Here is a 72089-nt window from a genome sequence, read left to right on the forward strand (position 1 = left end):
GGAGTGCCCCACCAGACCTGCTTAGGCAGCGGAACCGCGCCTTCAACAGGCCAAAGGTCTCCTCATTCACAACACGGGTATGAGTGTGCACACGATTGTACTCCTCTTCATGGCTGTTCTGTGGGTTCCGCACAGGGGTAAGTAGTCATGGCCTCAAGGGATATCCTCCATCACCTGCAAGCAGATACAAATAGGTGTGTGTCACTCTGAACTGCCACCTTCAGGGGGCACAGTCATGGCAGCAGCTATTTGGTGTGGGCATGCACATGTCCCAGTACGTGTACAAAATAGTCATCTATATACAATGTATACTGTAAAGAGGTGCGGTACACTGGATGGGGTTCAATAGATGATGCAGGGTGTAATCATGCATGCTCTTGCAGATGTGCAGTGGTAGTGCAACAATGTTTAGCCTCCAATTCATGATGTGTATTGTTTACTATGCATGGTCACACTAGCCGCATTGCCACAGTTGCCATCCTATTCAGTCATGCATTGCTTGCCATCACCATGGTGCCCTGGTTGTGCCACTTACTTTTTGTCATCCATATGCATTATTTGGGATATGTGGCACAATAATGTGTCATGTTCCATTTGGCTAGTTCAGGTGAGGTGTGTTTAGATCTGCATGCATTCTCCAATCACTGGCTATTGCCACCCAGGTGCACTAATCCCCCCCCTTTCCCACCCTGGTGAACTATCCCCCCCTTTCCCACCCGGGTACAGTAGGCCCCCCCTTCTGCATCCGCACACATCAGTACCCCACAGCATGGCTATGGGCATGTTGTGCAACTCACGGAGCAGCCATGCACGTGGTCCAGCATGCGTGAGAATGGTGGTTGTGAAATGCCATGCAGCTGGCCCACTGTGTGTTGGTAGGTGCCTGTGGCCAGGAAGTGTAGCACAGACACCACCTTAAGTAGTGGGGGGATGGCAGTGCGTATTTCTATGAGGCTGGCAATGTCATTACGGTCCAACCGGTACAGGGTGTGGATCTGCTCAGGGGTTAGGTTGAATGGGCTGGGTCTGGTGTGAGGGATTGTTGGCTGCGCTGGTGGTAATTGCTGGGCCTGTCTCACCCTCCTTCTCCTCCTGTGTCTCATCTGTGCTACCTGTTGTTGCTGCTGTAGTTGTTGCTGTTGTTGTTGCTGTTGTTGCTGTAGTTGTAGCAGTATAGGCATGTCCTCCAGTGCCATGATTGCAACTGCTAGTGGTAGCATTTTGGTGTAGGAAGGGGGGTGGTGTGTAGGTGTGCTCCTTTTGTTCTGGGCCACTCAACATTGCCTACACCTGTGGGGGGGTTGTGGTGTGTGAGTGTGCTCAGTTTATACTGGCACAGCCTCCATTGACTCCACCTGTGGGGATTGTGTGCACCTGTGGCAGCTGCCTTGTATCCTGCTTGCTGTTTGCGGGTGGTCCGCGATGCGTGTATGGCCGGCATCATGCAGCCCGTGATTACTGGCTTCGCGATGCTGGTATTTGCATGTATGCGTGGGTTGGAATTACCCCCTATTACCGGCATGCCGGTATTTGCTCTCTGAAGGTGCGCGTGTACGCGCCTATGCCGCTATTACAGGCACCGTTGTTTAGTGTGCCGCTAATACCGGGTTTGCGGGTCGGAATGCGACGGGACGGTAAACGATGACGGTATTACCATACTGGCATCGTTTTTGCCTTACCGGCATACCTCGTAATGAGGCCCCATGACTTTTTTGGTGTCTTTAACTGTTCAGGCTTTTGCAGCCTGTGTGGTGAAAACATCCATGAAAAACGCAATTATTATCATTGATATAATGGGCATAAATGTGATGACCGACAACAGAATGCTCATTTATTTATTTATTTATTCATATTTTTAAAGCACACAACAGCCCAGGGGCATTGTGGTGCTGTTAGAGAAATAGCAATCTTGCTGGTTACAAAGGAAGGCATGGTGGTTACATGGATATTGGCATTTTAAGAGCATGTTGAATACATAGAAATTGTGATACAGATATGTTGCATTACAGTACAGCTTAAGGTAGGGGTGAAGTGGTTACAGTGCAGGCGGAAGTAGAGAGTTAGGTGAATAGTGTGGTTTTGAGTGATTTGGAGAACAATGAGGGTTCTGCTCTGAGTGAGTTGGGAAGGGCATTCCAGAGCTTAGGGTCTATGTGGGGGAAGCCAATGCCGCTGCCGCCTTTGGCTCTTCTTATGGTGGGTATGAGGAGTTGGATTGTATGGTGGCTTCTTTTGGGACGGTCGCAGGAGTTCTTGACTATGGTTTCTGATAGATAGGAAGGTGCGGTTAGATTGATGCATTTATGAGTGAGGGTGAGAATTTTGAAGTTGATTGTTTTCTTCACTGGGAGCCAGTGTGCATTTCGTCTGGCATTAGATACATGGTCGAATTTGGGGATGTGCAGGGTGGCACGCAGTGCGTTATCTTGGACTATTTGGAGCTTGTTTAAGTTATTGGTTGAGGTGCCTGCTGGAAGGGCGTTGCAGCAGTCAAGTCTCACTCCTATCGTGGCTCTGGTCGATGGAGAGGCAGTTTTGAGAGGTTAGGAAGGTTTAGTTTTGAGAAGTTATGGCATAAATTAGTTTTGTGGTGAGTACAGAGGTGGATAAAATGGCACTGACCTGTCTAGTCATAGAGAGTGTGGAGTCTAAGTAGACTCATAGGGTCTTCGCAGATGGTGAGACAGGTATGCTGGAGTTGTCAATGGAAGTGTGAGTATTCAGGGCCGAGTTTGGATAGAATTTCCTTGGGGGCTAGGATGATGATCTCGGTCTTGTCACTGTTTAAACAGAGACCATTAATAGCCATCCATGTTTGGATTATGGTATATATCTGGAAGAGAGCTTCTGTGTCTTGGTGATAGTCTCCAGTGAGAGGGAGGAGGACTTGGGTGTCGTCGGGATAGTTAGTGTACACTATGCTGCCGACCGCATCCAACAAGTCCAAGAGAGGTTTGGTGAACAGGTTATAAAGGGTGGGTGCAGTGCATGACCACTGATGGACTCCACAGTTAATGGTGTTAGGGGATGCGTTTGCCAGGTCTGAGTACACTTTCATGGCCCTTCCTTATAAGAAGGAAGTTATCCAGGTGTTTCCCTTGTGTGCGAAGTGTGCTGCATTGAATAGGTGGGAAGTGATAATGTTATGGTCAAAAGATTAAACGCGGCGGAGAGATCGGATAGGAACAGGAGGGCAGGTTTGCCATTGTCCATTATTTTGGTGATTTGCCTCATGAATGCCTGCAACCGCAATACCACGCTAGAGCAATATGTCAGATATGTTTTAAATTGAATCTGTATAAAGTAATGCAAATGCTTAAAGCAATCTCTAGAGGCAAGGCATGCACGCACATGATAGTGTGGAGAATGTTTTATCAAAAGCACTCCTGCAAATATACAATTGTTGCAATCCAAGGTAAACAATCAGATCTTTACAGGTGGCCAGCCCCATGGTTTTTAGAAACAGGGTAGCCTGATTAATGCAAAAAGATTTCTGTGACCTATACATTTTTAGGAAGAACCATAAGGAGTCGCCGATATGTCACATTTTTTAAAGGAACAAAAGAAAAACTTTTTTACAATGAATTTGCACCTTATATGTGCACATGTGTTTCTGGGACAGAACTTCGGAAAGTCAATCAATGCGTGTGGAACATAAACTAAAGACAGGACGTGTATGTGTGGAAAAACAGTTATATGCTATGCTGAGAGAATATCTTAAATCACCCTTAATACCTTGGAATATCTACAGGTACCTAGACCCCCTACGCAATCGTCCATGTAAAAGTGTGATGTGTATGGGTAACATATGTGCCAACACTTGGCTGCCGGTATTGGACCAATACTGGCATCTGTACAAATATGATATGGACTCTCTATAGCTACACCCTAGAGCTGTATTTCAGCAGCTCCTGGATGAACTGTGTGAACACTGTTTCAGGCATTAAAGGATGTTTGTTACAGGACCGGGAGTTGTATGTACCTTTAAATTCAAGTCTCTTGTGCATGCATAGTTATACGCGTGGGGAAGTGGTGGGGTAGTACAATGCCATTCATAATGCTGCCGAGAAAATGTCACAACTGGTAACACTATGTCAAACCCTACATGTACAATACCTGTTATAAATATAAAATGTCCTTTACCAACCATGCATCTGTTCCTTTTTTACGAGTGCTTCAATGGATAAGAACTCTCATTTAAGACTGCATAAACGCTAATATGATAAAGGTGGAATTGGTAGGTATGGTGGTGTTGATGTTCTTTATAGAAAACTACAACTTGACAAACAGACCATCACATGTGGATGTGTCAAAGATTGGCGGATTTAGTGGATATGAGCCCTTTTGAAAAACACGATAGTGAATGTTACATCTTGATGGTAATAGATATTTTATCAAAATATGCTTATGCCAAGGTATTGTAGGGATAAGACTGTTTCAAGATTGACAGCCACTTTCAAGCATGTCTTCAGTAAAGGACGTGTGCTGGAAAATTTACTGACCGATTCTAGCAAGGAGTTTTCAAATAGGCTCCTCTAAAATCTTCTAAAACACAGCATGCATCCTTTTATAACACAACATGAGCTTAAGGCGGCTATTGCTGAGCGCTTTAACAGAACCTTGAAATCTAAACTCTGGAGATGTTTCACGGCTAATACTATGAATCGTTATGTGGACATAATACAGTCGTTCATAGATGTGTATATGACAACAGCTATCAGTGGTCTATTAAAATGACTCAAAATTCTGTAATGTCTGCAAATTCATTAACAGTGTTGAGAAACTTGTATGCACAAAGGTAATTGGAGAAGGTCAAGAAAACACACTTGCATATAGGGGACCAGATCAGAGTCTCAAAGTTAAACAAATTATTTACAAAGGGATATCACCAATCCTTTATGAATAACATTCTTACAGTGGCTGAAGTTCTGTGAAAGAGGGGATATAAATCTACCAACTGGTTGATTATGTTAGGGAAGGTGTAAGCAGTAATGTCTATACTGAGGAGTTACAGATGATTACAGATGATCCACAACATCTTTATAGGGTAGAGCAAATTATACAGAATAAAGGTAAGCAGTCTAAGAAACAAAACCTTGTGCAATCAGTGTGTTGGCCTGAGAAATTTAGCAATTGGGTCAGTGCTGCATCTCTAAAGGATGATAAAAGTCTAGGAGATCCCTGAGAAGATGGACAACGCTGCATTTTACATCATCTTATCCAGTAACGCTTCTTTAGATACATTCGCCAACAATTAAATATAAAACTATTGTGTTAAGAAGGCTCAACCAGTTGATTTACAGGGATTGTGGGAAGCAGGGCTGATGGCAATTCAATACTCCTATACATGGGACATCATAGATAGAAGTGAGACAAAGTTTGCCATCAAGTGTGAAGGGCCTATTGATCTGTTGCACTTGGGTTTCCCTCATGGTTTTTATTCCAGCATATAAATTCTGTTAAAGGCTATCAACAAATCGCTTGCAAAAATATTGAGAACTATTCTGATATACGGCTGTTTCTGGATAATACTCAAAGGAAAGTATTTCTAAGATGAACCGATTTTACCACACAGTTTGTATATACCGAGAAACATGTGAAGAGTAATAAAGCTTCGGACAGAACATGTGCTGATATTAATGGGGGATTTTACAGTCTCATGATCTAATAGTGATATAGTAGAATATCAAAGGTGTGATGACTCATAAGCCCCCCTATTGAGACGCGCCCCAGTCAAATGTGAAAATAACGGTATTGTTAATATACAGTACATTAAAACAGATTATAATCCCATTGCTAAGTGCCATTTTGACACTATCAATATACAGATGAGGAACGAACAGGGGCAAATGGTCTCATTTAAATACCAGAAGGCCCTGGAGAAACTACACATGCACCTGAGGAGGGCAAAAGACTACTAAAACATGATATCCAAGAAGAACTATGGGGAGCCATACATCTATATGGATTATTACTGTAGGCAAGCTGGTTATGACGACCAACCCTTCTTCCAAGGCGTGCCCGTTATTTATGGAGCAAGTATAGGGAGTATTTTCAGAAGTCTCTTTCAGAGGGCTATTCCCTTCCTGCGAAAAGGCTTTGAATTAGCCAAATAACATGTGAAACCACAGCTACAAATATCGCTGAGGATGTGGTACCAGTGCAAACCAACACAGGAGGGTTCAGGCCTGCCTTATATGGGACTAGCTCCAGCAAAAAGAAAAATGAGACCATTGCACAGATGGGGGCCTCCGAAGCAGCATACAAAACGAAGATCAACATCGAGAGCCGCTCAGAAGAGAAAACACAGCCGGAAGTTAAGACTGAACAAGAAGCCCAGACATCAATATTTTCTAAATGATTACCTTAATCATTTGTTCCTCGGGTTAATGTGTCAAATCGAAACTAGAACTGTTTGCTGTGCCCCCAACACAGACTAGCATTGAAAACAGTTTTTTCATGGACGCTGCGCCCCTCGCTGCACTATCTCCTCTAGTGCTCATAGAGCTATGCATATCGGGACTCAACGGAAATTACCATTGATCTGAATGGCACTCTACCTGACCTGTAAAATAACAAAAGCCAATGAGACAGCTGTTACAGCCACTGCTAAGTTATCTACAATTGCCTACCCAGTGGCCACACTTTTTAATCAGGTTGACATCACTCAAGGCAAACATCTGATTACACAGAGTGACAACATGTACCCCTATAGAGCGTATATAGAAAGCATTCTGAACTACAGCAATGACGCTTTGGACACAGCTCACAGCAGGGCTTTCTTTACAAGGACTCGGCGGGGCATGTGGAGGATTCTGCTCTAGATGTGTCTAACACAGGTTTTGTAAAGAGAACAGCATATGCAAGAGGGAGCAGACATTTTGATTTATTAGGACATCTATACTCTGATATATTCTTGCAGGAGAAATGTATGGTGAACGGCATTGATCTGAAAATCAAACTCTCTTGAAATAAATATGCCTTCTGTCTTAACAGCAATGATGCAGATACCTATAAGCTAGTAATAGTATCAGCAAGTTTATGTATTGATTTGGTCAATGTGTACCCCACTGTCAGATTAGCTCACGCTGACGCTCTACAAGTATCTAACTTAAAATACCCCGTGGAGAGAACATCTTTCAAAATCTTCAGTGTACCCACAGGTAGCCATGTCGCCAGTCAAGATAACATATTCTCGGGGCAGGTCCCTAACATAATTAACATTGGTTTTGTTGACAACACTGCTTTTTCCGGGGATTATGCCAGCAACCATTTTCATTTTAAACATTACAATATCAACTACGCCACTCTTTTTAGGTATGGGGTTGTTGTGCTGCCCAAGACTATAGCCCCAGTTTTGAACACAAAAATATGATTAGGGAATATCTGGGTCTAGTCTCCATCAGTGGTAAACACGTACATAGTAACGGCTTTGTGATACCGCATGATGCCTTTGATGGGGGGGTATCACACTGTTGGCCTTTGATTTGAGACCCGATAATGCATCATCCGGCCACTATAATCTGATTAGGAATGGTAATCTACGCATCGAGGTACGTTTTCTGTCAATTTACCAAGCACTGTGAATCTAATCATTACGGCTCTATTTGACTCATGGTACTCAACAATCAACACCAAGTGCTGTATGATATTTGATGGATACCTACCAGGTCAAACATTTCCTGGATATAGACAAACATGCTAAGAAAGAATTCTTAGTTGTGTATTTATGTGATAACCTTCCAAGAGGCATACCTAGCGAGCAACCCGTCAGCCTTATGGTGTACACTGATACCCAGTATCAGGAAGGCACCCACTGGATAGCGAGGTTTATAGATTATGGTGTAATAACAGTCTTTGATAGACAGGGGTACTTCCCAACCCGCCCAATATACAGAGGCACAATATTGGACTATGGTCAACATATTGCACCCATAATACGTTATAATAGAGCATTGGTTCAACATTGTGAAACCGTGACGTGTGGGCAGCAGCCCTGCTAATTTGTATCTAAAATGTCTGGGAAACATTTTTTGTTGGGAGTTATGCAGACCTATTCACTAGATCACAGTTAATGTTATCTGATTGTAGCTGCTTTTTTGAAAAAGAACAACTACTGCAGACACCCTGTACATGTCTTTGGTTCTTGTCAGAAAATACACCCTTGTTACTAAACCCTAGAGTTGTGTACATGTCCAAATAAAAATATGTTGTGATTTTAAACACTTTTGCTCTTGTTTTAATCTTATTTATTTATGCAACATTCAAAACACGCATAGCTAGACATGTTTGAAATGATTAGACATATAATGTTTGATAGGTATAAATAATCAATGTGTTTATTGACACCAAAACCTTTTTTTTTTTACAGAATGGAAAGTTATACTTATAAAAGACATACACATATATTTGTATATGCATATATTACAGCCTATGAATATTTTCTTAAAATAAAAAATATATATCTACAGACTGAACCAGTCTGATCATTTTCTGGTTTTCTTTTTCTTTTATCTTATCTTAAATGCATTGTATAGAGAATAAACATCATCTGTCGGGAGTTTAACCTCAGATTCTTTTTAAGATTTCGAGCAGCTCACAATGTCAAGTATTTCCCACCCTCTTGGTTGTTTGTGTCTACCGAAGGCCAGTGGATTGGCAATGCTGCAAACTAGATCTTGGACATTTGAACCTTTGACCACTGTTCCTTTAGAAACAAATTCCCCATTTTCGTTCTATGTTGACACTCCATTTTCACCCCCAATTTTGTTCAGCAAGATTTCAGCATTTTTAAAGTAACAAAGGTTAGTGGTGCCCAGAGCTTCTACCACAATTGGATCTTAAACAGGGGTAAAGGTTGTAACAAAAAGGCTGATGCATTCTTGACCTTCAAATTCCCAGGTTTTATCCCCTGTTAAATGCCTGGCATAAATATATAGTTTGGAATGTCAATGCTTGTCTCTTGCATGCACTCCATATCAAAGACAATGTATGTCTCTGTTTTGGGGAACATGACCGTGGGGTTGGGGGGGGGGCACTGCACCCTTACATGCGTGATCAGCTCTTATAAAGTGGCCACAGGAGACACAGTCGATTTTGAGATGGCAGTCTGCTAAACCCTTAGATGCTTTCTCAACGTGTTTTTTGAGACAATCTTTAGATCTGGAAAATGGCTTGCACTTGGGGCATTTAAACCCTGTTTCGGTAATGACCATGCAATTATCTCTCTGGCATATGTGATAATAGCATTGGAACCTGTGAGCCAAACAGTGCGGTATATGTGGCAGCAATAAGGGCATAAATGCCTAGCTACCAGGAAACCCTGTAGGTTTAAGACACAGTAATAGTGCTGATCATGATGTAGAATGTACACTGGGTTTCTGTTAGAGGTGTCACCCAGTGGAAAACATTTCCAAAGCCAGTCTTTGTTATATAGAATTTTGATCAGTGCTGCAAAGTAATCTTCAAATAAAGTCAACTCAATGAAACCAACCATGATATCAGGGGGTATACCCAGACCTTTGTGGACATCCAAAGCCACTGTCTGTATGCAACCGTCTGTAACGGTTCTATCTTCCAAAAGACCTATAATGCTTGCAGCCATACAGATGTATAATGGCCCATAGCTAAAATCAGAGATCCAACAATTCTTCTTTGCAACAACCATGCTGGAAAGTGTTTTCTTTAGCGGCTTGTACACTCCACCCTCTCTAGATCTGACAAACATGGAAACCATCCTCAAAGGGTCTGTAACGGCGTGTTCCACCTTACTTTGTAACAGCCTACAGATATTTTCTAAGAACTCCAAAACATCAAAGGCTTTGTGAAGTGAAGGAATGGTGAAAAGAGGCCTCTTTAAAATAGAACTGTCTAAAAGTATCTGCAAAAAGTTGTTATGACCTGCAGTTTCAGGGATGCATAAAACAAGCCTTTCAACCACTTCTGTTATTATTAATAAACTGTGTCCTCTGGATGTTAATTGATCTAGATTTACAAAGCAATTAACTTCATAGCATTCAACACTTTTATATATTTTGGTAGATCTCTCTGGTATGTTCCCATACTCTGTAGAAAACCTCTGTCTGTCTTGGTCAGCTGTGGTGCATTTGGGGGCCGGGGCACTAAATCTTTCCTTGGGTGCTGGCTAATGACAACTTTTGCTTTTTTTCAAGAGTTTTAAGAACATCTTTCTTTGCCTTTGTGATCAAAGCCACTTTAAATCACAATGAGCTAAACCTTTTATGGGTAAATGCAGTCTTTCAACATGACAGGGTGGTGTCATCAGATTCTCCAGCACAGACAAAGGGGACTTAGGACAGGCGTTTAGTTCTGTAGGTTTTGTTTTCTGCCCGAGCATTGACCCAGGTCTTGAAGAAGTTAGGGGTTCTGCAAAAACACACCTAGATTCTACAAGGATTTTTAACCGACCTTTCTATTTTTGCATATCCTTTTCAGAGTAAAATGCAGGTTTTTTTTTCTATTTTGCTACGGCTTGTAATCTCTTTTTAGATTTCATATTGTACAGGATGTGTTTGGCCTTAGAAACACGCTTACACATATCAACTAAAGAATACCCAACATTGTTACGTCTTAATCTTTGCTTCTGGCATCATATGATATGATATGATATGATATGATATGAAAAGTCATTTATAATGTGCCTGTACAGTGTTTCTAGGTGCGCTGTTGTGCTGTTATGCATGTCTAAAAAACATTTAGATTATTCACTTTCTGGCTTGTGTACTACAAATAAACATTTAGCTATCACACTCCATTTACAAACAGGTGTATCTACCACAGTTTTAGCTGAATGAACCTGTTTAGACGTCTCTGGTTTAAACAACTGTTTATTATGGTCTAAGCTAGAAATGACAGTTGTACGTTTGAGTTTGTTTACACCGTTTGGTCCTCTGCAAGAAAGATCAAATGGTCTTTGGGCGTAGTTTAATCCACAAGTGACCCTGGCATTAACACATTTTTCTGGCTCTATTTTTAAGGTGGAGTCCATTATAACTATCATAGTCTCTTTTAAGGGTGAGTCTGCACTAACTATCACAGCTGCTGATTATGGTGTTGCAGGTGTAATGATGTCCCCCAAGGATTGTTCTAAAATATTAACATCCCGCTCATTGATGGGGATCATGGAGGAAAACACATGAGGCAATATAATTTCACCACAGCCAGGAGACGAAGTCCGAGGGATGGCAATTGCTGGAGCTAAAGGGTAGTTTAATTTTTCCACATCCTGGAGAACCCTGCCTCAGGTAGACATCCTCCTGAGCTAAAACGGTATTCCTATACAGGTGTAGAGGGTTGATACGGGTGGGGTATTTGTACGTCACAGGCTCAAGGTTTTTGTAAAATTGTGAAATACTTTGGACCGTCTGATCTTGTTCCCTACCAGAATAATTTTTTTCTAAATAGTTTTGAGACTGTGCCTTCCTGATAGCATGCAATGGTTGCTAGGTGCAGGTATTGTGTATATGTATGACCTGCACTCTTTGGAAAGTCCATTGGTAGCGCCACACAGGTCTTATGCGCTAGGGCTACTTCCTAATGCCTACTCCGAGACTCTAAAAACAAGGATTTGTGAAAGTAGTTACAGAGATACATGCAGACAGCTGCGAGTAAAAATAGCCTGCTTCCTATGCCCACCCCAGACCCATTAAAATAATTAAAATACAAACATGAGATATGCAGATGTTAAAATGTATATGTAAGAAAAAAACAGTTTTTGTTATTAGTTGAGAAACCATACAAACGTACAGTGCAACCCATCATTTGGATTTTTTCTTTTTTCAGACCCAGACACCAGATGCTTCTGTTGCAGACTGGTGTAAGTCTGAAATAAAAAAAATTAAATAGTTTAAGACTTTAACCTCGGATTTTATCAGAATAAACAGCTTTCAAAGGCAGCACCATATTGTTTTAAGTGAATAAGCATATTTTACAAAACAATAACAGCTGCAAGAAAACATTCTACTGCAGGAGCTTGTGAATCTGAAATTGAAAAAAAAAAGACTTAAGACTTCACGATTGGGTGTACCAGAATGAACCAGGTGAAAAAAATACAGCTTTCAAAAGGTGACACTATATTGTTTGAACTATATAAACATGTTTTGCAAAAATTACAGATGCATGTTAAAAGGTCCTGTAAAAGAAAAACACATTTAGACCATTTTTAATTATTTTCAACTACCATTTCCGCCATTAAATTCCTTTCAAGATAACATGTGTGTCTTTGAGGGGGGTCCTTGAACGCCCAGCATTGAACCATTTACAGGGTTTGCTCTTGTTAGAGGCGAACCATTGACAGAGTGATCCTCTGCAACAACATCTAAAGATAAATCCAATTTGTGTACACACGAGGAGCTCTATATGTTTGCAGTGTAAAAATAAGCAAACAAAGGACCCCTTGCATGGGCTGGCTTGTTTGAATGTAAATTTTCCATTTCTTCTCAGCATAGCTTGCAAATGCTAGATTGTAGACACTTCCATCTGATGTTGTTTATATATTTTTTAATATATATATATATATTACTTGGCCGCGGTAGCGGCCATGTAGTTATGGTTAAGTTGGTGTTTCCATAGGAAGAGCACTTTTTGGGCGGCTTATAACTTCGCTCCCCCTGGACGAATCCTCACCAAACTTAGCAAAAAAAGTATATGGCCCACTCTGAATTTGTTTGAAATGTTTGGTGAGGATTTGTTTAGGGAGGGAAAAGTTATAGGGGGGGTCCCAAAACTTTTTTTTTTCCCATAGACTGAATGGGAAAAAACTTTGCGCACGGCTACAGCCCGAACCGCTGCACGGATTTACACCAAATTTGCGGCAGGAGCGGCGGCCTGGTCCCAAAAGCGTGCTTTTGCAAATTTGGTGTAAATCTGTCCAGTAGTTTTTTTTAAAAAATTACCAAAATGTAAGGCAAAAAAGTTAGTGATATCTGTGTTCGCTTCGCGGACAGCACCCCGATTGGCCCAGCGGCTTGCGTCATGTCCGCGGACATGCGACGTGTTCGCTGATTGGGCGGCGTGATGCGCATCAGATTTTCTGTTGCGCCCGCCATCTTGCATTTGCGGACGTCCGCGGACAGCGCAGTGAAAGTTTGTTCAAAATGTGTATTTAGTAGAGTGTGTTGGTGTGTAGAAGTCTTTGGGGAGGATGGGGGCGTATGAGATAGGTTCAAAGTTGTATTTTATTTATGTGCTAGCCGCTTTTGTTGTGTTCGATTTGTCCGCGGAGAACACGGCTGTTCTGACATTTTGTAAATAAACTAAATTGGTGGGGTGTTTAGAGGACGGAGTATGTGTCATTTTTGTTCGCAAGGAAGGTACAAATTAGCTATGAACACTCGCGGTGTACTTAATTGTTCGTAAATACACAAACTGGGTGTGTCCTCAGGACGCTGTCCGTATTGTAATCTGTCTAGTTGAATGTGTTCTAAGAACACTCGCGGTGTCCCGAAATGGTTGCAATTACACAAAATGGGGGTGTTCTGAGAACGTTGTTTGTATTGTTCGTTGTCAGGGTGAAAGTGTTTGAAGACCACTCCTTTTGTCCGCTAATAGTACAATTTCCTATGGGCGTCAACCGACTTTTTGTCCCCTAAAGAAACGATAAATCCGGCTGGTGTGCGCCGACATTATGTGATAATCCTATGACTGGCGCTATTGACCTGGCTGACTTGCTTTTGCGACACTAAATCATATCTCCCGCCCCTAAGCCTGATATTATCAAAGCATTCATATTCCCCGCCTCTCTCCGTGACGTTACAGGGTGCGTCATCAAACGCGCCCAGTTCTCTGCAGTCCTAAGTGACTTTACACAGAACCCAGAAGACAACACACATTATGTCACAACACAGCGCGCCACAATTCGGAATATGAAACAGTGATTTAAAAGCAGACAGCAAGATTGTAAATTGTGTAAAGTACATTTATTTGAAATCAAATGTTTAGAGAATATTCAGCAATTTGCATTTGTCTTTGTTGTCGATCCGCAAAAGTTCATGTTGAGGCACGCAATGTTCCTTTGCGGTACAGAGGGTGTTAGATCAGCTTACAACTCAGTGTGCCACAATTCGGAATATGAAACTGTGGTTTAAAAGTAAATAGCAGGATTGTACATTTGGTAAAGTACATTTATTTCACATGAAATGTTTAGTGAATATTCAGCGATTTGCTATTGTCTCTGCTGTCGATCAGCAAAAGTTTATTTGGAGCCACGCGTTGTTCCTTTGCGGTAGATAGGCTGTTGGTTTATGATAAAAGAAGTAAATGGTCGCTCTGATAATCGAAAGGTTGCTCCAACAATGAGCCATTAGACCACCCTATTGGTTGGTATGTTGTTTGTAGCCGCTAGTACTGCGTAAGTGCATATTGGTCCTTGGCGATTGTCCCATAAAATGGTGAGGGTCATGAAGTTGCATATTTGGACCTGCACCTGGCAGTTGAAGACCCCATCCGCTGGAGTCTGTAAATCATGACATAGGCAAAATGGGGCCACACACCTGTTTTAAAAAACATAAATTAGTCTCACCAGCGGATCTTCATTAAAAATCATCATTTTATTTATTAGGGCGTGAAACTATTTGCTATCGAAGATAGTGCAACGGAGTATGTTAATAATAAAATAATATTTTCCCATTCATATAGCGCTAAGAACCATGAGGTATCTAAGCAGTGCTTATTATTAACCACGGTGTGTGGTGCTCATTTATCGACCACGGAAGGATGAAAGGCTGAGTTTGGCCTTGCCAGGATTTGAACTTGCGTTAGCAAGCTGTGCACGGATGTCAAAGCGAGCGTTGTACTCGCTGTGCCACTTGACAGGCTACAGTGACTGCCTATAGACCGGTTAAATTATTTCTATTAACCCACCCTGTGTCGTCTGCCTTTTTCAGAGCCCCTAAACGACAGGGGATCAATTCGGCGGTGATAGTGCGCGGTAGAAAAAATTATGCCACTTTCAACGAACAAGTTCAACTTCAGCGGTCTTTAATGCTACGCTATTGTAATTATATTTGGTATAAAATAATCTACAGGGTTACTTACAGTACAATTGCAATTTCCATTGTCTACGAGTGGTGCAGTCCCAAAATACGACTCCGCGTGTGCGAACGATCTTTCGCATAGTGATATAATATATAAAAGTGGTTTCGTTTCAGACATTTCATCTTTATCTTCTCTCACGTTTTAGCAACACTCCTTCAAGAGAAGTCTTTCATCACAATCTCTGTCTGTCAAGGTCAAAACACAATACAACCTTATAGTCCGCTTCGTGAGCCTCTCCGGGGCCCGAGAAAAAAATGGAAGCAGCTGACCTTCACTGTGAACGAGCATAAAGTCTTACTTTGCAACATTCTTTGTAAAGCCATCTGTAGAAGTTGGTTTTTGCACGCCATGTTTGTATATTGTTGGCGTGATATTAAAAAAAGTTTGTTTAAGGGACGTTATGGTTCTAAGTACAGCCGAAAGACCCCTTAAAATCACAAGTTATGGTAAGCTATGAAAAATAACTCGCGCCACCACCGTGCACTGCTAAGACTAACACCCAGGACATCAAAGATGACATAGCAAATGTCATTGATGAAATCACTGATGACATCACATGTGTATGTACTTTTCATGGAATTTGTGTACTAGGGATTTTTATTATAATGTTGCGAAAAAAGTGTCAAGGATATTGCAATAAATATCATACCGTTATTAGTGCTTTGAACGATGCATTGATATAAATAGCATTATATTATGGGATTCTATCTAGTATACTGAGCTACTAATGGAGAAACATAGCATTGTGTGCAGAGTACAAGATGAAAGTATAATATTTGTAATGTTAATATGTTGAATAATGAATGATAATTGTCCTGAAATGTTCAAAAATTCACAAAATGGGGGTTTCTGAGGACGTTATTCGTATTGTGTGATTGCTTAGCTGTATGCAATGAGGGAATGGCACAGAGAGGAAAGTGGACGCCGTCCGCGGACACCGCGGCTGTTTGTGGACGGGGCGTGCTACATACGGGTTTTTCCAGGAAATCCAACATGGAAAGAAGACTGTACGGATCAGCCAATCAGATGTCGAGGTTGTGGATTTGTGTTGAAAGAGACTGTGTGTGGTGAAGATGGCAGAAGTGGAGAAAGTCAGGGTGTTGGTGCTCGGAGATATGTTTGTGCATGGTTTACAGCAGTACGCTGAATGCAGGCATGTTGCAAAGAACTTTGATGTGAAAGGAGTAGAGGTGGTGTGGAGCACTGTGCCTGATTGCAATGTACAGGGAATTGTACAAGTTTGTGAGGATATGGCCACAATGAACAGTCCGCATGTGGTAGTTTTGCACTATGGTGCTTTCCATTTGGGCAACGTCAGTGCCCCTTCTTTGTTGGCTGATTTGGAACGCTTGGCTCAAGCCATAATGAAGATCCTTCCAAATGCGAAAGTAATTTTTTCTGGATTACTACCTAGGGCAATATGGGACAATAGTTCAGTTTTTTGCCCTCAGCAAAACATTGCTAGGTTTGTCATCAACCGAGGCATGTGTGCCTTCATGATTAGAGCTGGTATGTTCTACTCTAACAATGAGAATATTGATGCCAGTAATGCTGTTAATTTTAAAGAAGATGGCATTTCTTTATCTTTTACGGGAAATGCCTTTCTATTTTGGAATGTAAGGGTTGCTTTGGAGAAGGTTATGTGAAGATTTTAGGAGTAAAGTAAGAAAAGAAAACAAGAAAAAAAATACAAAATAACAGGTGTCTGTCAAAAAAAATGGCTCTTTTTCGGAGCCAACTTCAAAGGGGAAATGGGGCACACTATTTAAATTTACATTAACCACGCTCAGATTTTCGATGTGTCCACGGACATGGCAGTAGTCCGCGGACATGAAAATCACTACGAGGGGGTTAGTATGTTCTATGTTACATGTATATGAAGGCAGGGATATTATGGTTAAGTTGTGCTACTAAAAACCTATGAAATTCAGTGAAAAAACTTTGTTAAAGGGACGTTATGGTTAAGTTGCGCTACTAAAAACCTATGAGATTCAGTAAAAAAAACTTTGTTAAAGGGACGTTATGGTTAAATTGCGCTACTAAAAACCTATGAAATTCAGTGAAAAAACTTTGTTAAAGGCACGTTATGGTTCAAAGTAAAACCGAAAAACCCCTGAAATTCGGCAGTTATGGTAACATAAGCAACCATAACTCGCGCCACCGTGCACTGCTAACACTAACACCCAGGACATCAAAGATGACATCACAAATGTCATTGATGACATCACTGATGACATCACATGGCTGGCTCTCCCTTTTTATCCTTTACTGACATATCGAAGCCACATAGTTTTCTTCAGTAACAGTCAGGAAGTAAAAATTGAAAAGGTACTATATTTGTAGACTTAGGGTCAAGTCACATCATATGAAACATATACATAGCGGAAGACACAGGCTTGAAAGAGAGCAATCCTTTCTGTGCATGAAGATAATCATTAGGGTTATCAGCACTTTCTCATAGTTTTATTTTTATTACTCTACCTTCCCTGTATATGCTCATATTTGTATACATTATACTCACTCTCCTTTCCTTTGGGTGCAGTCACATCATGTGATACACATACGTATGGTAAGTAGCAGCTTTGAAACAGAGTAATAGAATCCCTCCTACAGAGTTTTCATGAAAAGTAAATGCACATGTGATGTCATCAGTGATGTCATCAATGACATTTGTGATGTCATCTTTGATGTCCTGGGTGTTAGTGTTAGCAGTGCACGGTGGCGTGAGTTATGGTTGCTTATGTTACCATAACTGCCGAATTTCAGGGGTTTTTCGGTTTTACTTTGAACCATAACGTCCCTTTAACAAAGTTTTTTCACTGAATTTCATAGGTTTTTAGTAGCGCAACTTAACCATAACGTCCCTTTAACAACGTTTTCTTTACTGAATTTCATAGGTTTTTAGTAGCGCAACTTAACCATAACGTCCCTTTAACAAAGTTTTTTCACTGAATATATATATATATATATATATATATGTTTTTATTGTGAATTTGGACAGGGTCCTGCCAGCAGTAGAGCCCAAGCAGCCTCTATTAAAAGCTATGCTGTCTAAACCCCCCCAACTCAGAACACGCCTCATGTGTATGCAAATTGTATTAATCTTTAGATGTTGTTGCATAGGATCAGCAAACCACAGACAGCACAAAATAAAAATACTCCCTGGAAAATCAACGTACCTTTTGGGGGGGGGGATTCTTTGCAGCAAAAAAAAATCAGTTGTTTTTTTGTTTTTTAACATTTTGGTATAAACCATCTTAGAGCCTTTAATTAAATAAACAAAATAAAGAAGGGTAGCTCACCAGAATTTGATGAAAGGTATGCACAATCATAGGAAGAGGGTGCTGCACATAGCTAAAGTGGAACACATATAACAAATTAAATATACAGTATATTAAACAGAACTGTGTATGCTTGTTGGGGTGGCCAAAGCATGTACTTCTTTCTCTGGGTGATCAGGCATGTTTTCTCTGTCTAAGCATGAGTGGGGTTAGCAGGCAGTGTGACCGTTCTCTAATGCAAGGATTTTCAGGGCACATATATATAGACTATTTTGGCGGGCTTATTTATGAACCTTACCGAACTGTGTAGTCAATATGCACCCTGAGCACATATATTACCATCAATGCAGCACACCACCTGTTAAAGTTTATCATAAGAGGGCCCCCTTACGCAGGACTGACAAAATTGGCATGTCCTGGGCAATTCTGCTTAGAGGTTGTTCCATTTTATCACAGGGGTACACACCACGTATATGTCTGCAATGATGTCATAGCACCGGTTTAGAATTTATCACAAGGAATTACACAAGTTTGACAGAACATGTTGGGGTGATATCATGTGTTCCTATGCACAACCTTGAAACAGCTGTTTGGACTTCCTTTCCGGCATAGGCCCAAATATGTACAAAATTCCAACACTGCATTTATTTATTTATTTATTTATTTGCATTTTTAAAGCGCACAGCTGCCCTAGGGCATTGTGGCGCTGTTACAGAAGGCTCACTTGACAATAGGATATTGTTTCTTTATGATTCAGCAATAGCTTGAACACATTACATCCCACAATGGTTTCACAGCTGTGAGCAGGATCATGATCTTGCAAAGCATTACGTAACCCCCCTATGTGAGAGATGGTTCCTGCCACGGCTTGCACTGGTATAAATAGGAGCTGAAAGTGCTCCACACAGCTGCAGCAGGGCCATGCTTTGCAACATCTCTACAAGTAAGGCCTTATGAAAGAACATGTCTGGTGTTCATAAAGCAGAATCAGGGCATAGGAAATCTTCACTACATTACAGTGGGTTGTTTTTTAATTATTTTTTAAATTATAGTTTATTTATACAGGGATGCTAAAAAAAACAGGGTATAAATATTACAATGTGCATTACACCTCTTTTTGAAAGGAAACATAAAATCTAGCACAGCTCAATACTAAGCAAACTCTTTTACATGACCAACACCTCCAACCATTAAAGGCTTTTGTAGATGTATTTAACCAATGTATTCTTTGGCTTCCAGCGCAGCCGTAACGTCACAGCCATAAGGATAGTCAAGTCTTCAGGAGCACTGTATGCCTCTGTCTGGCACTCCTTCTGTATTTATATACCCTTTACCCCAACCCCTAGGGATGGCACCATGACTACATCCTTTTCACAGCGCTGTTTCGAACCATAACATATTTTAGGATTAAAAAAGTGCACTACCAACCTCGCACCTCGCCCCAGCGCACTATGGACCCTATGACACGGTTCCAGGTCTTGGGGGCATACCTGTTGGAGAAGAAATACAAAATGTACATTTCGTATTATGATGCCACCCCATGAACCAGCGTCAGAGGAGACACACACAAGGCTTTACACAGATTACTACATGGTCAAAATGCTGATGTCACCGACCCACAACTGGGACGGGGGACAGCCGATAGCACCCATAATGCCACTTCCAGGGTGTGACTTCTGGTAGGGTGGGACTTTTGGGTTAACTGGGCGTGCCCACCTGTCAAATTTAACTTCATGGCAAAAGTTATCATCTTATACTACTGGAGTGTATGCTCGTCCTAAATGTCCATAAAGGATCATTAAAGGCTCCACCCACTCCCACACTTCAGTCGTCCTGCCTCTCATAGGCATGGGCTTTATTGATCTGTTTGCTAATTATTTACTCTATGGCCCTGCCTTTAAGTGGTTGGGGCTAAAACAGTCTAGTTTACCCCTTGGCCATGGTTTTATATATTGTTCGGCTACAGCAGCCCATTTTTCATCAGTGGCGGTGACAAAAGAATGTTCTCTGTGGTGACTTTGCAATTTTCCTCAGTGGAGGTGTGGCCAGTTCGGATGGGCCTATTGTTCTTGGTTGTGAAATCCTGCCCATTGTCATTAGTCTTAGTTTGTTTTCAAGGTGGATGTGTGGGTTGTGCCTTTTGTGTTTTGGCTATTGATTCATCCTAACTTTGCTTATGACTTCAACAACTGAAGATTACATGGCTCCAGGTGTGGTAGTTAGCTATCACAAGCACACCAATGTTCCTTCCATTATTACCCTCTTGTTGTTATTGCTAATGCACCCAAGATGTGCATAAACTGAAACCAATCTTCCAAAAACCCTCATTCCTTATGGATTACTGTAACCTGCACAGGAGCACAATAGTTATTTTCTTCACAACCATGTACATAGTGAAGAGCACTTTACTTTGATCTATTCCACAGAAAATGTCTTTCTCATCGTTTTGTCCTTCCCTCGCACCTTTGGTGACAAACATTCCACAGAAAATGTTTTTCTCACCTTTTTGTCCTTACCTCACAGCTTTGGTGACATGTCACTGGTTGTGTAAAACTTGAAGCTGAAGTAGTCCTGATGAACAGAGGGTGAGTGGAGTACAATAATGCAGGCGGTATTCACCGTTTCTTGATTAATGAGGGATGTGGCTTCCTTCATTTACACGTCCCCACCTTGTACTTGATCACAAGCAGGGCGATCGGTCTCACTCTTTCAGTTAGAGACTCTCTGATTCAATCGTCATGGGCTTGAAGGGGCGTGGCTTCAGCTAGACCTGAGATCATATTTCTGGTGATAACCTCGCAGGATCTTTTATTTTCTAGAGTTTTGATGTAGCAGTTGAAAAGCCATGGGGATGCTGGATCTGAAGCTGAAGGGTGACAAGCAGAAAGGACCAACACTTATTGTACCTGTTCTTTCATGCAGGAATTAAATGACCTATTTATAAATGATCTGCTGTATATGCAATGCCAAAAAGTGTTGTCATTTAAGTAGTAGAGTTTGGTAGATGCAAGTGAAAAATATATCTGAAAGATCAAACAGAAAGAGAACTGCTGGTGAGTTGGAGTCCAAAGCAAGAAAGATTGTTTCTTTCTTGTGCATCAGGGTGGATTCGGTACTGGGACCAACTCTGGAACCAGTTGGTTTGAGATGAAGGAGAGCTTTTGTAAGAGGATTCAATTCAACACTACAGCTAAGTCAACGCCTAGTCTATAATACTGAATGAAAACCCTTATTGATATATCTTTATGTCCAGTTCATGCGTTCTGGATGACTACCCCTATATAACACCCCTCTCTTGGAATCCTCCTGACCCCACTGAGCCAAGAAGTAGTTCTGTTTTGCAAGTTAAAAGGTTTAATTGATAATTTAAACAATAGATATATATATCAAACTTTAGAATAAATTAATAATTGAATAGCACACTTAATCTGATATGATAAAGATTAACAACAGAGAATCTGGCACTAGCACACTTCTTGATAATCACTAAGGAGTTGACATGAAATGGATAAGATAGCAACAATACTTTTATGGTTTCAAATGGATGCAATGTGGAATGAAATGCAGTACAGAAAATAACTTGATAGGATTTCAGCAAAAACAATGTAATCACTTTCTTGTACAATTCACACCCCCCCCTTTTATGCAATGCAAGGAAATGGAAGGAAGGCACACAGTTCTCGGAAATGCAATTCAAATGTAATTCAGTTCACCCAGCAACTTAGACTACAGACGTTGAAAACACAGGCCCAAAAGGCTTTTATATGTGCTGGCAATGGAGTGAAAAATATGCTAAAATGCTTTTAATTCCCTCTAGAGGTTTAGGGTGAGTGGTATATGCTTTGAATAAGTTCAGGATCACTTTAGCAATGCTCTATAATGGTTGTCAGGTTGCAAACGAATTTTTGGCAAATGAAAGCAAGAAGCTTCTGTTTTCACACGTGGAGAAATTTGCAAATCGCGGCAAAATTCGCGAATGCGTCTGGTGCGATTACAGAGGAACTGCAAGTCTCTAGCACAAACGGTCGCGGAGATATGAGCGATTTTGGGAAGGTCGTTTTTCAGATTTGAAATTTTAAAGTTCACAAAGACAAGTGCAGCTTGCAACTAGAAAATCACAGGTGACAGCTTTACAAATGACAGGTGACAGTTAGGAGGCAGTTCTACTTAGATTAAAATAGAATTGATTATATTATTTTAACTAAGAGATTGGTTCTGCACAGTTTTCTAGGTACTCACACTATATTCTTGAGTTAAATGGGCCACACCACGGATCTGGTCAGGTTTTAGACTGGACTCTGGTCTCTGCACTTCACAGTGATCCCAGTCAGCTCTCTCTGGTTCTGCAAACAGGTCAGCTCTACTCTGCTGGTCTGGTCTGGGTCTCTGAAGGTTGATGGAGGTAAAGTATGGATTTTCCCGGCAGAGCTTCCAGCTGCAAATGAATTTGAAGGTCCCTATCTGTCCTGTCTCTCTGCTTTTATGTGTTTTTAAAATGGGTGTGTGTGAGCAGCATCACTAGCCAGCCCCTCTCCACTTATCATTGGCCAAGCTTTCATTTCTCCCCTGATTGGGGGAGCTAAGTTGTGTCAGAGTGATGTCATTTTACAGCCTGCAGAAAGTACACTCCTCCTGTCAACTTGCACACAAATCTAGATTTGAACCAAATACATATTTGCAGAGGTACATATTGTTTTAAAATCATATGCACCCATCATGCATTACAGGAGGTATACCCTGTTCAAACTCTGCTCTTCCTGGGAGCTTGCATTCAGAAATAGCGATATTTTGCACTTTTTAACTGGTTTGCAATCCCGGACATTACCCCAAATTTACACACATGTGCGCAAGGAGTATGGACATTAGTTGATGAAGTGTCAGATTTTTCACATGCACACATTTTGAGTAATATCCTCTTTTCCGCTAAAACCCCCCTGAACATGCCACCGGTTCTAAAAACCTCTTAAAATGTGGGCAGAAAAATCACAAGAATTATGGTGTCATTTATAAAATTTTCACAAGTCCGCTCTATGAGTTATTCATCTTTTTCTAAAACCATATTCTGGCTATAGAGGTGTGTCTTTTCATGTCACATGGTACAGAAACCAGTCTTTCCAGTTTCTGCCAAGCTCAGAGACCCTGCCCCTCCCAGCTTCTGCCAAAAGGAAGCTCCATTTACGACTTCTGCAATAAACCATCTGCCTGGGTCAGGACAGGGCTTTGTTCAGAGCTCCTGTATTCTGTGGGGGCTCCCCTTAATTCAATTATCAGAGAGATGGCATATCCTTAGTGTGGCCAGCAAAAGGCAGATAGGGCTGGGCACACAGCTGTGACTCAAGTTTCACTCCTGATGGGGGGTCGTTGTCAGGCAGAATTCAGTTTCTCAAGCCAGGTTTCAGATAAAATGTCACTTTTTGTTCCCCAGTTTAAGTCAAGACATTTTTTTACATATGCAGCTAGGATGCTGATTCTAAGTTCAAAACTATGACATTTAAACAATTGAAACCTATGTGACACACAAAAGTAGGTCACTCAATTTAAACATTTAGATTTTTTTTAGTGTCTTTCAGTCCAAATTTACTTAAACTGCTGAAATCCACAGCTCAGCCAGTCTTGTTATAAACCTTCAAGTCACTTCAGAATATAACTTTACATTGGATCCACCTCTTAGTAAGTCTTTCTTTGGCATGTTTTGGGTTCATTTATTCAGTTTTCTACAAAATCTGGTGGTTTTAAAACGCCGGCTTTTGGATAGTGGTGAGTACTGGTACTGCACCCCTTTTTGGGATTTAAGAAAATGAATTCCCAACAGTTATGGGTTTGCTTTTGGCAATCAGCATTGCCACTCCCAATGGTTTCAGACTACTGTGTGGGTAGTCCAATGGTGGTTTTAGGCAGCGTCCTTCTGTGCCCATAACATCGGCAAAAATGAGTGGCTGCCTATTCTTCATGCATTTCCCTGTGCATTTTCTGGGAAGCTCTGGCCATCATGATGTTTTCCATGTCAGTACTGCACAGTTTTGAGGTAGGGCTCGGATGCATGGGTAAATACATCCCACACTTTGGATTCCATGTAATCAAAGAGTTGCAGAGTGACCACCTTTTCAATAGGCTTCCCCCTAAAAGGCTTTTGAGCAATGGAGAAATAGCGCAGGTCTTATGCTCAGGTAACACTTCCCCATTAACAGGGAGCTGTTGATCAGGTTGGTTGGTGCTTGTGCCGAGGCAGGTCTATTTTCTTTGATATTTGAGGCAGGACATGAAAGGCTCTGTTGTGATGAGGCTTTAATATTGGACACAATCTTAACAAGGTCTACAATTAATATCAGCCTGCAGGTGTTGAAGGTGTTGTTCAAAAGCTTCTCTTATTGGTTTGGCAAGTTGGATCTGGTTTGTGCAACAGGATTCCTGAGAAAGGCATGGTATGAAGTCCCATTGGCAGAGTTATGGCAGAACCCAGAGATTACAATCTTCAGTGTGGCAGGGGCTGTAACGGGATTTTTGAGGAGGATGTAATGGTATGAAGTCCTATAGTGAGAGTTGTAGTAGAACCCTGGGATGGAAATCTTCAGTGTGGCAGGGGCTGCAATGGGATTTTTGCAGAGGATGCAATGGTATGAAGGCCATAGAGTTTGGCCACAACTCTCTCCATAGGGAGAGTTGTGGCCAAACCCTGGGATGGCAATATTTAGTGTTGCAGGTTCTCTAACAGGATTCTTGGGGAGGATGTCATGGTATGAAGCCCTATATGGAGAATTGTGGTAGAAGCCAGGGAAGGCAATCTTCATTGGCAGGCACTGTAATAGGATTCCTGAGGAGGACAGCATTGGCATGACGTCCCATAGGGAGAGTTATGGCAGAACCCTGGGATGACAATCTTCAGTGTGGCAGGGGCTGTAATGGGATTCTTGAGGAGGATGTAATGGTATGAAGTCCTATAGGGAGAGTTGTAGTAGAACCCTGGGATGGAAATATTCGGTGTGACAGGGTCTGTAACAGAATTCCTGAGGAGGACGGCATGGTATGACATCCCATAGGGAGAGTTGAGGCAGAACTTTGGGATGGCAATATTTAGTGTTGCAGGTTCTCTAACAGGATTCTTGGGGAGGATGTCATGGTTTGGAGCCCTATTGGGAGAATTGTGGTAGAAGCCAGGGAAGGCAATCTTCATTGGCAGGCACTGTAATAGGATTCCTGAGGAGGACAGCATTGGCATGAAGTCCCATAGGGAGAGTTGTGTCAAAGTCCAGGAATGGAAACATTCAGTGTGGCAGAGGCTGTAGCAGGATTCTTTAGGAGGACAGTGTGGTATCAAGTCCAATAGGGAGAGTTGTGGCAGAACCCAGGGATGTAAATATTCTGTGTGGCAGGGGATGTAACAGGAGTCTTTAGGAGGACACCATGGTATTAAGCACCGTAGGGAGAGTTGTGGCAGAACCCTGGGATGGAAATCTTTAGTGTGTTGCAGGGCCTTTAACATGATAGTTGAGGAGGATGGCAAGATGTTCAGTGAGTGGAAAGAGAAGAATTTGGGCAAGTAGTTTTGGTGTACAGGTATATCAGTTAAACCCGAAAGAGTAGTCAAGGTAGCGCTGTCTATGAGCTTTAGGGTAGGAGGCTTGGAAGGAAGCGCTGATGGAAACTTAGGACCACAAGTTTTTAGAGGCATGCTTTTTAAGAAGGAACACACCTGTATGGCTCATTAGTATGAAATACAAAGCTTTTTGCTTTAGGATGATGGACGGGTTAAATCAAAAGTGTTTTGAAATACAAAATGTGTGTTTTAACATTGTAACTGCATTTACGTAATGCATGAATATTTGCGGACCAGTCTTTGTCCTGCAGGCGATGGGATGTCCTCGTTTCTGGGCGGGTTTGGCTTTGGATATTGGGGAATATTTTTAATGGAAAACACCCTGACAGGATCATTTAACAACCCACCACAAACGATTGCATAGTAAATTTCAGTTATTTGTCTGATGTCTTTTAATTCAACTGGCCAACACAATTAAGCGGATCCAAAGACTAGAAACTCTTAATGCTGAGAGATAGGGCATGCTGTATTATTTACCCGATACATTGATATGAATGTGGCACAGTTAATGTGTATATGAACAGACTCCAATACAACACTAGAAAAAAGGCCAATAATCTGGCCTTGTCAAGAGGGGATGGAACCCCTCTCAACTTCGGGCGGAAGGCCTACCAGGGAGAAATCTAGTGCTAGTCTTACCCCGGAGCATGACAGCAGCTATTGACATGGCCTGTATTCTGCCCCCAACCTTGTGGCAGTAGGTCTTTTTTGCAAAACTCCTCTCTTCAATATCACACCCCCATAGCAAGATACCTGCAAACTGTTCGGTGCATGGATCTATCGAACCAGAAACATCCAAGCCTGCCTCCTAACCAGCATTTCACATCAATGTACAGAAGGCAGAAGCTAGACCAGACAGGGCTAAGACAACAACCACCTGCACAATGATCCGCAAACTGAAGCCGAGACACAAAGTCAGCTGTACACCGACCAATGCGAACCAGATCGGAGAAAGAGAACCATTTCAGGGAGCCTCATTCAAATGCAGTTCCCAGCATGGATGCAAGCAGTTCACTGATAATTCCAGCAGGCACATTCAAGTCTGCTGGAAATCCCTAGACTACCAGCGAAAACGAGGGAAGTGTTCCCCCAACAGACTTACCTCAGGGGCACCCAGAATAGGAACCAACCATACAAAGATTAACTGTTTTCTATCTGGAACACCACTGCTGTTCCATGGCAGAACTGTGAGGAGAAGTTGTGCGGGGCCTAACATGCTACTTATGCTTTTTCGAATGTTTGACATAACCAGGTTGGGAAAGAGAAGGATGGATCGGATAGGGAGAGGGAGTAGCTACAGCAGGGGGGAGTACAAAAAACCTACAGAAGCAGGAAGTGCAGGTTATGTGGGTGAGGTCAGGAGTGGAGGAGGTGGATGATCAAGAAACCAGCAGGTAGGAAGGAGGTGTGAGTTGTAGAGTTTTATTTTGGAGAAGGTGAGGGATTTGTAACAGAATGGAAGTGGTAATACCCATTCTGACCGAATTAAACTGTTTGAATGGGAGATTTGATCAAATACGAACATTACGATAAAATCTCCAATTCGAACAGCATTATAGTGAACAAGGGCGGCAGGGGCTCCGGGGATGTCCCTCCACCATTGATATATATAATGTCAGCTGGGATTGTGGGGGTGTCCCCCACACGCGACCGCTTAAAGGTGTTTTTTTAAAATGGAAACAAAAAGAAAAAGGGACCCTGCAACGTCAGATGCCACTTGAGTTAGATAGACAGATCTGATGCTGCGGGAGTGCAGGAGAAGCAGCGGCAGAGAGAAAAAAGGGTGCGTAGGGGAAGGGGGTGAAGGTTTGGTGTATGGCAATATTTTATTTGTTTTGACGAAGTGAAAACGGATTCACTGTGAAATTGACTCCGGTCAATTCCGCCACAAATCATGTCACTGCGGTCAAACAACTCAAACCCGTAGAAGTGGTACTGCAGTGTTGGAGTAATAGTGTTTTGAGTGTAGTTAGATGAGCCAGTGTAGGGAGTGAATGTGAACAGTATGATAAAGAGTTATTGGAGGGTGACTGAGTAGTAGTTGGAAGTAAGTGAGTCTAGGTGCTAGGAGAACGGAGTAGTAGTAGTTGGAGGGAGGAGGGAGTAGTAGTGTGGAAGAGGGCACATAGTTGTGTGGAGGATGGAGTAGTAGAATGGAGGAGCGTGGAGTAACATCAATTGGTGGGGGCAAGTTTAGAAGGAGCGAGAGACATTTTTTTTTGTTGGTATTTATTTATTTCATTTGTACAATGTACAAACAGCCCAAAGGTATTGAGGCGCTGTTACAGATACAGGTACGTTTAAGGTCATTTCACATATTATACATACGATTGGATGATAGTAGTTTTGCACGGAAAGGAGAGGAGCTTTTCACAAGATGTGGGTAAGACTAGTCGAACAACTGTGTATTTAGTTCTTTACGGTATAACCAGTAGGATGTTTCTGCTCTCAGCAAAGGGGGGAGGGAATTCCACTCTTTGGCTGCAATGTAAGGAAAGCTAGAGCCACTGGCTTTAGCTTGATTAACCTTAGGGAGGATAGTCAGTGAGCGTAAGGGGTCCTAGTGGGTCTAGTTGAGTTGACTTTGGCTATTTTCTGGTAGAGGTAGGGAGGCAGTTTGGAGAGGCTCTTATGGGTGATGGACAGGGTTTTGAAAATGATACGTTGTTGAATAGGCAGTCTGTGAGCATCTCTCCTGGCTGATGAAACATGTTCTTTTTTTTAAATGTGTAGTTTTTGGAGGTTTTTGGGGGAGGTACCTGCAAATAAGACATTGCAGTAGTCTAGCCTAGAGCCGATGACTGCTCGGGCAATTGTTAGACAGCTATCTTTGGCAAGGAAAGGTCTAGCAGAAATTAGCACTTTTGTGATGCAAGTTGCTGAGGAGGAAATAGCGTTCAATTGGTGGGACATGGAGAGGGTCGAGTTGGGGTTTTGAAGGCAGTGTATTGTTCATTGAGCTTTTTCAGGTTATTGGGGGTGGGGGGTCCAACAAGCAGGGATTTCAATTGTATCGCCATTTAGGCACAAATGGTTATCTGCCATCCATGACTGGATCAAGGAATAGGTATCACTAAGGGTATTGGAGTCATCCACATAGTTGAGAGTGGGAGTAGAATTTGGGTTTCATCAGTGTTATTGGTGTAGGCTATGCCACGGGGATCCAGGATGTCGAATGAGGGTTGAGTGAAGATGTTGTAACGCTTCAGACAAGTCCAGCAGGACCAGAAGACTGGTTCTACCTTTATCAAATGTACTCAACAAGTAGGTCTGAAGATCAATTAAAGCAGTCTCAGTACTACAGCTTGCTATAAAACCTGACTGTCTGGGATGCGAAACACAGGACTCTTCAGTGAAAGTCTGAAGTTGCAGGGTGGCAGTTTTGTCTAGTATCTCAAGCAAGAAATGACAGTTGGTAATTGGTGACAAATTTCTTGCGTCGTGAGGTTCTAGACTTGGGATCATGTGGTGGTGAAAGAAGGCGTTTACAAATCTCGTTAAAAATTGAGAAACCAAATCCTTAAAATCTAGCATTATTTTGGGGGGAATTACATTTTCAGGGCTGGGCGATGGCTCTTTGATGGATAGAATTTTTACCATCTCTGACGTGGTGATAGGTAAAAAACAAAATGTAGGCACTGTTTCCTGTGTCTTTTCTGTCTCTGTTTGGAGCAGATGAGGCGCGTTGTCTGGGTTGTCTTGAATCATAGCCTTAGCTGCTTTCATTTTAACTTCAAAAGCCAGTTGAAGCAATCTTGGTCTCCAAGGCATGTGCAGGTACATAGCGTGCATTAATGAGTGCACACGTCATGAGGGGATGAGTGGGTAAAGTGATGGAGGATGGCTCCCTAAGATTGGGTGGTTTAGTGGTAGCTGGGAGGGCTTCAGTCTCGACGATGGGTTGGTGGTCAAGTGCTGAGGCTGGGACTAAGCTCCCTTTTGTGGGAAGGGTGTCCCTAAGGTCAGTGTTGTTGGTAATGGGGACCGTGTCAGGGCAGGATACAACTCTGAGGAAGCTTACTATACTGTTAGTGTTTGGGTGAGTACTGTAATTTTTAGTGAGGATAGGAACGGTCGAGTTGCTAGCTTGTGGAAGGGGGGATGGAATACCAATGGCTATAGGCTTGGCATGGGGCTGAGATGGTTTTGAGGGCAGAATAGACTGTGAGAGCTTGGTGACCAGCTTGCTAGCCTTACGAAAGGGGTTGGCATAAGTGGCTCCATTCCCTGGGGGCTTAGCAAACATACATTCATGCAACCATTTGGAGGCTGTGATCAGGTTTACATCTTGGCACAGGGGGTCAACATGAGCAGCAGCATTTGTGATGGAATTGCAAAGCGTGCAGTTTGATGATGCTTTGGTGGCCAAGAGTTGTTGAGTGATAGAGGGGCTAGCGACTGGGGTAGCGACTGGGGTACAGTTGGGGGTATTGGAGGATTTGCTAGGGGCTGCATTACAGAAATGGGCAGTGCTTGCTGCTGAAGGTTTATAGGAGAAAGCTAGGGCATGGTTGATATTGTGAGCGTTACTTTGGTTAGATAGTGTAGCTAAGCATTTGTTAGTATGGGGGGGTGGGGTGCCTGAACAAGAGGAGGCATGTTGGCTGCAGCGTGGATTTTGCATAGATGTGAGACAATTAAGGACTATTATCAGCAACATTGACGCATGAATGCATGGTAGTTTCGATCAAGGAGGATGGACTAGCCTTGTCATGTCCGTGGACAGCTGCTGATAAGTCGTAAAACAGTTTTTGCTGAACGCGCCTTTCGGCCTAGCTGTGATCTTGGCTGCTGATTGTGAGAGGTATAAGGACATTCCTGTGTTCACTATCGTTGCAGCTATATACCGTGAGTGGGGATAGGAGGCGGTATGCGTGCCCGCTCCCAGGCGGGCATCGCGTGCAATACAGGCTCGCGGGTACATAGGGCGTGGCCTAGCCCAGGTGCGTGACCAAGCGTGACTGAAAGATTCAAGTGGGGCCGAACTTGGCCAGTTTGAATGACGTGCCAAAAGGTACCTTTCATGCAGCAAGGTGGAAGGAATTCATTATTCCGCAGTGGATAAGGACTGCGAGACTGGGAACATAGACGCGCATGTCTGTTATATAGTGCAGAAGATCACACGTGGTGGTACTGCGACATGACGGGACATGTGAGTCTCGCGCCTCATGGCAACGGGTGCACGGGAATGCAACGTTACCGCGTTCAGCGTTCTCACCCTGCACGGGTTGCTCGCTTCTTTGTAGCCTGTTGGTTCATGCGCAGAGGCAGCCTGTTGAACGAGGCTGCTGGGGCCAGTAGTTTAGAAGGCATTTCGGAGCACATGGGACTGTGGGTGCGTTGCAGCAAAGCAGCCATGAGGAAGGGTGATGTTTGCGGATTTCACTTGATATTGGCAGCAGATTAATTTACTGTTCTGGGTGGTATCTGATCAATGTAGGAATCATTGAACGGTTCTGAGCAGGAGGCTCACCCTCAGTCAAACAAGCATCGATGGTGATAGTAGGTCTGGTAGCATGGCAATGATTTAGTGGTGAAGCATCTTTGCGTCGCTGGCAGAGGCCGGCAGAGATAAATGTCAGAGGCCTTAAACACAGGCCTTGATAACAGGCCAGGGGAGGGAGAGGATGTCCAGCGCACCAGTCAATCAACAGCAGACATAGGAAGGACAGGAGAGTGGAGGGTGGTATGAAGGGAGGTTGGAGGAGTTGAGGAGAGGACTAGTAAGAGGTACAGAGAGGGGAAGGGAGAGAAGAGTGTGAGCCTGCCAGATTCAAGGGTGACTCAATGAGGCACATCCAATATCCCTGTAGAACTAGATAGAGTTGGGACAGTCTTAGAACGTTCCTGAGGGAGTCTAGTGACGGAAGTACTTTGACTGTAGTCCCTCCCACCTAGTATATCGCAGTGGTTAGACAGTATCGGTTAACATTTGCAATCTACTAACCCAAGGAGGCTTTGATTAGGATAAGGGAGTGTTTCAAGAAGAGAGAGAGTGTTGGCCATAGGGTGAATTGAAAAATCAATAAGAACCCTGGAACCAGTGTGATTCCTGCCCGTAAAGAAACTCAAACATCAACATACTTTTCACAATTATAAAAATGATTGTCACAATAATGCACCTATAGAAAATGAGCTACTGAATACACTTAAACCAGGCCCTTAAAGATGGATCTCTAAATGTTATACACTTTGAGCTGATATGTTTTATGGCAGAGCGGAGCCGGCCGTGGGCAGGCTGTTCCCTGCTGTTAAGAACGGGTGAGGGTGGTGGCGGAGCGGCACACCTCCAAAGCCTTCTGCTGCTTTATTTAATAGCTGCTCTAGGAAAGCAGAGCGGAGCAGGCAGCGGGCAGGCTGTTTGCTGCTGTTAAGGACGGATGAGGGAGGAGGCGCGCCCCACCTGCAAAGCCTTCAGCAGATAGCAGAGCGGAGCAGGCTGGTGCCTGCTGTTCCTCTGCAAGGCCTTGTTGGTGGCATCTATCATGCGTCTTGCCCGGGAAGTAACCCCCACCATCACACTGCCAGATTTGCTGAGCTTATAACAGAGCCCACTACACAGCTCACTACTTGAGCCGATGGGGCGTGGCATCAGGTTGGACCTGTGCCTCAGTTGATGGTGGATGTTTCTATTGAGGCTGCATGGACAGAGCAGTGAGTTTCTTCCCCTACTGGCTCTCCTATGGTCTAAGGGCGGCCCAGTGCAGGTTCTAAAGTCCTTTGCGACGCCAGGCAATATTCGGCCTGGACCTATCTGTGGTTTTCGTGATGAAGAAGCGATATATGAGGAGATTAAAGAACTGCTAATTGTAAAACATGAAACCCAGGTTGTCTGTGTTTACGATACTCCCCTATCTTTAGGTGTTGGTGAGATTTCCCTAAGCATCAATCTACTTTTAATTTTTTTGTCTTGCCATGGTCTGTCTGCGCTGCAAGGTGCCTGAGCACTGTTACTATTTGGAAATACCTTAGTCCTGCCATCAACACTCACCCCTGGGCAACATATTTGGGCTATTAAGCAAAACTTTTGCAGTTACCGGCGCCTATCTGGCATTTTTTCTAACGAGCCCAGACCAACCATCGTCGGAAAAGCACATGGTTTGTGCAGTCCCCATTAATTGCATTGAACAGGGCTGGAATTTCGTGAATTATGACCTGTGTTGCCACTTCTCTGTATTACAAGCTCATGACATTTAATAGTGTGCCCTTATATCAAGTCAAAATACAAAAGGCAACTGGTGTCACTGCCAACGCTATGACAATTAGCATCAGATCCTGACTTTTGTTGACATGCAAGGAAGTGACTGCAGGTAATTTATCTTTGAGCCTCCTTGGTAGGTACATTAACCATTTTACGCTATCCACTGGAATGCGAAAGGGGAAATCCAGAATCCTGATGCTTTACCGGAGAAGAAATTGCGGAAAGCTTGCAATGCAAGTATGGGTTACAGCAGCCCACCCTGGCACTATCTCTTAAACAGGCAGCTATTAAACTGATAACCAGATAAAGGCAGCCAAAACTGGCCCTATTGGCAAACCACCTCCTTAGAGGTTCTCAAATTATTACAAGTACGGTAGCCATCGACATATCATTGCCTGCATCTCTCTACGCTTCCCGGACACCCACTCAGAGGTCTGCACCATTCATTTTGCCAATCAATAAAGGGCTTACAGTATGACATGTCTTACAACCAATAGAGGATACCCCCCTTAATTACAAGGAAAGCCGATCTTTTGGACAGACACAAACAGAGCCCACTCTATCCCCGTGATTGAAAGTGCCAAACCCTCTATCAATACAACTGTGGTCGAAGGTCAGGGACAACACATGCTGATTACCTCCTTCAGTGAGGGAACAGAGGAAGTTGGTTGTGACGTAACTACAAGTAGGTCACAAGAACTTGATATAAAATACCTCCTGTGTCCCGTTATCAATAGGATAACAACAGGCAACACCACAATCATGGGCAAAATACAGATTTTAAATGATTTTTTAATACATTTTAAGTCTAGTATTTTTAATAAATTGTCAATCATGAATGCATTTTTACAAATCAGTTAAGATACTTGCTCAATAATAACCTGAAGAAAGGGAAGAACTTCATTGGAGTCTCGGATAGCCAAAACATCAATAATACTAATAAAAATCTATTGGTCACTCAAAGAATCAAGACAAGGCGGCAACAGCAATTGAGATAGATGCCCCTCCTAGGACTTTGATCTCTCAAGCGCAGCCTCCTGATCCAGAGCACTCTAGAAAACCTGATCTCTCCACCTGTAACACGCATCTGCACTGCCCTTGGTTGGTGTCATTGAAGGAATTCCCTGGTTATCAGTAGGCAACATGGAAGACTCAAGCACCTGAATCAATAACACTTTGCACTGGACAAACATCAACATCAGTGTGCAGCTAATCAACCCTCAACACATTTGCATGGCCACAAAGATAAACTGGGTGGGAAATGGTATGACAAATATTAACACCAATGCATAGTGGTGACATTCTCAAACCCGAGGATTACTGATTATATAATCAGTTTGAACCTGGGCCATTTTGACACAAATACCAGTCTAAGGATTCTTTGTGTGTTATCTTTGTGCCCAAGGGAAGGCTTTTTCCTCCCCTCCACTAAACCTATATCATAGTTTGGGCCTGGTGCCCATGGCTACACAGAGGATGATCCGAAAGTGCAACTAGGCAGCACCAACACTAAAGCCAATGTTGTCAGTGCTGGAAAAGAGAAAACACCCGACCCAGGGCTGATGAGTATTCCACTGTCATCTGTTCACTGTTTGTGTACCCAAACTCGTTTTGACTGTCTCACTGATATGGACTGTATATCCACATCACCATCTAATCCTACTTAAATCACCTTTTAAAATAAGGAGCACCATAGCCCCCACACCCATTGTGCACAATTTGTCTTCACCTCACTCAATAGACCCCGTACGAATATTGATTTTATCTGAGCCGGCTGTATCCATGTTGTCATGGAATGGAGCATTCCATGGGGTAAGGGGAAATTAAGGGGATTAAGGGGAAATTAGAAGATCCAGTAGCACGCTCCTTTCTTAAGCAAGCGGACATTATTGTATTACAGGCAACTTAGTCACCTGACACTCCACTCATGGAAGCCTGTATCACTTACCATATATCAGTGCTAAAAAAACAAGAGAGGATTATACTTCAGGCACATGGCTACCATGGTTAAAGCAAACCTTAATTGCCAAAGTGTACCAGTGGAGCCTAGAGTGCCGTTCTTATAAGCAGTGCAAATAAATCTGTATAATTCAGAGAACTTTGTGTTGTTCAGTTTTTATAATATTTCCAATAGAAAACATAACAATGGTTGTGTTGCTAACTTTATGCTTGTCTTAGGTGAATTTGTGATGAGCCCCTCCAATCGGGACGTACTAATAGTCCTGTTAGGGGACTTTAATCTAAAGATTGGCAACTGTCCTAATTATTTCGATGAAATGGAGGGCAGATCGCTAAGAATAATGGCTCCACTTATGTCAGAGCCAAACATGTGATCTAATGGTCCTAAATAGATAACTAACCTCTATGAGTGGGGTCTCAGAACTGTTCATTGTCGCTTTCTCAAAGACTGGGATACAAAGCCAATCTTGTATTGATTATTTTTGGTTTCCAATAAAACACTGGACATTGATTGACAATTTGTATGTGGTTGAAGTTATTTTAAGTGGTCATCATCCTTTACTGTTGAAAATTATAAATATAAAATTCTTCAAAGAGGGTCTTGTACCCACATCTATCCTGGACAAAATAGGATTATCATAAGAGAAGAGTGAGGTGGGACCCAATAAATCAGACTAAAATTGAAAGAGACTTAACCATAATCTAAGCTCAACACACTCCCTTTTGGATAGCTGTTTAAACCCAAGCACGATCATAGACACATTCTCTGACCTGATAGGTCACATGTCTAATCAATTCACATCCAACAGTAAGAACAGACTGACACCTGATAAAAATGGATGGTTTAACACTGATTGTACCAAATCCAAGACTAGGCTACTCACATTGTTAAAAATAGACTTCAACATCAGGACTGGAAATAATTGAAACTAGAGAAATGTACAAAAAGGCAATCTTCATTAGGAAAAAGAAAATAGAACAAGACACATGGGCTGAACTTCTAATTGCAGCAGACACAAATAACACAAAGAAATTCTGTGAATTGGTCACACATGATCTCTGATACAACTGTTCAGTGTCAGACCTGGAGTGTATGGTTCTGGACCATTTATGGTTCAAGCGTTATTTACCCCTCTATAAAGGAAATACCATTCATGATCTATCGAGATCAATAGTCTCATTTAATGAACCCATTACAAATGAGGGTGAACAGTTACACTGAGCAAATCTGATAGATACTATCACTGAAATCACTGTGGCAATCAATGCCAAAATTAAAAAGCGTTGTCCAGGGCCAGATAGTATTTCCGCTGCCTTATGTCAAGCCCAGGTGGAACTATAGGCCACGTTGCTTACTATTTGTGTTAATGTCCTGATCAACATGGGAACAATCAGGTGGCTTGCTATCATCAGCCCATGTATTAAAAAAAAGGCCAGAGAGATACTGTATCCTCTTACAGTCCAATTTCGCTATTGGATTCATTGTTCATAATCTTTGATTGTGCACTCTTAGTGAGCCAGAATGGAAGAGTGAGTCGAAACCAATAACAGATCTCTGATTCAATTGGGTTTTAGACCAGGATATGTTACGGGTGATCAGATATGTAATTTATACTTGATAGTGGCCAATTCATTGTATGTCAAGAATGAGCCGATCTACATGGCCTTCATGGACGTGAGCATGGCCTAATACGGCAGGTGCTCAGGTCCCTGAAGTGGTCAGGAGGAGGGGACTGCTTAATAGTTTTTCATCACAATACCAAGTTTATGTTAGGAATGTAGACCTCGGACATTGTACCACCTTATTTCCAGTTTAAGTAGGAGAGTGACAGCAATGTGTCCTATCCCCCCAGCTTTTTAATCTCTATATAAACAAATGGTATGATGTTTTGGTTCGTCTATGATCCGATGTCCTGAAACTGGGGAACACAGGATTACCACTGCTCGCCAATGCTGACGACATGGTCTGGATTGCTCGTACCACCCTGAGCACTACAGAAACGTATTTCCAAATGTGTGGTTTTTATGAATGGGTCAGAATTATCCATTAATACGGCTGAGTCGGCGGTTATGGTTTGCCATAAAAATAGACAGGGACCTAAGTTTAAGGAAATGTATAGCAATGGTTCTGTAATACCGCTAGTAAAATAATTTGATTATTTGGGAGTGCGTTTTTCATTAACATTTACTCCAGCACCCCTATAACACGTAGGTTTAAGAAAGTCCAATGGGTAGTACAGCATTTCATGTCAATGTCAAATTCTAGGCCAATAGACATAATGCTAAAAGTCGTTGATTCTAAAGCGGTTGCAGTGGGTAAATATGGGATGTCATTTTGGGGTCATGCTAACACTAACAAAATGTGTATCATATTGAGTTACTTTTTAAAGTATATTCTAGGACTCCGTGTGTCCTACACCCAATCTTGGTGCCCACATTGAAGTGGGTTGTTCATATATTAATGACCTATTGTCTGTAGAACCAGCTTTGCAAAGGGTGTGTATGAGAAAGAATCATAAGGCAGGATCTCATTAAGTTTTTATTATTAACAAGGGCTAACATACTAAACATCCCATGGCTCAATATTATAAAAACAAAAGTTACTGAAATGGATGGACTGCACTTCTTTGATGTACAAGACACTTTAAACAGTTTAACGGCAGAACACCTCAAAAAGAAGGTAGTAGCACTCATTAAAAATAGACGTGAGCAAGTGGAGCTTGAGAATCTGTCCAATTAAAGACTTGCAATCATAACAGATTTCAATGCGCAAAAAAGCTTATGCGGGGGCCCAATTATAATCAGAGAATTGTCTTACTAAGGGCTGGTTTCAGCTGCCTGGCACTCGAAGCTATAACCGAGACCTGGGCAATCCATAATAGAGTGGACCGATCCTGTCCGCTATGCTCAGCACCAACAGAGTTCTTGCCACATTTCTTGCCTTTATGCTCTGTTTATATCAATATCAGAAAGGTAACTTTAATTCCTGTAGAGAGAAGGTTAATCTCATGAATTAACCTTCTGCTAATGATTCTTGTGCTATATTATGTATATTTATTTGGATGCTTATTTTCTGGCTCATCTTTTGATTGCAAATTGTACTTATGAGCTTGGAGCATTTATCGTAGGATTCATATGGACCTTTATGTTATTTCATACTGTGAGTCATCTGATTGCGCATTGAACTGCTGATTTTATATTATCACTGTAATCTTTTAATGGAAAGGTTGTGTTTGCTTTCTGAAATAAACTTCAAAATGAATGAATGACATGTTGTAAGCATTTCTTACATAAGCATGTCGTACGTCATTAACAATAAGTCACCACATCCATTTAGAATGTCATGGTATTTGCAGATGACCAATCTAAAACAACACCCCCTTTTACCTTTTGATGTGGTGGGATTGTTATGCTACGACAAGCTGCATTATGCTCTCTCATACATTTAGGCCTCAGTTCCTCCATTGTGCCTTTGTTTGAGGCCTACTTCTGCACTCAGCTCCTCTGACATGCCCAAACCCTGCCTCGTGCAGATTAGACCAAGACCCTGTAACAAGGCAAAGGGACACGTCAAACCTTCTCTTCTGTTTGCTCTCTAAAAAGGTTGCATATGCACCATATATGGCAGATAACAGTATCATTTCTGTGAATGCTGCTTATCCATATTACAACACAATGTACCCAGCCCATGTACCCGCAAGGCTTTGTCACAAGGTCACAAGTCAGGTGTTGACCGTTACTGCCAAATGACCGCAATGTCATGCCAAGTACCACCCACTATAGTGAAAATGATATAATATATTAGTGATTTGCTTATGATATGCTATATAACTTGTACTCTAAGGGCAGTCCCCTTAGAGCTCTGATTGCCAACTGCCCGCGACTTGTCCTTCTGAATAGTCCTGCTTAGCAGTTGATAAATTCTCTGTATGCTGCTTATTTTCTGTGTAACACAAGACGCTTGGTTTTATCCATCTGTCTGGTGTATAGTTTCCCTATTGTTGCAAGCGGAAGCAAAGGTGATCCTTGGGAAGGGGACTGACTTGACTACCACAGAATGAGGCCCATGTGCTGGCCTAACTGTGCAGGAGAACTCTGTGGACTGCCCTTTCTTATTGTAATTCTCCTTCCTACCACGCACTTTGATCCACTGATCTGTGACTAAACGTTGATTTGCCACATCATTCATTCAATGTCCCTCTATCTACACCCCTACTATTTTTTCATTCATCTGTATCTAAGTTGATAGCTCTGCTACATATATGTTTAGCTATGTCTGTCACATTCATCGTGTCTGTCAAGCTTCTCTTGGTTATTGTCAGAGGCACTGTTTGCTGGCTTCCATGTAGAGAAATATGCTCAAATTGAGTGCCCACAATAGACATTTGTAACACTCACCTGGTATCCACGGGGACGTCACTCAGCCTGTTCTGACCTCTTACGACCTCGAACGCATCCCTGGAGGCTATTCGACTGGAGACTGGGCCTGAAACACATTATTGGTAGAGTTAAACTCTCTATTGTCTCTGTGTGCTTGAACCTCTTCTTCCAACCCTTCCCTTTGATCCACAGCTCACCTTGTTTTCTTGGATAGTGTGCTCTCCATTCTGCTTTCAGCGCAGGGGTGCGTTGATTGATGAGGGCTCGTTGCTGCCTAGTTACTTCACTGGCAAGAGTCCGACAGGTAAGTATAATGAGTCTTTCGAACAGTTCTCTAACTTCGTTCCTTTCCTTCCTTAGATGATGGCCGACGTCCGGGGATGGCGGCGTGTTGCTGAGATGAGTAGCGCTGAAGGTGAGTGAGAGTGCGATGCGTGATGCACCCCTTTCGTATTTGTACTGAACTGAGTTATTTTTCTGTGTCTTTTAGGTGCCGCAACATTTTCAGCGTGGATGCCGGTTATGAAGAACAAATGCAGTGGATAAGCACGGTATGCAGCGCCTCTAGATGTTTCCATGCTAACCTGGAGTGTCTTTTCCCTCTGGCAGATGGATGAGAAGTTCCGGAGACAGAGTTCCCCCAGACCGGCTGGGATTCAGGTAAGCGTTTGAAGCTCGTACAGTATTTAAAAATAAGCGAAGATTTGCAGAATGCTTACTAATGCCTTTTTTCTGTTCTTTTCCCTTTTCCTTAGGAAGCGGTGTGCCGGGATGGGAATGACACCGCCAAAGATGCCCGCAGAACAGAAGAAGTGATGAATGATGGGCAGAAGCGCCGCAAGGTAAGGCTGTTCATAACTGTGTTCTTGTTCTTGCAGGAGCTGAGCGCAGAAGAAAGATGCAGGCCTACTCTAGACTGATCCGAACACGGTGAGTGTCACGCTGCAGGTGCAAAAAACACAAAGCATGTTTCACAGGCTGGGCGTGGCTTAAATAGTCTCTGGGTAAATTTTAGGAAGGCAAATAGACGCGATCAATTGAATATTGAAAAAATATATCCACAAAGAGAGCTACACTCATCAGACGAATTAATAAACAAAATATTAACTGAAACAAAACAAGGCCCAAGGGGAGAGACTAAAACGACTATGTCAGTAGTTGCCGCTCAACCCCCTCCCGTTGCTCAACCCCTCCCAACCCCAGCACAGCTTCAGGCTGCATCAGTAACTGCACGGCCCACTAGTCAGCCAGCCCCAAGTGTTTCGCAATTACCACAGCCTCAACAGACATCTCTCACTCTCACTGCCCCCTCCGTACCTTCCGCCCAAGAGGGTGCTTCTGTCCCGACTGCCCCCCCAATGAGCGAAGTTTAACAAATTGAATGTATGAGAGTGACCCGCAGTGCGATCAGCAAGGAGAGAAAGCATGAGCTGCAAGAGCAGGCAGAAATGTATATAGATGAGAATGATGGGACATCCACGCTAGCATCACTGTATGACTTCAGAAGGAACAATGAGAGACAGGTATTGTTGGAAGGCATGGGGGAATATTTGTTGGCACAATGGAAAAAGTTAATTGGGAAGTTACCAGCGCAGTGATTGTTGGATTTGAATGCATTAGCTCATTGTAGAGGGAGATATGAAGAAATAAAAGAGCATGTGAGTAGACTGTTTGAGTTTAAGAATGAACCTGATGAGGAATATTCCGAAGTACTTGCCACACTGGGGTATGGGAGGAAGGATATTGAGAGAGGTAGGAAGAAAGCGGCGGGGCCTTATATGCAGCAGAAATCTTTGCCGCCACCGGGGCAGACAGGTGATAGACATAGACTGCGAGTGTGTATGCGGGAGACAATGAGATGGATGTCAAGCCCTAGGACTTCCGTGGGGGAAATAAATGAGATATGTAATGAGTACCCATTGCAAATAAGAATAGAAGCCCTGCGGACAATAGTAGGGGTGTTACTCCAGCAAGTATCAGGACACAACAGGGGAAGGGGAAATGCACAGGGCAGGAATAATTTAAACATGCATGGAGGGCCTTTGGGATCAAATCAATGAGCATATTGCAGAGAGGAAGGACACTGGTGAGCGAATGTCCACACTTGCAAAATAGAGGCGAGTATGGTCAGAGAAGGCAGAACAGAGGGCACCCAGGAACAAATGGCCACAACAGAAACCATATGCAGCTGCACCAGACTAATCATGGGAATGGTGCACAGAATCAAGGCCAGGCTCCGAATCAAACTACTTTTACCCAGAGTCAAAATCAGCAGGGTATAGAAAATGGAAATAGAGGAAGAGGCGGGAACATTTTGATACTCAATCGGGTGCATATTACAATAACAGCAGTGACTACACTTCGGATGATGTGTTGTTACCGCAATAGGACAGCCCACGACAGGGGTTGGAACCGGTGTCCATTCCCGTGAATCAGAAAGGACCCTACGTAGAGATGAAAGTCGGGAATGAAGAGCATACATTCCTCGTAGATACGGGGGCACAGAAGTGCTCGATAGACCATTACTTGGTTCCAGATATACCTCTGTCAGGGTGACAAAATATCTCAGTACGGTTCGCAGGTACCCCAGTAATAAATCCTGAGTCCAAATCAGTAGCAGTGACAATAGGGCATTTTACTGAACATTGTCCATTTCTTTTAACAGAGAACTGTGGGGAAAATCTCCTGGGATTAAATTTATTGAAGAAACTAAGCGCAGTTATCCACTGTACACCGGATGGGGTATTCTTGACTATTTCTCCTCAGAATATGCCAACATCTGAATTTGAGACTAAACCTTTAACAGGAGAATTGAGTGAGATGCCAACTTGTATTTGGGCAGTGAATGACAATGATGTGGGATGCTTGAAGATAGAGCCAGTGAAAATTGTTTTAAAAGAAGGAGTAACGTCACCACGCATCCCGCAGTATAATATTTCAGCAGAAGGAGAGAAAGGATTGAAAAGTATTGTTTCTGATTTGGTGAAATTGGGAGTGATTGAAGAGATTACAGGCAGCACATGCAAGAGCCCCATTCTTCCAGTGTATAAGAAAGGGGGTAATGAGGTACCGTACCGTTTTATAATTGATTTGCGTGCATTAAACAAAGTAGTAGATCCCCAATTCCCGTTAGTTCCAGATGTTACCACAATTTTGACCATGATTCCTGCTTCGGCAGAATACTTTAGTGTTATAGATTTGAAGAATGCTTTCTTCAGCATTCCAGTACACAAGGAAAGCAGATATTTGTTTGTCTTCACATTAGGAGGATGATCATTCACATTCACACGTATTGAACAAGGCTATACTGAAAGTCCAAGTATATACTTGGCATTAAAAGAACAGCTAGACATGCTAGAACTTCCGACAGGCTGTGTATTGCTCCAGTATATTGATGACCTATTAATTAATGCTGACACGGAAGAGATTTGTAAAAAAGGTACTGTCTCGTTATTGACTCATCTAGCTGAGCATGGTCATAAAGCTAGCTTAAAGAAATTTCAGTATTGTCCGAAGGAGGTAGTTTATTTGGGTTACCTACTCTCAAAAGAAGGTAGAAGACTAACGCAGGAGAGAATAGAGAGCATTTCTGGTATGCCTATTCCAAAGACACAGAAAGGAGTCAGAGCTATAAGTGGCATGGCTTCTTATTGTCGTCAGTGGATTGCGAATTTTGCGTTAATTGTGAAGCCAATGGTGGAGTTGACAAAGAAGGATGTAGTGATGCCGTTGCAGTGGAATGAAGAATGTCAGAAAGCATTTGATTTGCTCAAAACTGTATTGTGTTCTGCTCCAGTTTTGGGCACGCCAAATTATGGAAAAGTTTTTAGGTTGTTTGTGCATGAGAATGAAGGCTGCGCGTTATCTGTTTTAAAACAGGAACAAGGTGGAAGAAATAGGCTGTGCGGTTATTTTTATTCTGCGCTGGACCCTGTAGAACGCGCACTACCACGATGTTTGCAAGCTGTTGCAGCGGATGCTGCGTCAGTGAAACAAACAGAAGGGATGGTATTGGGGCACACTTTAATTTTGATGGTGCCACATGCCGTATACGTTCTACTCAATAGAACGCAGACGCAACACCTCACCTCTGCTAGATTAACTAGATATGAAATAGTGTTGTTCGCACCCCACATCCAAATTATGAGGTGTAGCACTTTGAATCCAGCAGAATTGATGCCAATGCCTGAGGAAGACCTCGGTGGAAATGAATCACCCCCCATGATTGCATAATGGTTACTGAGGAAGAAACGAAAGGGAGAATTGATTTGAGTGATACTCCACTAAAAGAACCAGATGGAGAACTGTTTTGTGACGGTTCCTGCTTTAAATTAACAGACGGCACATCAACTGCCGCATATGCCATCACCATGTTAAAAAGCATTGTAGAGAGTAAAAGAATGCCTTATAAATCCGCCCAAGCAGGGGAAATACTTGCCTTAACAAGAGCATGTGAAATTTCTGAAAATCTAAGCGTGAACATATACACTGGCAGCCAATACGCCTTTGGCGTGGTTCATAATTTTGGCCGACTGTGGGCCGAGAGGTTTTCTAACATCACACAGGGCTAGAATCCAACATGGCCCTTTGATTGTACGATTGCTGTCTGCACTTACGTGTCCAAAGCACTTGGCAATAGTAAAATCTGAAGCACATAAAAAGGTGACATGCAAGGTGGGAGAGGGAAACGCATTTGCAGACAGAATTGCAAATCAAACTGCCACTGATTTGAATACAAAAATGTTAACAGTACAGTCGGAGGAAGTACCCTGTATGATAGAGAATGGAATTGCCACTGTCAAAGAGATGCAGGCGGAAGCCACTGTCGATGAAATACAAGAGTGGTCTGAGGGCTCTGCAGAATTGGATCTGGAGGGTTGTTGGGTGGACAAGAAGAGCGGGAATTGGATGTGGCCAAATGCCTATGTAAATGCAATGGTTACAATGGCTCAGAGTCCCACCCATATTTGTGCAAAGAAAATAATTCAACATCTAGCTACAGTCTGGGAAAATCCACTCGTAAAAAAATTGCTGAGAGGTTGGTACAGAATTGTATCATGTCCTACAACACAATGTGGGAAAGGGAACAATGACTCTAACAGGCAGTTTTGGCTCTCCCTCTATGCCATTTGAGGTGATCCATTTTTATTTCATAGAAATAGAAAGATGCCAAAACTTGAAGTATGTTCTGGTGGTCATATGTGCGTTCAGCAAGTGGGTGGAAGCGTATCCATTAAAAGACTGCACTGCCATGAGCACGGCGAAAGTAATGCTGAAGGAGTATTTCTCTCGTTTTGGTCTGCCCCGTGTCATATGGTCGGACAATGGTCCGCATTTTGTAGGTGCAGTGATACTGCAGGACTCCAAATAGATGAGTGATACCATTGTTCGAGACATCCGATGTCGGCCGGTCTTATTGAACGCCACAACGGAATCTTGAAGTCCAAGATTAGTAAGATCTGTGCAAGTAGCAAGCTAAATTGGGAAGATGCATTGTCAATAGCGCTACTGTGTATGCGAACATCTGTGCAGGCGAGAACTGGGCTCTCCCCGTACAAAATTATCATTGGGAGACCAGCGAATGTTTGGTGTGCACCTCAGCCGAAAAGGCTGAAGGAAGGGGAACATCCTGTACTCAGAATTTATTGTATTCTGTTAATGCAAAACCTGTATTTGATTCATCAGCAGGTGCAGGAGGCACTGCCCATAAGATACACTGGCCCAGGACACGTATTGGAGCCAGGAAACTGGGTGCTAGTGAAACATTTTGAACGGAAAACATTGTTAGCACCCAGGTGGCGTGGGCCCTACCAGATTCTCCTGACTACGCAGACGGCGATACGGGTGGATGGACGAAAGGCGTGGATAGATGTCACGTATGCCAAGATAGTCCCACCACCACTTGACACTTTGACTAATCGGAAGAACAACCAGAAAGAGACAGCGGTTGCAGAAATGAAAAATACAATTGCCAGTTCCTTGCCACACAAACTGCCCGATGCTGAAACAAAGACTGATGAAATTGCCATAAAAGATGAAGGGCAAAGAATGCCACAACATTGTCCAGCAGATTCTGCATCACTGCTGGCCGACACCAAGCGTATACCTCTGTGGCACCCACCATCTTCTGTTGCGCCACAGCCTGCATAGTCGCCTGGGCACCCATCATCATCTGCCATTGCGCCCCAGGCTGACTCCTAGCTTGAGACCGAAAGTGCACTATTTGTCGACCACACGATACCGGGAGCAAATCGGTATAACCTACGAGCAGAAAAAAGGAGTGATTACACCTTCATCTTTTTGTGATTTTATTGCCTCTGTTTCCTATTCTTGGATGAAGTAGGAACCAGAGGCCTAGAGGAGAGTGGCTTGAGGGTTGTGCAAACCAGACCGCTCAACAAACGCAACTCCTCAGTTTTAAATCCATGTGTCCGGAACCCGAGCGGACAAGCGGGGCGCACAAGGTACAAAGGCAACTGCTCTGAAACTCTAGAGCAATGTGCGAATGCACGGAGATCTTGCCAAACGACTAAGCAATCCAGGCTGATAAGAAATGGCATGGAAAGACTGTAGATATTTATCAACCTCTCTAACATTCCAACAAGCGCATTGACAGGAGAATATTCATGACGAACACGGCAGAAGAAGAGGAATGACAAGAGAAGATGCCAGAACCAGCAAACGTCCCCTCCTGCACCAATGCTGATAGTGAGTTAAACGCAGTACATAGAAAGGTGAAAAAAGGACATGGTCGGAAGAATTGTATGCTGGGTCTAACAATAATATTGTGTATAATGAGTATATTAGCCCCAATATTGACTGTATCAGTATTGTGGTACCTGGAGGAAATGCACCCTCTGGAGGTACTTTTGCCTGTTGTGACTGTCGGGGGGAAATTCTGCCGGGGTCGGCCGGGCCGTCCGCACACCTCCAGGCAGGGAGGCCCCAACTCCTCCCGTGTATCCCAAATGAGATAGAGTATGAGACACACACAAGGAGCAAGGTGACTCTGCTGTTTATTAGACAAAACGGCAGGGATGGGTCAAGGAGCGTACGCGTCCGTCCTGACACACACACAATCGTGGGGCTCGCAGGCCCTTTTTACTGTATTATGACGCGCTACTTGCGTCACTTCAGAAAGTTAACAAAAAACCTATCGCCACTCTTAATTGGTTGCTCGAGTGGTAGGGTTAGTATAGCACACATATAGAGAACAATGTTAGTGGACAAAGGGTAGTCAGGTGATATATCTGGGTTGTCCCTACAATTAGATACATGAGAATTGTTACATGAAGACTCCTGAGGATTGGTTAATACTATTTGCGTCAGTGATAAGAGCCCCATGTTCTGATTGGTGCGCCCGCGAGCTTCCCAGCCTGGGAGCACCGTTGTTCCCAGCTCTCGGTGTACCAGCAATTTGCAACAATGTTTCACTATGGGTACGTGCAGACAATGTGAGGATTTATTCATAGCTGGAAGGCTGACCGCTCCCACTGTCGCAAATGTCCATTGAGCCTTTCAAGTGTATCTGCCTGTGTCTCGTGGCGAGGGATCCAGACGCCTCTTTTCTCCTGGGCTTGGCATCTCGTCAGGTTCGGCTTGGTCACGTGAGGTGGGACCGTGTTTGAGGCAGAATTCTGCACAATTAATATTGCTTTTCCACTGTGTGTCTGGTTTAATTTGCAGGTGTGACCTTAACGTTGGTGCGCAGAGTGCGAGGTTGCAACATCGTGCCTTTGATGATTTGTTCTTTGAATGTGGGTTTGCAACATTGCGACCTTGGCTGGTTGCTTCACCGGGCTCATTCTGCAGGATCAGCAACCTGACTCTTGCTTTGTTAATGTCCACGGGAGCTCTTGTTTGAGGCCTACTTGGGCCTGGTGCATAAGTGGTCCGTTTGGTGCATAGGTGCTTTAGGTTATAGTAGCATATAGTTCCATGACCAGTATCGTGTCTTCATTATACTTCTCATGGTGGTAACTGGTTTCAAGAGAAGCGTGAGCAAGCTTTGTAGATGAGTTCATGACGCGTCTTGCGTTTCTGCATTCTGAAAGCCTATGTAAAAATAATAAAGATGCACGTCCGTGAATATGCCTGTCGCCTACGTCATAGCACTGAGTATATTCTTCGTGTAGATCGGTGTGGGAATGTCCAGTGTGTATATTTGTACAGATGTGCTTCCCGTTGTCTAGGTCGTCATGGCATCTCTAACGACGTGTAGATTTTAGTCTAGTTGGTCCGTGCCGCAGGTGTCGGCATGGCCAGTGCGGGCTGCTGGGCAGGCAGATGGACACATCCGTATGTTCCTGTACCAGGGTATCTGGTCGTCTGGTAAATGGACAAACTCTTCTCGTGGCGGGTGTCTGGGTCGTGACCCTTTAGGCCAAGCACGAGAGGTGAAGGACGGGAGCCTGGTCTTCCATTCTCCCACTTCAGTCCCCCCTCTGGTCGACTTGTCGACCACAAACATATCCTTCTCGTTATCTCCTCTTACTCGCCATATCTTAGTTATTCCTCCTAGATGTCCATAATGGTTTACATGATCTTCAAATGACCAATACATATATTCACAGGTTCCTCCAGGAGTACAGTATACCCATTTCCCTATGTAGCTCCTGGGGTTTCTTGGGTTCTCGATCTTCACTGATGGTGGGTCTAGATGGTTGGTGATGATTTGGGTGCGCAACTTCTCCCCCTCCTTTATTATCACACCTGTATGTTGGCCGTCATCTGCTGGCATCAAGGGGTGCATACCCACCATTTCGAGCAACTCGTCAGTGGTACGTGCCTTCCGGGCCTTCCAAAATCTAATTATGATCAGCGTAGCTCAGGCCAAAATAGTGCAACCCACTATTATTTTCAGTCCATCTGACAGCCAGGATGGCATCCATGACCATAATAGTGAAAACCAGCTCTTATCCTTGTTTACACCGTTACTTTCATCCATCATTTTGGAGTGCATCTGGGCCAATTGTGAAACTGCTTCTGTCAGTGTACCATTGTCAGCATCGTTGGCAGGTATGAACGTGCAGCATGATTGTCCTATCTTTGCACAAACTCCTCCTTCCATTGCTGTGAGAAGGTCCAATACATATCTGTTCTGGAGTGCTACCATCCTTATAGCTCGCAGCTCCTCTTTTATTGCGTTAAACCCATTTACTGTAGAATTGATGGTCATCATTAGTTCCCATCTAGTTATTTGGAGCCATTTTGCGTTTGCGTAAGCCTGCAGTCCCGGGTGTATTATTAAGGAGAAGAACATTGCTGCTCTGCTGAATAGTCTGTGTTCTGGCGGTATTGAGGTTAGCGCCGTTTCCGACCTTCCCCATAGGTAATTTCCTGTCAGGGGCTCTCCTTGTCTTTTTCTTCTATTTAGGACAGTATCATTGCTGTTGGTCCTGTTCCCTTGCTCCTCCTGAAGTGGTGCAGATCTCCTTTTTCTCTTGTCCCCTTCATCCATTTTGGGAAAGTTCGCCACATTGACATGCTTCTTAGGTACCACTAATGATGGTACGTTGACGTGCACCATTGTGCACACACCATTCCACAGGGGAGGCAGTGTATGGTATGCCTTTTCTCCACAGGCCCAATAATGGTCCATTATTACTGCTGTTCCTGCTCCCCCCTCAGGTAACTCCACCACATTTGCACAATTGGTGTTATATCCTACATCCACCTCTCCTTTATGCTGGTAGCATACCTTGGGCGCAGTCAGCGGTAGTATTGTTATTGGGTCTTCATCTGTTTCTACCCACGTGAGCATTGGTACATACTTGATCCACGTCGTCCAACATCGGTGATTGTGTGCCTCGATAGTTGAAATAGTTTCTTTTGTTACCATGTTGCTTCCAATCACTCCTATCTCCCAGCTGTTGTCCAGATACACCTTCCCTGTTATCGTCACCAGCGGTCTCTCCCAACATCCTTGTTTACCCGGAACTTCAGTGGCGTACCAATCACATGGTAGATACTGCAGTGTTACTTTCTTTGTTTATCCTTTTGCAGGGCCACTTGTTATGTATCTGAATGCTTCAGCATGTAAGCTGCTCTTGTGGTAACTCAAATAAGTCTTGAGGAAGTTGTTTTCATATGGGTATGAGTCTCGTGTTTTCCATGTCATGTGTACTACTGTCCCTTGAAATCTTCCTTTCGTTTGGAACAGTGCCAAGTATATTATGCACTGTGCTGTCTTTTCCTCTATTTCTGTGGCAACAAATGTTCGTGAAGCACTCATGGCGTATGGTATTAATGAGCAAACGTAGCAGCTGTCCTCAGTTGTCTGCTTACTAATGCGGGTCATGTGTTGGTACCATATGTTGTTTGTAACGTGTGCTGAATCTTGTATATAATTATCAATACCTTTATTGTCTGAGTATGTGCTGCATTTAACTCTATTTTGCTTGGGTGTAATGTTACCACTATCACCTGACGTAACACCTGTTGCAGCAGGGGACGGGGGTATATTAGGTTTAGGTGCAGCAATAAAATTAATAGCATAGCTGTACTGCCATACAGAGGCAGCAAAGAACCCGGTGATCATAAAAATCCCTATTACCTTTATTACATATGCTAATCTCACCGGCATTTTGCTCTTACCTTGCTGCAGTCCTGGCAGCGTATTCTTGCGACGTTAAAGTTGCCCGCCTAAAAATTCTCAAAATGCTTGTTATTAAATGTTAGTTGTTTGTATCGTTTAAGCTCTCCCTATCAGATAGTCATTCAGTGCCCAGGCGAAGAGCTGCTCCCACGCCACTCTAAGTGATCGGTCTCTTAGGACCGGCAAGTAGGGGCGGAGGTGGGGCATGGAATATTCTATGGCCAGGAGGAATGCTGTGTAGTAGACACGTACCCTCCTCTTCTTTAGGTAGGTATGTTGGCCTTTTTTATTTCGTATACAAATTGGTGTGACAATTCTTCTGGGTAGTTATCGTCTGGGAGTACCATCTACGCCTGGGCAGTGAACTTGTTAGTTAACTTTTTCTTAACAATACAATAATACGCAGTTCCTGTATGTGCGAGAGAAAAAAGAGAACATTCACTTGTTTACATGTGTATTTGTGCAGGTAATGTCTTTCAGTTCAGTTATAACTATACTTGGGGGTCAATGGGCGGGGGGTTTGTGCTCAGATGGCGGAAGTATTTTTACTCTTTGAGCGTGTGACCATGGGGTGGGCAGTATGGGGATCACCCCTTTCTTCGTCAGTTATTGTCTCCGGGGAAGCTGGGTAGTTACACGGTAAGGGGACAATTGGGTCGTTGTCTGTGGTAGAACTTTCTTCCGCTGTCAGGGATGTTGTTGCTGTTCTTCCAACGGACCTGTCGTTGGCGCTGGGGCGCGTCTGCAGTTTGTAGATCTTTACATCATGCAGGTGGTTCAGGCACGCTTGTCCTTTAGTTTTACTGCTCTTGTTGATACGTCCTCTACCAGATGGGGGCCAGTGAACCTCTTATCGTTCCACTTCCTATTGAAATTACGAAGTAGCACGTGGTCACCTTTTGCAAGTTTGCACAAGTTCTCCTTTTCCAATTCTGTACTGGCACCTTCTTCTTGATTGCTGGTAGACCCGCCCCGTGTGCGCTCGAGCTGTTGAGACACAAACACAACACTAGTAATCAAAGAAGACACATATTGATACATTTCATCTCCTAACACACTCGCTGAACTTTCGTGGTCAGTGAATGCCCTTGACGTTGGCGTTAGGGGAAGGCGCATTTGACGTCCAGTAACCACCTCGTGAGGGGTGAGGTGGTGGTCGGACCCTGGCCTATTCCTCAATTCAAATAGGGCTAATGGAAGGCAATACAACCAGCTTTTCTTTGTTGTTTGTTGTATTTTTGCAATTGCCTCCTTCAATAGGCCATTCAGGCGTTCACATATACCGTTAGCCTGTGGGTGGTATGCACATGCAAATTTGTGTTTTATGCTCAGCAATGATGTGATATGCTCGAACAAATGCGGGCCATTGTCTGACCTTAAGACCTCGCACACTCCCCACCTGGGGAAGACCTCCCTTACTAGGAATTTGGCTGCTCTAAATGCATCTGGGTGTGAACAGGGCCCTGCTTCAATCCACCTAGAGAATGGACATACTACTACAATCATATACCTATTACCTTGACATATGTTGATCATATCAACATAGTCAATGTGAAGGTGCCGAAAAGGTCCCTCTGGCCGGGGTATGGTACCTCTTATCACTTTTAGGGTATGACCGGCCGTAAACTGTTGACATGTGAGACAATTGCTGATAAAATTCGACACATGAGAATTTAACTCGGGACAGAACCAATCTTCTCTAATTCGTGCTGCAATTATTTCCTTGCCTGTATGGGCTGGGTGATGTAATTGGCTCAGGGCGGTGTTTAAAAGTGCCAACGGTATTACAATTTTTCCAGTGCCACCCTGGCGCCATAGTGCGTCGGTTGGTGACATTGTACATCCTCTTTTTACCCATATTTCTTTTTCGGCCATTGGTGCAGCCGCTTGTAGCTCCATAATCTGTGTGGCTGGGAGATGGGTGTACCCTTCTCTTATCAACATCTCCCTAGCCATTCCCCTCCCTCTCCCTCTCTGTGAGTCTGTGGGGTTCCATATCTCACCAAAGTACGCAGCATATTTTGCATGTGCGTCTGCTGCTGCATTCCATCTTGAGACGTGGTCTTCACCATTGGTGTGTGCGGTACATTTTACTAGGGCTAGTTCTTGGGGGTTGTTTATTACTTCAATTAGTTCAGCCAATAAGAGGGCATGTTGCACTGGAGTGCCATCAGCTCTCCTAAACCCTCTTCTTCTCCATTTTGATAGCCCTGAGTGGACAGTGGATGTAACATATGCACTGTCGGAATATATGGATACTCGTTTGTCAAAACTTTCCTTTAATGCCAATATTAGTGCAACCAGTTCCGCGGCTTGAGCAGAGTAATGCTGTGGTAACTGTACACATTTCATAGCCACACATACCGGCGCCTCCATCATTTTTACCACTGCTGCCCCAGTCCTCCGTATCCCATCTCCTTGATCAATAGTTGATGACCCATCAATAAACAAAAGCTCACCTCCCTCCAGTGCGTTTTCTTCAACTTTTCTAATACATGAGTATATTTCAGATATTTGGGTGCAGTCATGGGCGTAATCTCCCTCCTCAATTACTTCTGCTAGGAACCTTGCAGGGTTAACCGTGCTACATCTAACAATTGCTAGTTCAGCTCTAGACAAAATGATCTCATAACCTGATGCCCTCTGCGTTGTTAGTGTGGACTTAGGTTTATTCAATATTGCGAATAGTGCATGCTCCACAAACAGTGTAGTGGGACACCCCATGGTTATTGCTGATGCTTTTTCCACTGCAAAAGCAGCTGCAGCGAGACCTTGCTCGCAAGGGAAGTGACCTAACATCACAGGGTCTAAGTGACCGCTGTAAAATGCTACTGGTTTATAGCCCATGCTCGTTTTTTGGGCCAATACTGCTTTCATCACTGCTGAGTCGCAATGTGAAAATATAAAAAATCGTCGCTCATAGTCTGGGGATGCCAGTACTGGAGCAGTTGATATCGCGTCTTTCAATTCATCAAAGGCCTCCCTCATTTCCATAGTCCACCCCAACTTTTTCTCCCCTTTATTAGCTTCCCTCAAACCCTCAAGCAGGGGTCCTATGTATGAACTGTAATCAAATACCCATGCTCTACAGTAGTTGCACAGCCCCAGAAATTGCTGCAGTTCTCTCACAGTTTGTGGCATTGGAGTGCTTGAAATGGCCTGTGCTCTTTGTGGTGCAATCTTTCTTCCATGTTGGGATATCAGTTGGCCAATGTAAAGTACCTGTTCCTGACAGTATTGTATCTTTTCCATGTCTACCTTATACCCCTTTTCAGCCAATATCGTCAACATTTTTAAGGAGTCCTCTCTGCATTTACTTTCGTTTGTACTGCAAATTATTATGTCATCCACATACTGTAACACTGTGCTTTCCACCTCAACGTTACCCAAATCCATCTGTATTACTCTATTGAAAATTGAGGGTGATTCACAATACCCCTATGGCAATCTGGTATGTTTCCACTTTGTATTTCGGTAAGTGAAGCTTGTCAAATCTTGTGAGTCTGGGTGTAATGGTATTGAGAAAAAAGCATTTTTAAGGTCAATCACTGTAAATCGTGATGCTTCTGCTGGAATGCCACACAATATTGTGGCCGGGTTTGCTGTTACTGGATACTCTGCTTCTACTATGTTGTTCAAGGGCCTGAGGTCCTGTATGAAGCGCCAAGATCCCCCTTTAGCTTTGCGCACTGGGTACACAGCTGTGTTACACTACTTTCTTTAGTTGTTTCTGAACTCCTTCTGGGAGCCCTTGTACTAGTATATGATAAAATATGGCTGGTGTTTTGTCCCATTGTTCTCTAGTTTCCATGCGCCACTTCTCTTGGATATCCTGGATATAATCAACAGGATCCTCATTCTCACGCATCTTACGGGAAGTAATTGCTCCTATGTCTGATGTGTCTGGGTACTGTACTCTCAGTGCCTGCCATAGCGCATGTCTGCAGTTTGCAAATTGTGCCCCATCATGCGATGTGTTTGTTATTGTTACCCCATGGAATCCCGCTCTCTTCCAAATGTCATCCGCTCTATCCCCTAATATTGATATTAACAGGCCCTTCACATCTCCTACTGCTAGTTTCTGTCCTGCGGTGTGTTTTTCCATTTCATATATCCACTTACCCGCACCTCCACTTAGTGATGGGAGCCTACATTTTATATTTTCTTTATCCGTATGCTTCCAAGGGACGTACTGTGGTCTAACCCCTCCTCTCTCCAACAGTGGCATTAAGTTGTGTCTTGTGTCACCCTTTACGTTCCATAATATCGAGTCCTCACACCCCTCTTCTTCTTCCGTTTCCTTTACCTCTTCAATTTTGTCCTTATTACCCCTGCTCCTAACTCCCTCTCCATCCTTTTCCCTCCTTTCGTCATTTCCTGTATTTAATGTTGGCGTGTTTATTTGTCTGTCTTGCCTGCGACTAGGGAGGTCTCTAAGCCGACATGCATAAGGTGTCAGTTCGTCCATGAAGGGCGCGAGCTTTATTCTGCGCAGCGAGCGTGCGGTGGTTGAGCATGTAGGGTGCGATGGGGAGGGCGTGATGGGGATGGGGGTGGTGTGGTTTCATGGGTTTGTCTTTCCACTAGTCCTTGCACTCCCTCCTTACTTCTCTCCAGCTCCTCCCTTCTCCTACTGATCCATGGCGAGTCTATGTTTGTTCGAGTGAGGTATAGCTTATCTAAGCTTTCCCTTTCACTCTTTCTTCCTTCCCTCTCCACTCCTTCTTCCTCCTTACTGCAAAAATCATTCATAAATGGCACCCCCCACTCTGCCTTTTTTCCTTTTATTGTTACTGTTTCTAAGTCTATTAGGTCTATTTCTCCTTTTCCTTTGTTACCAACTGCTCCCCCTAGTGCTGATGTTGTTGCTACCTCTCTACTTTTATATACATCCCCCCATTTTTCACTCTCCCTACTCCTCCCTTCTCTTTCCCCTTCACTTCTCTCCTCCATCTCCCTACTATTTTCCTCCCTTTTCCTTTTCAATTCCTCCATCACTTCGTTGCTCATCTGTTCCAATATTCTTTCATCCTCTTTCTTCCTTTCCCATTTCACCCTTTCTCTTTCTACTATACTTTCTATTACTTTCCCCTCTTCATATTTCTTAGCTGTCTCTGATAGTACCCTCCTCTTCCATATTTCCATTTCCTTTTCCTTTTCTTCTTCTTCCTTCTTCTTCTCTCTCAGCACTACTCTAGATACCCTGTCTGCTGCTGCTTACCCTTTCAGCTTCTCTCTTTTGCTCCTCATTTCGTTCCCTTAATTTTTCCAATTCGTTCTTACCTTCTTTCCTTTTCCTCACTCTCTCTCTTTCCTCCCTCTCAAGCTGTTTGATCAATTCATTCCGCTCATCCCTTAGTTTTGCTAATCTTTCCTCCAAAATCTCTTCCTTTTGCCGTAATAGCTCCTCTCCCCTCATTTCACTCTCTTTTGCACTATCCTCGTCTGTTCTCTTTACCACCTCCCTCTCTTCTCCAGTTAGTGAACCTCGTAATTTTAATAATATCTGTGCAGCTACCCACTCATCGTTTCCTATCTCTACAGTCTGCTCTTCTCCAATCCTCCCTTCCCCCACTGGCATCTTCCTATGAGCCCCATATGGTGGAGGGCTGTATGCCGGGTTCGAGTATCCTTCAGCCGCCCTTAATTGTCCTTCTATTTCTCCTAATTCTCTTAAAGGGTACAACCCTCCTCCCTCTGTTTTCACTCCCGGTGTTATGGGTATCTCGTTACTAGGTTCCCCTTTAATGTCGTCTGATTTATCAATCTTATCTCCTCCCTCTCCTCCGTTCCCCGTATTCTTTGTGCTTTCACGCCCCTTTTTCCCATCCTCTCCTTCTTTCTTAATCTCCTTTTCTTCCGGTGTTTCCCCCATAGTGAACATTCCATTTGGTCCTGGTCGGGACCCCTGGAACATCCTCCATAAGTTAAACACCTCCATATGGTTTGCCAACTTCTTCCCCTTGTATGTATTATGCAGATGGTTTAGCAGTGAATGTTGGGCATATGGATCGAAACTACCATTAGGCGGCCATGGCGTCAACATTTTGTTATCCGTCCCCTGGGTCCACTCTATGCTGTACTTAATTAATGTCTCCCTATGGGGTGGCAGTGTGGTGCATATGTGTTGTAGTGGGGTAGTGAGGGTGTTCCCCCACCCTCCCGACCCTGTCCCGTATGACATAGTGGCGCTCCCCTTGTTACCCTTCCCTTCACTAGCAGTTTACAATATACAACCTTATATTGTTTACCTTGCCCCGCAAGTGTGGGGACTTACGACAATCCTTTGGCACAATATGCAGTAAAAATTATTAAAAAAACATAAAAAACAAAAATATATCTGTGTATGATTTTATATTTTATATTCCTTCCCCTACGGCCCCCTACGGCCGAAGCGCACACAGCCCCCTGTGGCTGCGTACCCCTTACGACGCTCTTATACAGTCGTCCTGTTTCCCCGTTCTCCTCCCCCTTTTACACTTGCCGTGGCCGGCGTTCTCCGTGCGCAGCCACGCCCCTCTCCCCTTCTCCTTTTCCGATCCACTAGTCTATCCTTTATCTCCGCGTCCGCTCCCTTATCATCTTTCTCTTCCTCACCACTCTCAAACCCAAAGTTCCTTGTGCTCGCGATATCCTATTAAATCCCTACTGGTGACGTCACTGATCTCTTCGAGCTACTGGTACATTCTTCATATGTTCTTTAAGTTCAAAATACACTTGCAATCTACCCCCGCTAACCCTACAGCTGTCTTCCTGTCACTCCTGGAACAAGGTAATCAAATCAATAATATAATCGGACTGCGCACGCTGCGTCGCCTCGCGTGTGATACGCCCCTCAACAGGAGGGCTTAACCAGCCAATTATCTTCCGTTTTAGGCAACTAGGCAACTAGCTACCGCCTACAGGGAAACGTCATCTACCTATCGAGTTTCTTGCTCGAACAATAGGGATCCTCGTCTACTCATTGATCAATAAAATGCCAAATCGTAGGAAACCACACACACCCACCCTTACACGTAGTCGCGACTTAGGCCAATCAGTGTCTTTACGAGCGGCCGCACGTGATGTTTTCGTGCTCCGCCCCCCCCTCTTTCGCGTGACATAGCCGACTGCTCTCGCACTCGTTTCGCTACCATTCATTCCATTGGCAACACTAAGTTGTTAGACCTTCGCCGTGCGTCTGTACAACACATCCCTTCTCCCTTATTTACTTCTTCCCCCCTCCCTCTCAATTTCGCATTGCTTATTGTGCGTGTCATGCTCACCAAGTTCTCTCGATGCAGGGCCGCTCGACTGCGTGCACCCCTCCGAGCGGCTCGCCACCTCCCCTCATCTGGACCACGTCTGGACACTCGCCAACCGCGGGCGGGATACTTCTCAACCGGCTCCCGAGGGCCAATATCCGGATTGCGCTGTCCGGTCTTCTCGCAGCTCCGCGATGGTCCTGTAGTCCTCAGAAGGGGGCAACGGCAGAGGGGGCCGCGCCGCCGGGCCTCCTCGCAACGGGAGTGCCTGGAAAAAGTAAAAAATAAAAAGTCGATCTTAAACAGATCTCACTGGAGCCTCCAACTTGTCGGGGGGAAATTCTGCCGGGGTCGGCCGGGCCGTCCGCAGACCTCCAGGCAGGGAGGCCCCAACTCCTCCCGTGTATCCCAGATGAGATAGAGTATGAGACACACACAAGGAGCAAGGTGACTCTGCTGTTTATTAGACAAAATGGCAGGGATGGGTCAAGGAGCGTACGCGTCCATCCTGACACACACACAATCGTGGGGCTCGCAGGCCCTTTTTACTGTATTATGACGCGCTACTTGCGTCACTTCAGAAAGTTAACAAAAAACCTATCGCCACTCTTAATTGGTTGCTCGAGTGGTAGGGTTAGTATAGCACACATATAGAGAACAATGTTAGTGGACAAAGGGTAGTCAGGTGATATATCTGGGTTGTCCCTACAATTAGATACATGAGAATTGTTACATGAAGACTCCTGAGGATTGGTTAATACTATTTGCATCAGTGATAAGAGCCCCATGTTCTGATTGGTGCGCCCGCGAGCTTCCCAGCCTGGGACCACCGCTGTTCCCAGCTCTCGGTGTACCAGCAATTTGCAACAATGTTTCACTATGGGTACGTGCAGACAATGTGAGGATTTATTCATAGCTGGAAGGCTGACCGCTCCCACTGTCGCAAATGTCCATTGAGCCTTTCAAGTGTATCTGCCTGTGTCTCGTGGTGAGGGATCCAGATGCCTCTTTTCTCCTGGGCTTGGCATCTCGTCAGGTTCGGCTTGGTCACGTGAGGTGGGACCGTGTTTGAGGCAGAATTCTGCACAATTAATATTGCTTTTCCACTGTGTGTCTGGTTTAATTTGCAGGTGTGACCTTAACGTTGGTGCGCAGAGTGCGAGGTTGCAACATCGTGCCTTTGATGATTTGTTCTTTGAATGTAGGTTTGCAACATTGCGACCATGGCTGGTTGCTTCGCCGGGCTCATTCTGCAGGATCAGCAACCTGACTCTTGCTTTGTTAATGTCCACGGGAGCTCTTGTTTGAGGCCTACTTGGGCCTGGTGCATAAGTGGTCCGTTTGGTGCATAGGTGCTTTAGGTTATAGTAGCATATAGTTCCATGACCAGTATCGTGTCTTCATTATACTTCTCATGGTGGTAACTGGTTTCAAGAGAAGCGTGAGCAAGCTTTGTAAATGAGTTCATGACGCGTCTTGCGTTTCTGCATTCTGAAAGCCTATGTAAAAATAATAAAGATGCACGTCCGTGAATATGCCTGTCGCCTACGTCATAGCACTGAGTATATTCTTCGTGTAGATCGGTGTGGGAATGTCCAGTGTGTATATTTGTACAGATGTGCTTCCCGTTGTCTAGGTCGTCATGGCATCTCTAACGACGTGTAGATTTTAGTCTAGTTGGTCCGTGCCGCAGGTGTCGGCATGGCCAGTGCGGGCTGCTGGGCAGGCAGATGGACACATCCGTATGTTCCTGTACCAGGGTACCTGGTCGTCTGGTAAATGGACAAACTCTTCTCGTGGCGGGTGTCTGGGTCGTGACCCTTTAGGCCAAGCGCGAGAGGTGAAGGACGGGAGCCTGGTCTTCCATTCTCCCACTTCATGACCATTTCCACAACAGAAAGCCCAGTTCATGTGATTTCCTATACCTTGTCCCCAATGGAAGAGAGACATAGGGAAGGGTATGGGAACAACACATTACTATTGATAATGGACATGACACATTCAATACTAAGAAAAAACACCTGTTGGGTTTGTGTCCACTTGCCCCATCCTGGTGGAAAGGGAATAGGATGGCATGTACAGCCCCTGCCATGGACCTCTGCATGCTATGCCTCTCTGAGTGCCTTATATTATGGGAAATGGAACGAGGGTGAAACTGGTCAACTAGACAAAACAAACATGAGTGAATTCGAGGAAGTGATTATGAAACCGGTGGGTTGCTCCATATTCCATGAAACACGATTAATTCCACCAGCAATAATTCCACAAGATAGATTGTCTGTGCCCTATAAATCATCTGTGATCATGTTTCATATGAACCCAGAAGGAAACAAGGATGCAAAGCCCCCTTCCTATACAGTAAATTATAATCCATGTCCGGTCCCTTTTTGTTTACAGAAAAAGGGCTCTTTTCAGGTGGGGACATTCACTGGATGCAAAAACATAGCATTCCTCGATAAAGAAGTGGAACCAATATATGTGGGAGATCCTGTGTACTTCATATGTGGAGAAAAAGCATATCCTTGGTTACCTAGAAACTGGGGAGGTATTTGCTATTTGGTCTTTCTGTTTCCTGGGGTGTTTCTTTCAAAAACAGCAGATATAGCCAAATTGACCAGGTCACGACCTCACCGGAATATTGAAGGCGGGTTGATTGTAGAAGACATAGCAACATCATTTATACCATTTTGGGGCCAAGCAGTAAACTCTTATAATATAAGACGACTGTCCAGAATATTAGAAGAGACAATAAATGGAACAACCGACATATTATATAACATGACTCTTGAGGAAAAAGGAATTAGATTGATGTCACTACAAAATACAATGGCCCTTGATATAATCTTAGTTGATCGCGGCGGTGTTTGCAAAATCGTGAGATCAGCGTGTTGCGTATTTGTAAGCAACTCCTCCCCCACGATTTTCGGAGCATTAAGAAAATTGCATGTATTAAGCTCTGATCTTCACCACCCTGAAGGAGGCTGGGAATTGAACATAAGCTCCTGTTTCTGGGAAGTGTTGCGGTCCTGGGGATGGAAGCTATTTGCAATCTTAGTAGCAATTCTAGGAATATTCGTGACATGTTGTTGTTGTATATATAGTCTCCCCATAGTATGCACTGAAATTAGTGAGGAATGTGTACAAATGGTAGAACTAAAAAACATTACTAGACCAAACACGCACAATAGTAATGAATCCAAAACGATCAAAGAATTCATGGCGATCAATATTGATAATAATAAGGAGGAGACAGTGAGTGTATATGAGTCAGAATTCGAATCAAATTCTGAATCTGATCTAAACACTTGGTCGGAGGAGGATGCAATGTATGGATGAGGGGTTTGGCATACAGCCAAGAGGAGGGTTTGTCAGTCTAGAAAAATTAGACGCCCCTCGAATGGAAGGCAATGAGGATAATTGGTTGGCCAAAGACCGACCGCCTCATTTAAAGTGTTAAGAATATATGCTCATTAGTCATTACATAGTTACTAGCTCAACTAGAGTGCAGCCATTTTAACATGACCAGAATTGCCATTTTGTTTTCTCTCTCTGTTCTCGCTAACGCTGCTACTTTGACTCATGTAAACATGCTTTGCTGTAAATATTATTCCGCTTCAATTATCCAAGGTTACTAAAGACATGTTGAAACATTACGCTGGAGAGCCAGACAGAAATGCCCGGTTCCCTCTCTCAAATATCCTTGAAGGCAAGGAGCAAGGCATTTTTATCAGAACACGGATGCCAGCGAGTCTCCTTAAAAGAATAGCAATGTACGAAACTAATATTAAAGGGTTTGATTTATGTTCTTCTTTATGGCCCCCCCTTATGAGCACTGTGAGGCCCCAGAGAGCAAGCTGACCTCTAGAGCGTGAATCGAAACCAGGAGATAGTAAGGCCTGGAATGTGCCAGTCCCCTACGCGCAGCTTGTCCATGAAAACAGAAGCGCTGTGATCTCTCAAATAAAGAATGGTGTCTGTAAATTTGAGATTGCAAACTGTTACTAAATATGGTGGTCTAAGGTGTGATATTCGTCACCATGGTCAATCATCGCCTCAAATTCAAAGGGAATGAATTAAGGGCGGCATCGAATGTGTCATTACTTTGTGTAAAATGCTCATTTTGTATATATGTAACTGATGTAAGATTTTCGCTCTCTTGCGTCCCCCGAGGTCTGTTAGACACACGTCGCGGGGCGTGGGACCATTTGGCCAACTGGGACTATTTGTTTTGCAATAAACCCTAGATTTTGGGAATACAACCTTGTGTCTGACGTATCAGTTCGTGTATGGTGATTGTGTCTTGTTTGCACATCCGAAGGTCCCTCAGGGGCCCCTTCAGCTTCCCACCTCTGTCTTCAACTTGCAGCTCACTAGGCTAGAATACTAGAACAACAGCCTGATTTCCTCCAGTCATCATTATTCTTGCAGGGATCCTGAACATTTGCATCCTCCTCTCTCCTGTCTACCGTAATGTAATGACTGACACTCTTTGGAACTTTTGGGCACAAGGCCCCAACCTTAGTAGGGTTGGATTGCTAAAGCTAGGATTAACTCTGCTATTGCATCATTGATGCATTCACCATTCACTGTCTGAATTGTTTCCAACATGTTGATTTTCTTTACCATGGTATTTGCTCTACCTCACCTACATCCTATACTCAGATACCGACATCTTCCTCAACTTCTCTTGAGCCTACACTAACCTAATGAATTCCTCTGATTTCTAAGTATGCTCCCACACTCCTATGTATGCCAGTGGGGGGATTCCCTTCATTTCTGTCCCGTTCAATATTGCTGAATGGTGTTATGACCTCCTAATCAATGACTCTTCTTGTGCCAATGTGACCTATCACTTCCCCCAGAGATTCTTCTACCCCAGCTACACCAATACCATACCTCCCAAAATACTGACTGCATTTGTTCCACACTCTCTTATCTATTTTACCATAACAGGCACTCTGCCTTCGATGTGCATCACACCAGCCACATATGTCCTTAACCAAAATGCTACCACCATCACCTATAACCACTCAACTGTCAGTATGATAGGACAATTTCAAAGTATTGGCACACCAAGCACCACAATAGCACCCTACTCCCATGGAGGGCTATATTTCCTTTGTGGTGTTAGTGCCTACCATCGGCTACCAGCTAACTTGACTGATCAGTCCACAATTGGGTTCATTCACCCAGCAATCCGCCAAGCGTCCCTTTTAACAAATGCTCACCACACACCATGACAGTCTAGATGCAAAGCCTGGGCATGGTTCAAAGGCCTCCTAAGGTTCCTGGTCCCGAACATTGGCACTCCAATCAACAGGGCCGATCTTCATTCTCTATCACCCCTCCTCTAACAGGTAGCAAACAACACCACAAAATGAATGTGGATACTTAAATGCGAAAGAGTTGCTCTCATAATTAAGTAATTAAGAGTTCCATGTAATAATGTCCCTGCAAAAATGTCCCCTAACAAAAAAGTTGCTGTTATTTGTGGAGACATTATTACATTAAACATGCGGGGGGACCCCTGCAACCCCTGTTTTTAACCCATCCTGATACATAATGTCACCATATATAATGTGGCCAACGGCTTTTACCAGTGACATTATTACCTGATACCGTGAAAAGGCCATACAGTCCTATTATTTTCATTATGGTTTTAGGACCTGTCATTTTTTACTTTTCCATTTGCAATTTAGGGCAAGTCCCAGAAATCTGAGAACAAACAGGACTGGATGGCTCTCTCAAGCATGGCCATGAGAAACGTTAGTTCTCTGAACTAACCAGAAATCAAAATAGCATGCATGCATATCAACTACTCATATAGGACAGCACATGCCACACTAGCATGCAATGCTAACTACAAATTAAAACATCATGCCTGCATCCATTCTACTTCTGTGTAACATGCACACATCTTGAATTCTCATGCAGGATTATTCTAACTAAGGGACTACTGTTCCACGCACGTTTCATTACCTTGCCTAATTATTTCTTACATCAATTTTGTTATAAAGGCCCACTAAGAGAAATCAGAAAAGTACATTTATTTAACTTGGCACAATGGTTGGCAACCTGTGGCTCTCAAAATGTTTTGGCATTTCACTCAGATGATCTCTCACCTTTGACTGTACTGTCTAGTGCAAATGAGAGATGTAAGAAACAAATACTCTCAACAGCTGCATGTAGTCTATGCTCAAACATGTTGTTACCCCCTCATTTTAATTGTGAGGAAATGCCATCTAGCAAGGGAGTGAATGATCTAGCTTTTTTGATTTTTATTAAATTACACAATGATGCAGGTAAATAGTGGTCTGCTAATCAGAATCTCCTATCCGAAAACTCAATGGTAAAAGCAAAATACACCTGTTCCCTGCTGCATCAGTCTCCTGATCAGCAATTGTAACTTCTGTGGCAGAGAGCAGGTTCAGATGTCACAAGTGCCCTTCTGATAGCAACAGGTGAAAACAAATTCATTGCAGACAGAGTTTCCATTTTAATCTGCATCCCTGAACACAAACCATTATAATTTGCATAAACCTCCGACTGGTGGCAAGGTAATCTTGGAATAAGCCACTGCTAGGTTTTGGTATGGAGGCTGATAGTTCACATAATTATTAAAGCTGCATCTAATTAGCAGTGGCAGTCCTGTGAGCTCAGACCAGCTATGAGAGTCTATGTGGATTTTAGAATGCCTGACTTTCTGCATTCCAGTGGTTAGGACAACAGGCAGGATGCCTGCCTCTATTGACTCACTGGGAGGAGTGCTAACTACTCCCTACGAGGCCTGGTACTTCCCACAAGGGGATCTCCCACAAGCCTGTCTTCAAAGAGGCACTTGAATATCAGAGCCTTCCTTGCACGAGGGGACAGTACACAGGAAGGCCTCTGAAGCTGGTATCATCGCAGGGGGCAGTGTTAAGGTAGTCCGAGAACAGGTGGGGATTTGTTCCTTCTTCTTGCCTTTCTCTAAGCTTCTCTCCTTTCTATCCCATTCACTTCCTGTGAAACAAGGTGCTCCTGGTATGACATTAGGATGCAAAGCCACCTGACTCAGGGACAGTGGCTGGACCCCTAAACACATGCTTGCTTTTCTCCAAGGAGTGGCTCAATGACCATGATTGGTATCTACATTTCACTGTATACAAAAAACATAGAATCACATTTTCTAGACATTTCTATCCTTTTCTGATGCTGTGTCACAAAAACTCAGTAAAGCCAATGGACAGGAATTATCTGCTGTCTTCTAGCAGCTTTCACCCCTGCTACATTTGTGATAATCTTCTATACTGTCAGTTCCTGAGGCAAAAAAGGAATTGCATGACAAGGCAGGCAGGCCTAAATGAATGAGGCAGAGGAATTGAGCAAGACGTTGCTGGTTACCCTTCCAAGCACTGGCATAACAGGGGCCCTGCACTCTCGACAGTGTGAGTGGTCCCACCACCACATGTCCTCGGAGGGTGCCCCTAGGACTACAAAAAAACCAACAACAAAACAACTAAATATGTTTTCTTTTTTTTAGTCACTCTGCCTTCATACTGAAATAATGTATGTTAAAGTGTAACAGAATGTCTTAATGAAGGCAGAGTGACTACAAAATTAAACTATTTATTTTTTAAGTTTGAGTGCTCCCCCACCCCATGACATGGAAGCCTCTAGGATGGAGGCCTCCATGTCATGCGGTGGGGGAGCGGTGTGAATTCAAAAATACATAGTTTCTTTTTGAAGTCACACTTCCTTCATAAAGAAATTATTTTCATTATGGTGCGGTCCTTACTGGAAATAATTTCTTTATGAAGTCGGAGTGACTTATAAAATAAACCATTTCTTTTTGAAGTAATAGGGATCCCCTCAACCCCATGATGTGTGCGTGTGTGAGTGTATGGTGAAAGGGTCCACACTTAAACATATGGGTGGCTGTCTGGGTGTACCTGTTTGGTGAAAGGGTGCACATTTAAATGTATGGGTGGCTGGGTGTGCATGTGTGTGGAAGTTAAATGGTGTGTGTGCTTGTGTTCAGGAGCGCAACAAAACCTACATTTCAGGGGGGATGCTAACCCTTCAAATGTAGGGAGAGGTGCTAACTTCACGGGCAGTGGGGGAGGGGCAAACCTATTTTTGTGGGGGCATCTAACTTCTTTATGCATTCTAATGAGTCTATTCTAGTGCAGTTACAATGTTGCAAGCAGTTAACTCTCTCCTTTAAATCTGAAAGCACCCACTTATGGACTTCTTTGAGAATAATCAGTCTCCTGTACCCTCTCTACCCTTCCAATCACTTCCATGGCATGCAAGTACCAAACCTACATCAATATTTCAATTGCCTAAAGAATAATGGCTTAGAATGCAGATACCAACTGTATAATGCTTTAAACCCAGGTGCCATTTAACATTTGTGTCCTGTTCTGTCCGGCAACAGCGCTGTAGTTCAGCCATGTCGAGCACAAAATGTCAAAGAGGTATGGGGTTTCCGATGGCTGATGCCCAGCCAGCTCAATGGTGTTGCGCCACTACGTATGTTTAATCCCTTGGTTACCTGTTGGTAATCTTCATTACTCATAGCCCTATTCTTCCTCATCGCAGTAATTGTGTATGATCACTTTGACTCATACACAATTACTGGGATGAGGTAAAGGGACATTGAGGTAATGCTTGGTTTAGTAACCTGTAGCCTTCATTACTCCTAATCCCACACTTCCTCATACATACCTATGAAGCAAGGAGCCTCATTAGCAAGCACTGGGACAAGGAAAGGGACGTGGAGGTAATTCTGGGCTGAGAAGCTGATTTTGGGTTTTGGGATACGGGGTATGAGTGAGAGGTGATGTGAGGGGATGGTGTGGGATCACGTATATCTGACACCACCTCATCTTCTTTCTATTGAGATCCTTGCTCACCTGCAAATGTGTTGGGTATTGATCTGCTGTGCAAAATGTATTGTACCATGTATTGCTCTCCTGAGGATATTTATCTAAAGGTTCCACAATCTGGACAAGCTGAATGTATGTTTCTCCTCCAACAACCCACTCAGCTGGTGCCTCCTACACAGCCTCCAACTATCCTCAGATCCGCAAAAGAGACATAGGTAAAACACCTTATTGACCCACTACATGTTGCCCTCTGGTCAGCACATGCCAATGATGTAGGCTACATTATCTCTGCTAAACCTGTTCACATCACCCTTAATCCTGAGGTCCCTCTCCTATGTGTGCCTCAGTACAAAAAATCCCTTCAAGCAAAGGAAGGTATCAAGCCTATCATCTCTTCTCTTATTGATCAGGGCATCCTCTACTACACTACTAGCCCCTACAATACCCTGATACTCCCAGTGTCCAAGAAGGGGACAGACAAATTGTGTTTTGTTCACTACTTGCGCACCCTTATTGAGGCTGTCATACCCTCACATCCGGTTGTCCTGGACCCCATCACCATTCTCTCCTGTTTCCCGCCGAATGCCCAATTTTTCACTTGCATTGATCTTGCCTCTGCCTTCTTCTCTGTCCCTATCCACCCTGATTTCAGTATCTCTTTTGATTCACATACAAGGGATGTCAGCTCACCTAAAGGTCCCTTGCAATAGGCTTGGCTGACTTACCACCTCTCTTCTCTTAGGTTCTTCAGACAGACCTTCAGGATCTCCCCTCCCAATTTGGCTCCACTATGATACAATACGTGGATGACCTACTCTTAACATCACCTTCCTTTCAAATCTCCCTTGCTGACTCCAAGGTGATGCTCACTGCCCTAGTAGTAAAAGGTCACAAAGGCAACAAGGAAAACATGCAGCTCTGTCTACTCACAGACCACTATCTAGGACTCAGCATTTACCATGTCGGTAGGCACTTTGCACCCTCTCGTGTCTCCTGCATATTACGATGGCCCATGCCAGCCACTAAAAGGCAGCTCTGCTCCTTCTTGGGTATGAGCAATTTCCGCCACCCTTGGATCCTTGATTATGCTTCAATTGTAGCCCTGATGAAAAAGATGCTACTGGACTCTCATCCTGACAAACTCACATGGTCTTTTGACACTCCAGAGCCTTCTCCAAAATCAAGACTGCTATTTCCATTGCCCTCGCTGTCACCCTTCTGATTATTGCAAATCATTCACCCCATTCTGTGATGTGAAAGAAGGGTAGGCCCTAGGCGTACTCACACAGAAGCACGGGGACCCTCAACACCCTGTAACTTATTTTAGCTCACAGTAAGTCTCTGTTGCCTCCACTTTCCCTAGTGTCTCCGAGCAGTAGCTGCTGAGGCCCGTCTTGTTACAAAATCTGACAACATAACCCTTGCACACCACATAAACATAGCAGTACCACACTCTGTATTAGCACTCCTCCTCAGGGGTAAAACACAACACCTATCTGACGCATTTTCATACCAAATATGAAAAACAGCTCCTCTCTTCCACCAACATCACTCATCAGATGTACCCCACTCAACCCTGCCTCCCTCCTACTCACATCTGATGATGGTCACACGCATGACTGCCTTGCAGTGGTTGACATTGTAGCTCAAGGATATACCTCTCCCCAATGAAAATCTGATCCTCTTTGTTGACGGTTCTTTTCTGAAAGATTCTGCAGGGGTGATCCAGGCAGGTTTTGCATTTGCACCTCCTTTGAAGTGTTAGAAGCTTTTCAGCTCCCATCAATACGATCAGCACAAATTGCTGAACTCATTGCCCTCATACAGGCTTGCATAATCGCCACACAATGTACAGCCATTATATACACTGATTCACCATATGCTTTTGGTATCTCACTCGACTACAGGACCCTCTGGAAACAGAGAGGTTACCTGACTGCATAAGGTACTCCCATTCTTAATGCACCTTATGTTATAGCACTGCTTAGCGCCATTCTGCTACCCACCCAGTTAGCTAATTTGAAATGTAATGCCCACAATCAGTTTTATGACACCATTTCACAGGGAAATGCATTGGCAGACTTCCATGTGAAAAATGCAGCCCAACATTTCCCTGAGGCTCCAGATTATGTGCTGCTGTGCCTCCTCTCATTTGAGGACCCTCTAGCATCTATTTCCATCCTGGCAATCATCCAAGATGCTGCCCCCCAGGCCAAGAAACAGGGCTAGGAAAGTAAAGGAGGTGTTTGTTGCTCTGATAGCCTATGGTGTGATTGCACGGGCCGGTTAGTGACTCCCACTGTTGTTATTACTGTACTTAGCACGTGTTGCTCACTCTGTGTTCCATTCAAGCAAGGGAACGATGACCTAAGAGATCCAGAGATATTGGTTTGCTCCTAAGTTCCTATCCTTTACTCAGAAATACTGTGCTCACTGTTCAACATGTCTCACGTTCAACCCTGTGAAACCTCTGAAAACCAGTCAAGTCGCACATGTCCCTTAGGGCCCCTTTGTAAATCTCCAAATAGATTTGAATAGCATGGCCAAGTGTGCTTGCTTGGCATATGTCTTTGTGGTCGTCATTACATTTTCTGGATGAACTGAGTCCTACCCCTGTAAATATTCTCATTCCATTACATTGGCCAATAAACTGCTCAAAGGGTTCATCCCATACTCTGATAGGGGTACCAATTTCACAGGACAAATAGTACAGAATATTTGCAAGGCCCAAAGCAAACCACAGAATGTTCACTGCTCCTACAACCCAGAATCCGCTGGGTCAGTGGAACACTTTACTTTACTTTACTTTACTTTACTTTACTTTACTTTACTTTATGCTTATCACGCGCCGTAAGCCCTCGGGCATCAGGGCGCGGGGAGCACAGAGAAGTAACATTTACAGTTTGAATCTCACATCAGATTTACTGGGTCTATTCTACACTGGGATAAGGCGCTAAGATGTTTCTATGTTATTGGAATAAGAAAGTTTTCAAAGCCTTCCTGAAACTAAAATAGTTTTCTTGTTGTCTTATGTTCGCTGGTAGCTCGTTCCAATATTTAGCCGCCTTGACAGGAAAAGATTTATCCTTTCCTATTGCCCGTTTAGCCTCTGGTATATTTAAGAGACCTATGTCTGCTGATTTTAGGCATCTTCGGGGCACATACCAGGAGAAATGTCTTTTAAAGTAGGCTGGTGCCTCCCCAAAGAGGCATCCATGAATGATCGTCATTGCCTTAAACCTGACTCTGTCCTCTATTCTAAGCCAATGTAATTCCTTTCTACCTTCTGATATGTGATCCCTTTGTTTTTTCTTTTTAATGATACGAACCGCATCATTTTGCATTACTTGGCATTTTGTCAGCTCTCTTTTAGAGGCTCCCAGTAGCAGAGTATTGCTGTAATCTAGACGGGACAACAGAATTGCTCTTGCAATAGTAGCCGAGTTAGTCTCATTTATAAAAGGTCTGATTGCTCTCAGAAGGCGCAGGTAGTACAAATTATTTTTGTACAGATAGTTAACCTGGGCCCCTGAGCCTAGTGAGGCTTCAACCATCATACCCAGTGTTTTTACCTTAGATACTACGGGTATGATGGCATCGATATGGAATGTCTTATATTGGAATTCCAACTTGGACCTGCCCTGGTTTGATCCAAAAACCATTAATTCAGTTTTTGTGTTATTTAAACACATCCAGTGCCTCTGCATCAAGATATCAATGATGTTGTAAACTTCCTCAATCTTTGAGCTATCTACTGCATAGTCTGCTGTTAATTCGAAGATCATCTGCGTGTCATCGGCGTAATTGGTGAAAAACACGCCGATGTTTTCTAGCAGAGAGCAGAGACTTCTTATATAAAGGTTAAAAAGGAGTGGGGACAGACTAGCTACCTGGGGAACTCCAAACAGTATGGGGGTTGCTTCAGAGAAGTTTTCAACCCAATGTATTCTCGCCTTCCTATCCCTCAAGAAGGAGGCAAGCCAGGCCTGTGCTTTCGACGAGCACCCTACGAGTTTGTCCAGGGCTGATTGTAGCAGTTGGTGGTCTACTAAATCAAAGGCAGCGCTGAGATCCAGCAGCATGAGTAACCCGGGCTTGGCTTTCTCTATCAGTTCCAGCATGTGTGTCTGTAGATCCAGCATGGCAGACTCTGTACTATGAGCCGCTCTAAAACCTGATTGTTGTTCGTGTAACACATCTGCATTTTCCACATATTTCTGTAGCTGATTGGTGGCTATTTTGTCAAGGATTTTTAGAATGAAATTTGAGTTTATAATAGGACAGAGGTCACTGGGGTCCTTAGGATCCAGGCCTGCCTTCTTTACAAGCAGGTTTATTGTGACTTTTTTTATATCGTCGGGGACTACACCCTCTGAGAACGAGGCATTAACTAGCCTTGTCAGGACAGGGGACGAAAAGTTCTTTATGATCCAATATAATCTTGGTGGGGAGGATGTTTTCAGTGCAGAAGGTAGGTTTCATGCCTGACATCCCCCTACATAATTCTTCCTCTGAAACCGCTGAAAAACTAAATCTCTCCCTCTCGATGGATATGCGGTTTTCTTCCAGGGGGAGCTCTGTGCTGATGGCATCTCTAGCCAGGATATATTGTTCATTGCTTTTGTTATTTTTGCAGCAAACCCCTCTTATACCCTCTCACAGTCCTCCTTCGTAGGGATGTGTGGAGGGGAAAGGATTTGGTGTTTTTCCATATCCTTCAGTATGTCGAAATGTTTTCTGGTCGAATTTGGAGCTGTCTCTATTTCTTTATTATAGTAGTTGGACTTTGCCTCTCTAATTGCCTTTCGATACGCTTGATCCACGCGTTTCCAGTTCTCCCTGTCAACCTGAGTATGGCTTTTACATAATGTTCGTTCTTTAGCACGTTTAATCTGTTTAAGTTTATTAGTGTGTTCATTATACCATTTGGCTTTGGTGCTATTTTTTCTTATCAGCTTGCTTTTTAGTGGTGCATATTTCTCTATCATCACCTGCATGTGTTTGGTGTATTTTGCTAACATATGCTCGCAATCGTTATTAACTGAGGAAGACTCAAGAAGCTGACAAAGGCACATTTTTAACTGCTCGGGTCCAATTTCTTAAAAGTTTCTATTTGAAACTTTCACATGCGGGTTCTCTAATTGCTTGATTGGGGAGGTTAAGAGTATTTCTAGGGTCACCAAGCTATGGTCCGACCAAAGGCATGGCTCTGTCTTTATCTGAGAAGATTGTAGGTTATTTGTGCAGATCCAATCTAGCTGATTACCCTGCGTGGTGGTAGGCTCGTTGTTTACGATTCGAAAGGCCATGTTGTTCATGGCACTTTCCAAGGCAATGGCCTCTTTGTCATCAGGGTTCCCTCTCCATCTATTAATGTCCCCTACAAATAGGGAGGAGGATGAATTATCTGAAACCAATTTACTTAGTTGCAGAGTCAATTTTAGTTGCATGGTGTCGCACCCAATGCAATCGAAATTGGCTTTGAAGAGGTGCAGTGCTTCTTTAGCTATAACTGCTACTCCTCCACCTTGTCCTGGATCTCTATTTTTATTATATACTATGTATCCTTATGGAGTTGTGTTGATACCTACTGGACCAATGGGGTCTTTAATCCACGTTTCGGTGATGCACATAATGTCCAGGTCCTTTTCTATGATTAGGTCATGGATACTATGTGCATGCTTATTTAACAAGCGTGTGTTTAGCAAACCCACTTTTAAAGTGGCGTCATCCCGTTTGTGGGATACTTTAGGCTTTGTCTCACTGTCCAACATGTTACATCTCCGGTTACCGAGTACCGGAGTGCTGGATGTCAGCTGTGAGTGGATGCCGACTTCCTCTTGACTCATTCCGTATATATCTATGTGAAGGGGAGAGGAAGAGGGGGCTCACCCTTATAGTAGTCCAAT

This window comes from Ambystoma mexicanum, chromosome 5q, assembly GCF_040938575.1.
Source record: "Ambystoma mexicanum isolate Mex_15411 chromosome 5q, UKY_AmexF1_1, whole genome shotgun sequence".
Taxonomy (NCBI): Eukaryota; Metazoa; Chordata; class Amphibia; order Caudata; family Ambystomatidae; genus Ambystoma; species Ambystoma mexicanum.